The following is a 72,089-nucleotide window of genomic DNA, read 5'->3' on the forward strand; positions in this document are numbered from 1 at the left end:
AGTCTTAAACTGGGAAAAATGTCACTTTATGGTGACTGAAGGAATTGTCCTTGGGCACAAAATTTCAAGCAAGGGAATAAAGGTAGATCAAGCCAAGGTAGAGGTAATTAAAAAATTACCGCCACCTGCCAATGTAAAGGCAATCAGAAGCTTTCTGGGGCATGCAGGATTCTATAGGAGGTTCATAAAGGACTTTTCAAAAAATTGCAAAACCTCTGAGCAACCTGCTAGCTACTGACATGCCATTTGTGTTTGACACAGAGTGTCTGCAGCCGTTTGAAATCCTGAAAGCCAAGCTGGTCACAGCACCAGTCATCTTTGCACCTGACTGGACATTACCATTCGAATTAATGTGTGATGCCAGTGACCATGCCATTGGTGCAGTGTTAGGACAAAGGCATAACAAGCTTCTGCACGTTATTTACTATGCCAGTTGTGTTCTAAATGACGCACAGAAGAATTACACAACCACAGAAAAAGAGATGCTTGCAGTGGTTTATGCCATTGACAAGTTTAGATCCTATTTAGTAGGATCAAAAGTGATTGTGTACACTAACCATGCTGCTCTTAAATATCTACTCACAAAGCAGGATTCAAAACCCAGGCTCATAAGATGGGTGTTGCTTCTGCAAGAGTTTGATATAGAAATAAGAGACAGAAAAGGGACAGAGAACGAAGTAGCTGATCACCTGTCCCGGTTAGAACCAGTGGCTGGGGCGTCCCTCCCTTCCACTGAGATCTCTGAGACCTTTCCGGATGAGCAACTCTTTGCCATTCAGGAGGCACCATGGTTTGCAGACATTGCAAATTATAAAGCTGTGAGGTTCATACCCCGGGAGTACAGCAGGATACAAAAGAAAAAACTAATTTCTGATGCAAAGTACTACTTATGGGATGAACCATATCTCTTTAAGAGATGCGCTGACGGAATGATCCGCAGATGCGTCCCTAGAGAAGAGGCACAGAAGATCCTGTGGCATTGCCATGGATCACAGTATGGAGGACATTTCGGAAGTGAGCGAACAGCCACTAAAGTCCTCCAATGTGGCTTCTATTGGCCTACTCTCTATAGAGATGCCCGAGAGTTTGTGCGTAACTGTGACAGTTGCCAAAGAGCTGGTAACCTGCCTCATGGTTTTGCCATGCCTCAACAAGGGATCTTAGAGATTGAGTTGTTTGATGTATGGGGTATTGATTTCATGGGTCCTTTCCCACCATCATACTCAAACACTTACATTCTGGTGGCAGTAGACTACGTATCTAAATGGGTGGAAGCAATTGCCACACCCACTAATGATACAAAGACTGTGCTGAAGTTCCTCCAGAAACATATTTTTAGCAGATTTGGTGTTCCCAGAGTACTAATCAGTGATGGGGGGAACCCATTTCTGCAATAAACAGCTTTACTCTGCTATGGTTCGATATGGAATTAGCCATAAGGTAGCAACTCCATATCATCCACAGACAAATGGGCAGGCTGAAGTCTCTAATAGAGAACTAAAGAGAATCCTGAAACGGACTGTAATTGCCCATAGAAAGGATTGGGCAAAGAGCTTGGATGATGCTCTGTGGGCATACAGAACAGCATTCAAGACTCCTATAGGAACCTCTCCATACCAGCTTGTGTATGGCAAGGCTTGCCATCTTCCCGTGGAACTGGAACATAAAGCCTACTGGGCAACCAGATTCCTAAACATGGATGCTAAGTTAGCTGGTGAGAAAAGATTGCTCCAGCTAAATGAGCTGGAAGAGTTCAGACTCAATGCTTTTGAAAATGCAAAAATTTATAAGGAAAAAGCAAAAAAGTGGCATGACAAGAAATTGTCATCCAAAGTCTTTGAGCCAGGACAAAAAGTTTTACTATTCAACTCTAGGCTCAGATTATTCCCTGGGAAACTAAAATCCCGGTGGAGGGGACCATATGTGATTACAGGAGTATCACCATATGGATATGTTGAGCTTCAAGATATTGATTCTAACAAAAAGTTCATTGTCAATGGACAGAGAATCAAACATTATCTTGAAGGCAATTTTGAGCAAGAATGCTCAAAACTGAGGCTTGAATGAAGCTCAGTAAAGGTCCAGCTAAAGACAATAAAGAAGTGCTTGCTGGGAGGCAACCCAGCCATTAGCAAGTTATTTATTTTAATTAATACTTGTAGAGGTTTGATATACATTTCCATCAAAGGCTAAGCATCAAAATTGAAGGAATTCACAGAGTTACAGAAGGATTCAGTACAAAAAGCAAAGAAAAGGAGCTTGCTGGCAAGAAAACGCCAGTAAGGGGCATTTTGGGCGTTAAACGCCAGAATGGGTATCATTCTGGGCGTTTAATGCCAGTAAAGGTACCATTTTGGGCGTTAAACGCCAAAATGGGTACCATTCTGGGTGTTTAATGCCAGATTTGCAGTATCCTGGGCGTTCAGCAAAACGCCCAGTGATAAAAGAGTTTCTGGCGTTTAACGCCAGCCAGGGTACCTGGCTGGGCGTTAAATGCCCATAATGGCCAACAACTGGGCGTTAAACGCCAGAATGGATACCATTCTGGGCGTTTAACGCCAGAAAGGCAGGGGGAAGAGATTTTGTTTCCAACTTCAATTTTTTTCAAATTTTCATGTTTTGACTCATAATTTTCTGCATAAACATGTTTCAAACTTTCATCATTCACCCTCAATTCTCATCATTTAATAATTTTCTAAATTATTTCTCAAAATTCTTTCAAATCCTTTCCAAATCTTCTTTAAAAACTCAAATATCTTCTCAAATTCTTTCCATATCTTTTCATATCTCTCTCAAATTTTTCAAAAGCCATCCCCTCCTCCTATAAATATAGTTTTGGCCATCCCCTCCTCTACACCATTCGAATTTACCTCTTCTCCTCTCTCCTCCCTTTCCTTTCTTTTGCTTGAGGGCAAGCAAACCTCTAAGTTTGGTGTGCTTTTCCGTGATCATTGAGCTAAGACTCATCAAGATCATGGCACCTAAGGGAAAACAAACCAAATCAAGAGGCAAGAAAGAGAATACTCCAAAGAGTCTTTGGAATCAAGAGAGGTTTCTAACCAAGGAACATGCAGACCATTAGTACAAAATAATGGGTCTGAGGTCAGTGATCCCGGAAGTTAAATTCAATCTGAAAGAAGATGAATATCCAGAGATCCAAGAGCAAATTCGAAAACAGAGGATGGGAAATTCTAGCCAATCCTGAGACAAAGGTTGGAAGAAACATGGTTCAGGAATTCTACTCAAATCTGTGGCTGACAGATAAGCAGAGAATGACTAGAACCGCCTTTCATACCTACAGAACCATGGTCAAAGGAAGAATTATTTACTTCCATCTGGACAAAATAAGAGAGGTCTTCAAACTACCTCAACTACAAGATGATCCTGAATCCTTTAATAGGAGAATAGTGAGAGTAGATAAGGGGTTGGATCAAGTTCTAGAGGACATATGCCTCCCTGGAACTAAGTGGATAACCAATTCCAAAGGTGTCCCAAACCAACTCAAGAGAGGAGATCTCAAACCAGTTGAAAGAGGCTGGCTGGACTTCATTGGGCGTTCTATATTGCCTACTAGTAACCGCTCTGAGGTCACTGTCAAAAGAGTAGTGATGATTCATTGTATTATGCTTGGAAAAGAAGTGAAGATTCATCATCTGATTTCTTGTGAGATTTACACAATTGCAAACAAGAATTCCACTGAAGCCAAACTGGCCTACCCAAGCTTAATTTCTCTGCTATGTAAAGATGCTAGGGTGAGGATGGGAGTAGATGAGTTCATCCCAATTGAACACCCAATCACCAAGAAGTCAATGGAAGGACAAGTGCAAGACAACTCCATCAAAAAGAGGGCGCAGGAGTTCCTCCCAGAAATTCCTGAAATTGACTACTGGACCCGCTTAGAAGCATCTGTTACCAAGCTGCAGGAAGCTATGGAACAACTTAAGGAAGAACAGCAGAATCAAAACTGCATGCTCTGCAAGCTGCTGAAGGAACAGGAGAAGCAGGGGCATGAGCTACAGGAGCTGAAGCGCCAGAAGCTCTCCCTTGAAGGATCAAGCACCCCACAAAAAGAGGGAGCATCAACTTCTCAAAATCAAGGTTGTTGAGTCCTAACTCTGTGATAACCTTTATTATTAAGAGTCTATTTTAAGAGTCATTTATTTTTCTGCTTTTAATTTTCTGTCTTCTATTATTATGGGTCTGCTCTTATATTTATCTTTGAGTCTTATTTTTATTCCATAGTCAATAAAATTAGAGTTTATGTCTTAAAGCTATGAATGTCCTATGAATCCACCACCTTTCTTAAATAAAAAGTACTTTTAACCGAAAAAGAAAAAGAAGTACATGAATTTCGAATTTTAAAACAGTTTAATTATTTTGATGTGGTGGCAATACTCTTGTTCTCTGAATGAATGCTTGAACAGTGCATATTTTTGAATTTGATTGTTTATGAATGTTAAAATTGTTGGCTCTTGAAAGAATGAAAAAAAAAGGAGACATGTTATTTGATGATCTGAAAAATCATAAAATTGATTCTTGAAGCAAGAAAAAGCAGTGAATAGAAAGCTTGCACAAAAAAAAAAAGAGAGAAAAGCAAGCAGAAAAAGCCAATACCCCTTTAAACCAAAAGGCAAGGGTGATAAAAAGGATCCAAGGCTTTGAGCATTAGTGGATAGGAGGGCCTAAAGGAATAAAATCCTGGCCTAAGCGGCTAAACCAAGCTGTCCCTAACCATGTGCTTGTGGCGTGAAGGTGTCAAGTGAAAACTTGAGACTGAGCGGTTAAAGTCGTGGTCCAGAGCAAAAAAAAAAAAGGAGTGTGCTTAAGAGCTCTGGACACCTCTAATTGGGGACATTAGCAAAGCTGAGTCACAATCTGAAAAGGTTCACCCAGTTATGTGTCTGTGGCATTTATATATCCGGTGGTAATACTGGAAAACAAAGTGCTTAGGGTCACGGCCAAGACTCATAAAGTAACTGTGTTCAAGAATCAACATACTTAACTAGGAGAATCAATAACACTATTTGGATTCTGAGTTCCTATAGAAGCCAATCATTCTGAACTTCAAAGGATAAAGTGAGATGCCAAAACTGTTCAGAGGCAAAAAGCTAAAAGCCCCGCTCATCTAATTAATACTGATCTTCATAGATATTTTTGGAATTCATTGTATATTCTCTTCTTTTTATCCTATTTGATTTTTAGTTGCTTGGGGACAAGCAACAATTTAAGTTTGGTGTTGTGATGAGCGGATAATTCATACGCTTTTTGGCATTATTTTTAGTATGTTTTTAGTATATTTTAGTTAGTTTTTATTATGTTTTTATTAGTTTTTAAATAAAAATCACTTTTGCGGGCTTTACTATGAGTTTGTGTGTTTTTCTGTGATTTCAGGTATTTTCTGGCTGAAATTGAGGGACCTGAGCAAAAATCTGATTCAGAGGCTGAAAAAGGACTGTAGATACTGTTGGATTCTGACCTCCCTGCACTCAAAGTGAATTTTCTGGAGCTACAGTAGCCTAATTGGCGCGCTCTGAATTGCGTTGGAAAGTAGACATCCTGGGCTTTCCAGCAATATATAATAGTCCATACTTTGCCCGAGATTTGATGGCCTAAACAGGCGTTCCAAGTCAGCTCAAGAAGTATGGCGTTTAACTCCAGAACTGGCACAAAAGCTGGAGTTAAACGCCCAAACTGGCATAAAAACTGGCGTTTAACTCCAGGAAATGTCTCTACACATGAAAGCTTCAATGCTCAGCCCAAGCACACACCAAATGGGCCCCGAAAGTGGATTTTTACAATAAACACCCTAGCTTACTCATTTTCTGTAACCCTAGGTCACTAGTTTACTATAAATACTACTTTCAGTGATTCATCTTGTACCTCATGACACTTTACACATTTCTTGTTGTGTTCTCTACAGCATGAGTCTCTAAACCCCATTGTTGGGGGGTGAGGAGCTCTGCTGTTCTTCACGAATTAATGCAATTACTACTGTTTTCCATTCTATTACGCTTGCTTCCATTCTAAGATATTCATTCGCACTTCAACTTGATGAATGTGATGATCTGTGACACTCATCATCATTCTCACCTATGAACACGTTCCTGACAACCACCTCCGTTCTACCTTAGATTGAATGCATATCTCTTAGCCTCATGATTCAAATCAGAGTCTTCGTGTTATAAGCTAGAATCATTGGCGGTCATTCCTGAGATCCGGAATGTCTAAACCTTGTCTGTGGTATTCTGAGTAGGATCTGAGAAGGGATGACTGTGACGAGCTTCAAACTCGCGAGTGTTGGGCGTAGTGACAGACGCAAAAGGATCAATGGATCCTATTCCGACATGATCGAGAACCGACAGATGATTAGCCGTGCGGTGACAGCGCATTTGGAACATTTTCACTGAGAGGACGGGATGTAGCCATTGACAACGGTGATGCCCAACATAAAGCTTGCCATGGAAGGAGTTTTGCGTGCATGAAGAAGAAGACAGTAGGAAAGCAGAGGTTCAGAAGACAAAGCATCTCCAAAGCCTCAACCTATTCTTCATTACTGCATAACAAGTATTTATTTCATGTTCTTTTCCTTTTTACAATCAAACCTGAGAATTACTGATATCCTGACTAAGAGTTACAAGATAACCATAGCTTGCTTCAAGCTGACAATCTCCGTGGGATCGACCCTTACTCACGTAAGGTATTACTTGGACGACCCAGTGCACTTGCTGGTTAGTTGTGCGGAGTTACAAAAGTGTGATTGTAATTTCGTGCACCACCTTCCGTTACTTAGTAAAGGATAACTAAACGAAATAACTCTCAATTGTCAATTAATCTTAAGAGTGTTCCATCAAGAATAGGGCTTCCATGTAATCAACTCCCAGTCAAGGCTTTTATTTACATTATTCAATTTCATCAATTTAATTTCCTGTTTACTCAACTCAAACCTTTTCGAAAACATCTGATTAATAAAATAGCACCCTTTCCTGCAACTCGTTGGGAGACGACCTGGGATTCATACTCCCAGTATTTTAAATTTCAATTTTCTGTGACACCTTTCTAAATTGAGCGGTCGATTTCTGGCGAGTTAAGAACTATACTTGCAACGCATATATTCTAACAATTTTTAATTCACCAATTTCTGCCCACATCAATTATGAATATCGATTTCCATAACTGATGCATGATTTATGGTGAACATCGATCTCCAAGGTGCCAACCAGACCTATGTCCTATACATCCTGGATAGGCATGAGTTACAGTGTCACAAAATGGTTATATTTTTGCAAAATGTCAAAAAATTCAATGATGCACATACATATTTTCTTGGAAAATTGTAATGGAAACCTGCGTTTTATTTTGTCACATGATGACTTATTAGGATTGTGTGTTCTGCTGACACAGATTTATGGTGAAGATGATTAGTCATTTGGATTCTAGGAGCAAGGTACTGGAGTTTTTAGTTGCCCTTCTGAAAAAAATCCAATATACACTCTCTATTTAGATTTCAGTTATTTTGTCACTTTTATGCCAAACAATTTATCCTAGCTTCATGTTCTAGCATTTGTTATTAATTAATATAGTTTGATGCAAGTATATAGTTGAGCCTTAGTTGTATTTTACTTAATACACTCTCTGTGCTTTTCCTTCTTTTGTCATTGTCCTTTCTCTTTTTTAATCTATTACTTGGCCAGACAATGACTCAATGGGAACAATGAAAGATAGAAAGAAAGAATACTTTTAAGAAGAAAGGTAAATTGGATATTTTACACGAGGTAAGTGTCATCTGTCATGTTAAAATTAGAAGTGTTATGTTGACGGATATAGAGGAGGTAGATATAATTTCCTCTAACATTTATGAATGACTAATATTCCCATTCTATTTACTTCTATGGTAAGTCATCTATTTTTCTCCTTCTGCACTCTTTCTGTTTTCTATTTTCTATTTTTATTCCTTCTTTCTCCTTTCATTATGCTTTTGGTTCTTGGTGTTCTTTGGCTAGTGTTCTTTGATTCAAGTGTCTTGATGTGTGGTTTAGGAGAAGAAGCCATATTCTTATAAAGTTGCTAAGCTTAAAGCAGAATATGAGAAGGCTATGGAAAGTTATAATGCTGTTGAAGCAGGAGGAGAAAAGGGAGAAGGACCGCATGAAGAGGGCTGATGAAAAATATGATAAGGAAGAAGCTGCTGCCAGTGGAGACGAGGAGTTGACGATGAGTAAAGTCTACTGGTTGCAATGCACAAGAGCTTAATTATTTCTAGTGTAGTATTGAAAATGTTTGGATGCACTTTACTGGGGGGTTTTATCATTTAGATGTTAGTACTGTTCAAATGCCTTTGTGCTGCAAAATCTTTGTGTTGGCCTCTTGGAATATTCTTCAAAAGCATTTAGTTTATACTTATTTCATTGTTCTCCACTTCTCCCTAATATATGCGTTTGATTACTTTTATGATCTGTCTATGGCAACAAAGCAGAATTGTATTGTTGGCTTATTCTTTCTTTTTGTTTTAAAATAAATTTTTCGTTGACCGATCCAATTAGCCTATTATAAATTCTGGGTTCGGTTGGTTAAGCGTAGCCATATCTTCCTCTTCAACCACCACATTTATTAAGTGTAGTCATATTGTTTCCTATCGGCACGCTTCAAAAGCGTAGCCATATCTTCTCCTATTGGCACGCTTTTGAAGCGTAGCCATATCTTTCTCTATCGGCACGCTTTTGAAGTGTAGCTAAAACCAACCCAATGTGCACATTTTAAAAGCGTGACTATATGTCCACTTTTTGGCACATTTTAAAAGCGTGGCGATAGAGCAACCGGCACCCTCGCAGATATGTGATGAACCCCTATTTTATGATTCATCTTGTGCTGAAATTGAGTGTTTTTATCAATTCTTTACCCACTTATTCATATGAATTGCATGGTTTTACTTTCCCTTTATTATTTTATAATATATGTGAAAACATGTTTCCTATGCTTTAAAAATATTAAAATTAATTATCCTTAATTACCATTCAATGTCGTGATCTGTGTGTTAAGTATTTTCAGGCTTCATAGGGCAGGAATGGCTTAGAAGACAGAAAGGAAACATACAAAAATGGAAGGAAAGCACAAAAATGGAGTTTTGAAGAAAAGGCAGCGACGCAAACGCATGGACAACGCGGACGCGTGCCTAGCGCAAAATGGCAGCGACGCGAACGCATGGATGATGCGGACGCGTGCCTTGAGCAGAACGCAAATGACGCATACGCGTGACCGACGCGTACGCGTGACAAGGAAAAACTCCAAACCACGCGAACGCGTGACCCACACGTACGCGTGACGGACGCCACGTGCAGGAATCTGCAGAAAACGCCCTCAGTGATTTCTGGACCCCTTTTTGACCCAGATCCAAGCCTAGAAACACAGAATAGAAGCCAGAGAATGGGGAAATCAACAACAGACAATCAATCATACTTTCATATTCATAATTTTAGGTTTTAGATGTAGTTTTAGAGAGAGAGAGGCTCTCTCCTCGCCTCTCTCTTAGGTTTTAGAATTAGGATTTCTTTTATTTTATGGTTATTACTTCAATGCCATATTCAATATTTCTTTTACTTTATGTTTCTCTTCTACTTTTAATTACTCTAATGCTTTTATTTGTCAATTATTTATGTTCCTAAATTGGCTTATAAACCTTTTCATGTTAGATTTGAATATTCTATTTAATATAATTTGAGGTATTTCAGATTTATGATTGTTTTACTCTATTTATGATGCTTTCAATTTAATTTAGATTTATTTTTCTCCTTTTGGTTTTGGTTAAGTAATTGGTAACACTTGAGTTATCAAACTCAGCAGTTGATTGAGATTTGGGAATTGCTGATTGATTTGGATCGCTCTAAAGCTAGTCTTTCCGCAGGAGTTGACTAGGACTTGAGGATCAAATTAATTGGTCCACTTGACTTTCCTTTATTTAGTAAGGGTTAACTAAGTGGGAGCAAAATCCAATTCCCATCACACCTGATAAGGATAACTAGGATAGGATTTTCAGTTCTTACACCTTGCCAAGAGATTTTCTAATTATTAATTTATTTTTCTTGTCATTTAAATTACTTGTTCCCTATTTCAAAAACCCAAAAATATACAATTTTCCATAACCAATAATAAATCATACTTCCCTGCAATTCCTTGAAAGACGACCCGAGGTTTAAATACTTCGGTTATAAATTTTATTGGGTTTTGTTACTTATGACAACCAAACTTTTGTACGAAAGGATTCACTGTTGATTTAGAAACTATACTTACAACGCGATTACATTTGTGAATTTCTTTACTGGCAGAAATCCGATCGTCAATGTGACCCTTTAAAAAGCGTGCTGGTAGCTGAAAAAGCGTGGCAAAAAACTATTGGCACACTTTTTTGCACTTTTCGGCACGCTTTAAAAGCGTGGCAAAAAGCTTATTTTCTTGTAGTGATATTATCTTTTGGACTTTAGATAATTATCTTTTGGATTTTAGATATATTATCTTTTGGACTATAGATACTATTTTTATTTAGGCTTTAGGGATTAATGAGTGCCATGCTCAAATATATTGCCTTCAGAGTTTCGGTCCCCAATACACCAAGTCGCCTTTGTCGCTCTTTCTCTATCAGAAGAGTCACAATTTAGTCTTATTAGGGATACTGAAGGCTTTGGTTGAGGAAGATCGAAAGAATCACAAGACTGAGACAATCCTTCCGTCAATTTTTTATTTTTACGAGTAAAAGTATACTTCTGCATTATGATATATTTTTGTTGATTCAATATGAATGATCTGAGTTAATGAAATAATTTATTCCAACACATACAGCCTTTAATACTTTCTTCCAATGAAAAACGAAACGCTCACTTCTTATCTCGCTTTCTCTCATTTCCAGAACTCCATTGTTAAAGATTAAAATAAAAAAAAGAAATAAATTGCAAAAATGATAAAAGTAGGATTATATCAATGGATAAACATTACAGTGGATGAAGGTTTCATTATTATTATTATTATTATTATTATTATTATTATTATTATTATTATTATTATAAATAAGTAAAAAGTATTTAATAATTTTTTCTAGAATATTTTTTAGTTATTATTATTATGACAAATATGACGTGGATTGGAGATAATTAGGAAACTTTTTAGAATAGTGTATTATTATTATTATTATTATTATTATTATTATTAAAAAGTAATTAGTTAACTAATATTATTACTATTATTGTTAAGAAAATGTTTACGGCTAGTGTATTATTATTATTATTATTATTATTATTATTATTATTATTATTATTATTATTATTATTATTATTAAAATACTATTTTAACTAAGTATATTATAGTTGTTTTTTATAATCAAGTTTACGGTGGGCATTCTTCTTATTATTATTATTATTATTAAAATGTGAAATTGGTATTCACAATTTCTTAAAGTATGAATTTTTTTTTACATTGTGAAATCGGTAGACTACTTGAAATATAAGTTTATTTGAAATCCAAATATCATACCAATTAGTATAGGATTTTTTTTCTTTATTTCTATAAATAGGATTAGTTTCAATAAGTTAAGGGAGCTTTTATGCATTCACACACACATCCACTCTAAAATTTTTAGTTACCCTCACGCATAAAAACATGAGTCACGAGTCCATGTAAATTGGGAGACTCCAACTTTTTTCTTTTTAATAATTTCAATTTTGTCTTTCTTTTATGTTAATTAAGTTCTGTCATTTTCATTCAAACACTTGTCAATTTTTGCATATTTTAATACAAATTTTGTAATTTTCAATTTTTTATGTTTTTGCATTTGTTCTTACTTATTTCTTGCATTCTATAACTATTATTTTTTACATTTTTATTGAGCACGATCTCTAAATTAAATTCTAAGAGAAACCCACAAAAGAAAAGTCGTATCTATCCTCAAATTAAGATTATTGATACAAGTTTGATCAACATCTCCTATTGAGGTCCAAAAATCAAAATCAAGCGAAACCAATTGGCACACCTGGTGAGACCTTAGGTAAGATTGACTGCCTAAAGTGATTGTTGTATGCATTTGTAAAGTGGTAAATTCATACCCTATATCGGTATAAATGCTTCTATTTTTATGTCATCTCAGTTGTCTTCTTCAACCGAAGGGTCCGACCATGACTCTTAAGAGATAATACTATCTTCACAACCAAAAGTCACTGAACCGATAGAAGTACTTGGGACTTTTGCTGAAAGTCCGATTAGACATGTGAACAACATAAATGTGACCTTAGTGGCTTTTTCTAGTGTAGTTGCAGTAAATCCGACTGCTTGGTCTATGTATAAGTTATCTCAATATTTACCATCTTTGGCTAATTCACATATTTTTGGGGTATATGCAAATGTTCAATCAAACTCAATTATTGAAATAAATTTCAAGGTTTTGTACAATGATACAACCACACTTATATTAATATTTGATGGTCAATCCTTTTTATTTGGGATCGATGATATCGGGATTCGTGATATCAGAATTACGTCAACAAGGTATTTTGTCAATATCGATACAATCATATATAAAGAAAACGCCAGCACAAATTGATCTATTGACTCAACCATCGATACAAATGAAAGTACTTTGTTCGACCTTTGTTGTCCTTCGACATCTAAGAAAATGCATAAAGGTCTATTGTTCTCAAAAAGGTCAAAGAAAATACCAATATCGGGAGCAACGCTACCTAACATCATATATTCTTTAGTAGTTTTTAGACAGCAACTAGTAAAAAATCATACTGATTTAGTCAACAACTTGACTCAGGAAATGATAATTATCTTAAACTTTTTGATAGAAAATAATAATGCTAAGTTTAAACAAGTAGTAATGTAGATGAATGAATTGCCTGTGGCGGTCCAAAGTAACTATAAGGCACCAAATTTATAGGAGGCCACCAACCTTATTTGGAAGGTCAGGGGTAGAACCCAGATAATGTAGTGAATGATGCCCAACAAAATTATTTTGCCCAACATAATATTACCCAAGTTGCTGAGTAGAATATTATATAAGTGTCGAGCATATATTAAATAGGTAGGTTTCAACATAAAATTGACTCACCAACCATATTTTATATCTCTTTTTTCTGACCACATGTTGCAAGCAGAACTCCTTAGAGGAGTAAAAATTCCAAAATCTTTGACTAAATTTTCTACGAAAAGTGGAGAGTTGACTGTTGAGCATATGACACATTACACAATCGAAATCGGAGTTCTATCTAGCAATGAATAAATTAAAATGAGATATTTACCTTCTTCTCTTACCATAAATGCTTTCACTTGGTTTTTAAATTTGTAGCCCAAGTTGACACATTCATGATAATGGTAATTGTTGGAGAAGAATTTTCATGATTAATTTTTCATAGAAGAACTAAAATGTACACTCTCTAATTTGTCTTCAATAAAAAAATCTAAAAAAGAGATAATAGAAGACTATCTTATTTGATTCAAAAATATGAGAAATAAGTGCTATAATTTGATCCCAAAGCCTGAAATTGTCAAGATAGTGATTAATAGGCTTGACTTTAAAATTAGAAAGAAGATAGTTAACTAACAATTTATTGACCTTGCTCAATTGGCAACTAAAGTTTGACAAATCAAAAGGCTACAAAAAGAAAAATACCAAGAAAATGACAACTTTTTTGAAGAAGTAGTAACTTTTGTTGGTTGTGTGATATATTTTGATTTGAAGGTAAAAAAATGATGTACTTAGAGCCGAAATAAAAGACAAATCACAATTTATATGTTAATCTCTGATGAACGGATTTTTGACGGTTTAGAATTCACAATAAATTCTCGTTGCTAGTATAGTTTCTAAACCAACAAAGAATCCTCTCATACAAAAATTTGTTTGTCACTTAAGCAAATCCAATAAAAATAAACTGAAGTATTTAAACCTCGGGATGTCTCTCAAGGAATTGCAGGGAAGTGTAGTTTATTATTGGCTGTAGAAAATTATCTTTTTGGGTTTTTGAAATAAGGAACAAGGAAATAAAATGCCAAAAAATTAAATTAATAACTAAGAAAACTCTTGGCAAAGTATGAAAATTAGAAGTCCTATCCTAGTTATCCTTATCAATTGTGATGAGAATTGTCCATTGCTCCCACTTAGTTAACCTCTAACTATGAAGGAAAGTCAAGTGGATAAATCAATTTGATTCCTCAAGTCCTAGTCAACTCCTAAGGAAAGACTAGCTTTAGAGGGATCCAAATCAACTAGCAACTTTCAATTATCAATCAACAAAGGAGTTTGATAACTCAAGAGTCTCCAATTACTCAACCAAAGCCAAAAGCAGAGAAATCTACACTAAAATCCAATCAAGCATTTTATCAAACACTTGGAAGGCGCAACATAAAAGCATAGAAAAGCAATAAGAGACAATAAAATCCAAACAACCAATTACAAACATCAATGACTAACAAATAATAGAAGAAACAATAAATATGAAATATCTCAATTTGTATTAAATAGAAAATCAAATCTAACATGAGCATTCATAAACTAAAATAGCAACATAAAGTAATCAACAAGGGAAATAAATAAACTAGAATGCTAGAACAAATAAGAGTAGAAGAGAAACTAAATTAAACTAAAATAGGATGCTGAAATTAAGAAGAGCTAAAACTAGGAAACTTAAAACCTAGAGAGAGGAGAGAGCTTATCTCTCTAGAAAATTACATCTAAAACCTAAAATTATGTGAATGAATATTGCGTGAATGAATGAATGATTCCCCCACTCTACAGTCTCTAATCTGTATTTTCTGGGTCGAAAACTGGGTCCAAAACTAGCCCAAAATCGCCCCTAGCATTTTCTACAATTTCTGCACGTGGCGCATGTCACGCATACGCGTACGTCACGCGTACGCATCGATGGTCTTTTGCGCGTGTCACGCGTACGCGTACATCACGCGTGCGCATCGCCTAACAGCATGGCAACTATGGCAAATTTCATATCATTTCGAAACCTCGGATGTTAGCTTTCCAACGCAACTAAAACCGTCTCAATCGGACTTCTGTAGCTCAAATTATGATCAATTTAGTACGAAGAGGTCAAACTTGATAGCTTAACAATTCCTTCAATTTCTTGTATTCCTTCCACTTTTGCATGCTTCTTTTCCATCCTCTAAGCCATTCTTGCCCTATAAACCCTGAAATCACTTAACACACATATCACGGCATTGAATGGTAATAAGAGAGGATTAAACATAGTAATTTTAAGGCCAAAGAAGCATGTTTTCAATCATAGCACAAAATTAGGAAGGAAAATATAAAACATGTGAATTATATGAATAAGTGTGAGTTTAGTGGAAAAAATCCACTCAATTAAGTACAAAATATACCACGAAATAGTGGTGCATCAATCTCTTAACCCTGTTGCGAAAAAGATATTCCGAAAGAAGAAAATTACTAGAAGCAAGTCAAGATTTTCAAACAAGACACTAGATATGAAGGTCGACCAAAATCTTTGCAAGTTGACCTTGTGTTTTGCTAAATTTGAGGGTTTTATTGTCAATAGAATAGTAAAATGAGAAATTCAGTTTGACGCCCAGCATGCTCAAAGTAAGACCTATATACTTCAAGGTTGGTGAAGATTTGTTAGAATTTCTGACCTAACAAAGAAAATAAAAAATGAATATAATTATGTGCTTTAGGTACGTTGCAAAGATAAAAGAAAAAAGAAATAGTTGATAAACAGTCAAGATAAAGGACACACGCACTTATGAAAATTGATATAGAAGACGGAAATCAATTCAAATTTATTTTTGGGTTGAATTTAGAAGTGGTTTTGAAGTTTTTAATGGTTCTTCATCAAAATCGAAGTCATCTAAAATTTCGAGGGGCATTTTGTTGTGCCAAATTGGTTGATCTTGAAAAAAATTCAACAGTTAAAGTCGAATATCATATGTCTATGAAGAACACCATGGCTGGAGAAAGTAAGAATGAGTTAGGCTTGGTGATCAACTTACCTTATACTTCATGCCCAAGTTTGCTTGAGATCCAAAACTACTTGAAATACAAGTTTACTTGAAATCCAAGGTCCAAGATTACTTGAAGTGCAAGTTTACAGGAAGTCTAAGATTATACCAATTATCTTAAGATTTTTTCTCTATAACTAGGATTAGTTTCAATAAGCTAAAGGAGCTTCCATGCATTTACACACTCACTCACTCTAAAATTTCTAGTCACACTAATACACAGAAACATGAGTCACGAGTCCTTGTAAGTATTGAAAATCTCTATCCTTTTTCCTTTTAGTAATTTTAATTTTGTCTTTCCTTTCTATTATTTAAATTCTATCATTTTCATTAAAGTGCTTGTCAATTTTTACATATTTTAATACAAATTTTGTAATTTTCAATACTTTATGTCTTTCTATTTGTTCTTTCTTATTTTTTGCATTGTATAATTATTTTTTTTATACTTCATTGGGCATGATCTCTAAATCCTGTAACGACCCATCTTCTAGCACGTCATGATCGTACCAAAAGCAAGGCATTACTAACTTAATTAATTTATTATGTATTTAATATTGAGCCAAGATCCACCATGTGAGATAACAAGATTTTTGTAGTTATACAAGAGTATAATAATCATAAGATACTAGCCACAGCCTGCGGAGTTTAGGTTGACTAGTTAACTACTGACATACAAAGTTTTGAAAAATAAAACAGCTTATACAAAATATTTCTCATAAAGTAAGCCTCTAAAGCAAAATAAAATACAAAAGTGAGAGTACTAATAAAAATAAATCAAAAGACTCTAAATATATGATAAAGGTCCTCCGCTCTGTCACTATCAAGTAACTCACCGAGGTGGGTTGCGACCTTCATTTGAAAAATAACAACAAAGTATGGAATGAGAACCGGAGGTTCTCAGTATGGTAACAGTGCCCAGTAATGTAAGATATAAGACCCCGGGACGCCAGAGGCAATCCTAGAGCTTCATATCCGTCATAAGATTCAACTTAAAGCATACTAAAATTAAAACCATAACTTTAAAACCTTTATAAAAAGGGAAACTAACTTAAGGGATTTCTAACTATCAGATCACTGCTGTCCCACAGCCTTCACCAGCCTAACTGCCATACGATCCCATCGCCACCACCTACCGAGCCTCCTCAATCCCAGTAGAAAACACAAATAATTACATACAAGTAATACACAAGAAATAATCAAGTATAGGAAGTAAATCAAGAAGCAATTAGGCATGTTATACAAGTAGGCATAGTATGAAAGTAGACAGAGCAAGCAACCACATAGAAAATGCACATTGCCCTATTGGCTGTGATATCACATTGTCGGTTCAACTGACAACTCGACATATCTCCATGGAGATGTCGCCCTTCAGAATCATAATGGGAACCCCCGAGATATGGTGCTTGGAACACCATCTAGGATTTTGTGCCTGCACAGTCTAGTGATCCGAAGGGATGCGAGCGGGATACTATTACCACGGACCTCACATCTCAACGTAAGTGGGACGAACCACCACCCTTACGCCGCCGCCGCTACCTCGACAGGTGGGATCCAACCAAACTATCCCTACCAGGCACATAGCGTCTCAACAATCTCAGTATAAAACAGTGATTCAGTGGTTTTTGATGGGTGAAAAAATGCCGGTTAAGAATTTCTAATGAAAATAACGTTGTCAGTACAGTCTTAACCGACGAAATTCCCACTATCAATTTAGTTTGTGTCACAATTAAAATTAAATAACTGGGAGTAGAATTTCCAGGTCGTTTCCCAAAGAGTTGACACAGGGTGCAATTTATTGGTTAGGAATTTTATGAGTATTTTTGAAATTGAGAATGAGAAAAATAAATAATTGGAAAATTAAAGTAATGAGCAGTAACAAGAGATGTTATATAATTGAAACAAAAGGCCTTGGCTAGGAGAAGATTAATTGGAGTTTCTATCCTTGTTGACCTTCCCAGGTATAATAGTAAAAGGTTGTTGCTTCCACTTAGTGATCCTCTAACTAATAAAGGAAAGTCAAGTAGGTAACACTAACTCTGATTCACAAGTCCTAATAAGTTCACAGGGAAGGATTAGAGTTAGTGAAAATTGAGTTAAACTAGAAATTTCCAATTACAAATTAATACTTGAGTATTCTAACTCAAGGGTTTCCAATTAATCAACTCCAAAGCTAAGTTGGGAGCTCTACTCCATTAACATGAATGTCATTTTTACAAACATGTAAAGGGAGTAGATAGCAGACATGGTAATTAAAATTAAATTAATAAAAGCAAATTTGGAGTTGATAATTAATTGAAAGAAATCAAACAAGTAATGGAATTAAATATAAAAATAGTTCATTGCATTAATAAATTCAAAATTAACAATATCCAAATATGACCACAAAGCAACAAAATGGAAAAGAGTAAATGAGTTATTAGGAAAGCAAACTATAGAGATGACGACTTCAATCGATTGTAGCAACAGCCCTCTCAATATTCAATCAAAAGCCAAAAACTAAGAACACTAAGAACTCTAGGAGAAGTGGTGTTTTTCTCTCTAAAATTCAAAACTAAAAACTAAAACTAAGTGAAAGTGAATGTATCTTGAGTCTCAGCTTGCCCCCTGCCTCTAGTATGTGTTTTTGGGCTGAAAACAGGGTCCAAATCAGTCCAGAAATTGCCCCCAGCGAGTTCTGATAAGTGCAGCACGTGATGCTCTGTCACGCGTATGCGTCGCTGGTCTTCTGCGCTTGTCACGCGTACGTGTCAGTCACACGTACGCATCGATGTACGATGCGCCAATTCACGTGCACGCGTCAGCCATGCGTGCGCGTCGATCCTCACTGCTCAGCTCCTTAGTTTCTTGTGTTCCTTCCACTTTGACATGCCTCCTCTTTATCCTTTAAGCCATTCATGCCCTGTAAACCTGAAAACACCTCACAAACACATCACGGCATCAAATGGTAATAAAAGGATAATTAAAAATTGACAATTTAAAGGCCTAGAAAGCAAGTTTTCAATCATAACACAAAATTGGAAAGGAAATGAAAAACATGCAATTTCAATGAATAAGTGTGAGATTAGTTGATGCAAACCCACTCAATTTACTCCAAAATATATCATAAAATAGTGGTGCATCAGTTTTCAGAAATCATTTTTCAATATATCATGGATCCATCATTCCATTTCGAGTCCCAGACTCACCTCAACCACTGCCAATTCCTAAATTCCATTCCGAACTCATCAGTTCACCACTTTCACAATCCTTTATCATTAATCACCAATATACTATCCTTCCTTCTCACTCAACCAAACCATCCACAGCACACCAGAAACCTAAATCTCCGTTCTCTAACTTTTCAAGAAAATACCAAATAATTCCACCCAAGACCTTTTCTATGTTTTAATATCCAAAAATAAGCCAAAAAGTCTTAAATAGGTGTCATAGAAGTTTACAAGCTTGTTGGGAAGGTGAAACAGTTAAAAACAAGATTTTAGTTGAAAAACAGGGCATGTGCGCACGCACAGGGATGTGCGTGCGCACACCCTAGAGGATTTTTGAAATGTGTGCGTACGCATAGAGGTGGACGCACAAGTGTAAAAGTTTCCAATTCTGTTCGCTCGCACAAGGCGTGCGAACGCCCTCAGCAGAATGCACCTTCCAACGTGTGCGTGCGCACAGGTTGCAAAACTTCGTTGGTTGTGTGCGCGCACAGGTCATGCTAACGCTCTCAACAGCAAGCCTTCCCCTGTGTATGCATACGCTCAAGGCCGTGCGTGTGCACAGTTTCAAAAATTCACAGGGTGTGCGTGCGCACATAAACCAGAAATCACAAATTCTACAGCATTCACAGAATTCAGATTTCAGACACCAACTTTCAATGATCATATCTTTTTCTACAAAATTTGGATTTTCACAAAATTTAAACCATTTTAAATCTTTTTGAATTATCTTTAATTTGATATAAAAATCATTCAATTTCAAAAAATGTAGCTCAAGATATGATCCGTCGAATTTAGCCAAAAATCCATTTTTACCAAAAATTTCTAAACCTTAATTTTACCAAACTTTCAATCTAAAACTACTTATTCAACTCTCAAAAGAGTCCTAATGTACCTAAACCATATGCATATACTCTCAAATCATTCCTCAACCTATTAATATACAATTTCACCTATTTCCATCCAAAATTCCCACTTTCAAGCCTCCAATTCTCAATTATTACAACTCAAAGCATCATTTTATTATTCTCATTATTTATCAACATCAATACACTTCATAAATAATTATCAATATCCAAATTCATCATTTTCAATCACACATCATAAATTAACTTCAACATTCATCAAAATTTTACCTTCATCAAAATCATCACATATCAACATTCATTACCAACCAATTCAATCCTATCCTAAGGTCTACTAGCCTAAGTTTCCAGAAATTTATATATTACATAGAGAAAACCGAAACCATACCTTGACCGATTTCCAATATGTACAAAACACCAATGTGAGTCCAAGCAAGCTTTAAACCCAAAATCAAGTCACCAACAATTCACCAACTAACTCCAACAAGGATCAACAACCAATTTTTCCAAGCTATACACATTAATTACCACAAATCAATTCCTAGGGTTCATCAAAATCACAATTTCACAAGGTAAAGAGTTTTCTTACCTTTTCCAATGGTGTTTGTGGCACAAACCACCAATAGTCCAACTTTAAGTACTACCTAAACAATCAAAACAAAAAAATTCATTCAAAATCATTACCCACAATTTCGGACTTTTAGGGCAGAGGGAAAGAGATGAAAATTCGAAATCCTACCAACAAATGTTAGATAGAACTAACAGGCTCGGCGAGAGCTTCACGTAGCTAGTGACGGCACGCGAATCAGAGCACCGTAGCTCGAGTTATGGCCACCAAAAGTTGTATGTGAATAGTAGCACTCTCTCTTCTCTTGCAGCTGCTAGGTTTAGTGTGTGGGTAGGTTATGAGCCGAAATGGCTCATTTTAAGTGTATTTATATGTTGGGTTTGGGTCCAACTTGGGTCCGGTCCAACCCGTTAGCATTTTTGGCCCGTTTGGCCTAACTTTGGGCCAAACCTTAAAAATTAGTGCCCTGTTTTCAATTTTAATTATTTTTCAAAGTTTTTCTACTGTTTTTACTACAACTGGTTTGACCGGTTTATCTGCCGATTTGCGGTCTTACATGGTTTTTTGCAAAAAGTACATTTTGCAACTCAGAAAAATCTACTGAGTCCAAAAATCATAATTAAATTTTTAATTAATATTCTAAAATTTTGAAACTAATTTGGGCAATTAAATTATTATTATTTAACGTTAATTAATCAGTTAATTAATTCGCGGTTCTTACATCTGGCAACTTCTTAGTCAGGACCACTATTTTATCTTCCTTTAAGGCCTTCTTCTCATAGAGTAAGCCTTTCATGTATGCAGCACAGGGAGGCATTTTCTCCAGAATCTTAGCAAAAGGAATGTTGATTTGTAAATTTTTCAGAACCTCTAAGAATTGAGAAAACTGCTCGTCCTTGGTCTCCTCTTGGAGCTCCTGAAGGTGTGATACTTTAGGTTCTTGTATAGGTGCCTTAGGGGGCGTGTAATAGTGTAACTTCACCCTTTTCTGGAGCTTCTTTCTCCTTTGACCCCTTAGCAACTTGCACCACCTCCTTCAGCATGACTTTATTAGCCATTGTGAGGGCCTTGTACTCTTCTCTTGGATTAATCATTGTGTCACTAGGGAGATTGCTAGGAGGCCTCTCAGGTATCCTCTTACTCAATGATGAACTGCTATTTTATGACTTATTCTGGATCAAATCGAGTAGATTTTATCAACTTTACTCACACTTATTCATGTAAATTGCATGTTTTTAAGATTCTTTCCTAATTTTGTGCTATGATTAAAAACATGCTTCCTAGGCCTAAAAATTACTAACTTTTAATTCTCTCTTTTTACCATTCGATGCCGTGATGTGTTTGTTGAGTGATTACAGGATTTATAGAGCAAGAATGGCATAGAGGATGAAGAGGAAGCATGTTAGAGTGGAAGGAACATAAGAAATTGAAGATTTGAGAAACTGGAAGCGACGCGTACGCATGGCTGAAGTGTGCGCGTGACCAGGAGCATCGTCCACTGACGCGTATGCGTGACTGATGCATACACGTGGCTAGTGTATTGTCCAAGTGATGCATACGCGTGGCTGATGCGTACGCATGATGAGCGTCACGTGCTGCAATTAAGGGAATTCGCTAGGGGTGATTTCTAGGCTGATTTTAACCCAGTTTCAAGCCCGAAAATGAAGACAATACGCTGGGAATGGAGTTAGGACAGAGACACTTCACTTTAGCTTTAGTTTTTTAATTAGTTTTTTTTAATTCTAGTGAGAGAAACTCCTACTTCTCTCTAGGATTTTGATTTTCTTAGCTTATTTTCAGTTGGATCTTGAGAGAAATTATTGTTACGTTCATTTTCTAGTCATTTTCCTTATAGTTTTCTTCTTTAATTCCTTTAGCACTCTTTCCAATTTGGTTACTTGAATTCATGTTTAGATCTTATTACTCTTGAATTTTGTTAATGAATTGAGTTATTTCCATATTTATTGTTATTGCTTGTTTTGTTATGGTTGATTATTCGTAGTGGTAATTTGAATTGAATAATTTTCCTAGTTTTTATCATGTATTTTATCTATGCTCACCAAGTGTTTAAGGAAATGTCACCCATAATCATGGAGTAGATTTCCTTGCTTGATTTGGGGTTGAGTAATTGGATCCACTTGAATTGTTATATTCAAGTGTTGATTGGTAATTGAAGATTACTAATTAGCTTGAAATTCACCAACTCTAGTTCTTCTCTATAAAGTGACTAGGACTTGTGAGTGATGCGTGAACATCTTTTCTATCTTTTCCTAGTGAATTTGCATTTAATTTGATTGAGTTAAATCAAGAATTAATTATCTTTTAACCACTATGAATACTACTTTGAGTCGTGTGCAATTCTGTTTATTTTACGTAGCATTTAGTTGGATGTTATGGAGTTTCCACAGAAAAAGAGAAGAAGGTTATATAGGACAGGAATGGCTTAGAGGATGGAGAGGAAGCTTGCACGAATGGAAGGAGCACAAGAATTAAAGGAGATGACCAGCGAGGAGTGACGCGTGCGCATACCTGACACGTGCGCGTGATTTGGAGATTTGCATAGCGACGCGTGCGCGTACCTAACGCGTACGCGTGACACGCGAAGAAGACCATCGACGCGTACGCGTGACATGCGCCACGTGCATAAAACACAGAAAATGCTGATTGCTGTATTTAATTCTGATTTAAACTTTATTTTTTTAAAATAGGAAAAGATATTATTTTAGTTTTAGAAATAGATTTTAAATTAATTAGGATTAGATATAAAAGAGAAAAAAAAACTTCTCTTCTGGAATACCAACATTATTCCACCTCAGCCCAATTTACGGTTTACCAGAATCCTAGTTTTCACTCTTTTTCATGAGCAACTAAACCTCCACTGTTAAGGTTAGGAGCTCTATCTATTGTATGGATTGATTCTATTATTTTTCTATTTTAATTCATGTACTGATTTATATTTCAAGGATTGTTTTCTTTCTTTATCTTATGAATTTGGGTGGAACGGAAGTATGACCCTCTTTCTAATTGAGTTCTCGTATAACTTGGAAAAGCTCTTTACCTGAACAACAGCTTAAAAATAATTTCTCCTAATTTCTAATTATCTGGACTTAACGGGATACGTGACATATAATCTTCTTATATTTGGATAATTAGGATTTTTGTGGCATAATAACTAGAATTAAACTTCACCCCCTAATTGGAATAAATTGACCAAGGAATTGGCGGTTGATGAAAGTTAGAGGAGACGAGAAAGGTCTAAGGAATTAGGGTCTAGTCACATATAGTTTGCCATGAATTAAATCTTGCATGATTAAAATAAATTAATAAGAAAAGTCAATCCGGAAAATAGATAACTCTGAAGCCTTAACTGCCTTCTCCATATTATTTTTCCAACTTATTTATTTGCATGTCTTTTGATCTTCTGAATTTACTGTTTATTACTTTTGAACTCTCAACACTATTTTCTGCTTGTCTAACTAAGTAAATTAATCAACCATTGTTGCTTAGTCCCTTAATCCTCGTGGGATCGACCCTCACTCACCTGAGGTATTACTTGGTACGACCCAGTGCACTTGTCGGTTAGTTTGTGGTTATAAAATCAATGCCACAGCAGGGGATTCTTGAGGTTGAGCTGTTTGATGTGTGGGGCATTGATTTCATGGGACCCTTCCCACTTTCACATTCAAAAACTATATCCTAGTGGCAGTTGATTATGTGTCCAAGTGGGTGGAAGCTGTGGCTCTACCCACCAATGATACCAAGGTGGTAATGAGCTTTCTTCAGAGATATATCTTTAGTCGGTTTGGTGTCCCGAGGACACTCATTAGTGATCGAGGAAGTCACTTCTGTAACAGACAGCTGGACTCTCTTCTGCAGAGATATGGAGTCCGTCATATAGTTGATGCCAGGGAATTTTGGCCAGTTTCACTGACCTTTTCTTTACTGTTTTAGGATAGTTTCATGCATTTTCTTAGGAAATAAGCAAGTTTTGGGTAGAATTTTACTTACATATTGATTTAAGCAAACATTGTGCACTTTACATGATTTTATGAGAATTATGCAAGAATTGAATGACAAATTGGATGACGCATGTCTCATGATTTGGATTAGAACTTTGATGCACTCTATTGCTTGATTTCAGGACAAAGAAAGCAAGGAAGAACCACGTTAGCAGCCACGATAGTCTAACTAACGTAACCACTAACGTGGAATGCGAGCTAGCTTGCAACGTTAATGAGAAAAGTAATCGCCAATAACGTCCTCGAAGCCATCATAGCCCACGTTAAGAGTCACGTTAACTAAGTTAACGTGAACTCTAACGTGGAAGAAAAAAATGAAGCCAACGTTAGTGACACTCACCTTTGTCACTCACGTTGGACCAAGCTCATATTGGCCACGTTAAGAGCCACGTTAACTCAGTTAACGTGGACTCTAACGTGGGGAAGCAAAAGAATAGCCAACGTTAGTGACACTCACCTTTGTCACTAATGTTGGACTAAGCCACTTTGAGCCACGTTAGTTGCCACGTTAACTTAGTTAACGTGGAAGCTAACGTGGAGGGAGCAAGAATCGCCAACGTTAGTGACACTCACCTTTGTCACTAACGTTGGAATGAGCCACTATGAGCAACGTTAACTCCCACGTTAACTTAGTTAACGTGTAAGCTAACGTGGATTGAAGAATGATGAGCCAACGTTAGTGACACTCACCTTTGTCATTAACGTTGGAGATGGCTATCACCACCACGTTAGAAGCCACGTTAACCTAGTTAACGTGAACTCTAACGTGGGAAGTAGGGGCATTTTGAAACGTTAGTGACAAAGGTAAGTGTCACTAACGTTTTCGAAGATTTGGCAAGCCTACGTTAAAGGTCACGTTAGCCACACTAACGTGAACTCTAACGTAAGGGGAAGCGAGGATTCTCAACGTTATTGGAAAAGGTAAGTCCCAATAATGTGTGCGAAGGACCAAGAGGCAACGCTAGTGGTCACGTTGGTGCCACTAACATTGAAGTTAACGTGGATCATCCTTGGGTTAGGAACGTTAGTGAAAAAGACGACTGCCACTAACGTTCTCGAACCCATACTTTCACTTAACGTTAACACCACTAACGTCCTAAGCTAAAAGTCCCTGCCCACTTCATACTTTCTCTCTGCAAGTAAAGCTAAGCCCACTGAAGAAGATAACTACTTCAAACTCAAGATCCAAAGGCCCATATCCGAGATTTGAAGAACCAACTAGAAGATCAGAAGAGTAGTATATATAAGGGTAGTTTTGAATTAGAAAGGGGGTTGGAAATTTGAGAACTACTCTCTGTATTTTACTTTTTTTGCAGCTTTTAGTTTAATTCTCATAATGTATTTTCCATCTATGCTTTTCATTCCCAGAGCTATGAACAACTAAACCCCTTTCATTGGGTTAGGGAGCTCTGTTGTAATTTGATGGATCAATAGTAGTTTTCATTATTCTTCTTCTATCTTTTCTCTAGATTTTACTAGAAAGCTTTCAATCTTCATTCAATTGGGTAGTTATCTTGGAAAAGAAGCTATTCATACTTGGATCTCTTCGAAACTTTGGAAGAGGAAAAGAAGCTATTCATACTTTCAATGCTAGAAATGCTTTCTCATGTTGGACTAAATTGGGGTTTGGATGGATATAGTGACATATAATCCTACCAACACTTTGATTTGGAAATACATGTGGTATAATCAGTGAACATACTTCATCTCTTCTCATGAGCAATTGACCAAGGAATTGGCTATTGATCAAGATTTGAGAGGTTGAATTACCAAGAAATTGGAATTCGATCACTTAAGATTGCTAAGGAGATCAATGAATGCATTGATTGAGGAAGAGATGAAAATGAACTTGATCCGGAGAATGCAACATCTCCTAAGCCCAATAAATTCTCCATTTCTGATCTTACCCATTCTCTTTACTTTCTGCTATTTACTTTCATGCTAAATTCCCCTTCCCCATTTAAGATTCTGCAATTTACTTTTCGCAATTTACATTCATCTCTTTATTTCCAGCATTTACGTTTCTGCTATTTACTTTCCCGCCATTTAATTTTCTGCAAATCACAAATCCAATTCTGCTTAGTTCAACTAGAACATTCCTCTAATTAAAGTTGCTTGACCAATCAATCCCTGTGGGATTCGACCTCACTCTATTGTGAGTTTTTACTTGACGACAATTTGGTATACTTGCCGAAGGAAAATTGTTGAGAGACAAGTTTTCGTGCATCAAGTTTATAGCGCCGTTGCCGGGGATTGATTTTGTATCAACAATGATTAAATTGGAGGATAACTAGATTGAGCATTTTTCTTTTGTTTGATTTAAAGTTCTGTGTGAGTAATTTACTTTCAGTTTTAGTTATTTTCTCCCCTTTCCCCTACTTTTTTTTTTAGTTGTTTACAATTTAGTCCAATAACCCACTAACTGTTTGATATATTGCATCACTCACACTAACAGCATTTCTAACAGAAATACTTTCTGCATCTATTTCCTTGCTTGTGCCTTGTTGGTTGTATGACAGGGAAAAGAAGCGGGGCTTCAACTTCCTTTGATTTTGAACCTGAGAGGACCTTTCTTAGATTAAGGAGGGAAGCAAGAGGAAAGAGAGTAGTTGGTGCCGAGAAAGAGGAGGAGTATTTTGAACTAAACATGGATAAAAATATGGAGAACCATCATAAAGAAGAGGCTCACAACCATGGTAGAGAAGGTCTAGCAAATCATGCTGGGCAGGAGAGAAGAGTTTTAGGCTCTTATATCAACCCAAACTCAGGAAACTGTGGGAGTAGCATTCAAAAGCCAACCATACATGCCAACAACTTTGAACTAAAGCCACAGCTCATCACCCTTGTTCAGAACAACTGTTCGTTCGGAGGAGGTGTCCAAGAAGACCCCAACCAACTTTTAACCACCTTCCTGAGGATATGTGATACTGTGAAGTCTAACGGTGTTCATCCTGACACCTATAGACTACTTTTATTTCCCTTCTCACTCAAGGACAAGGCATACAAATGGTTAAAGTCCTTCCCGAACGAGAGTTTAGCAACCTGGGAAGATGTGGTGAACAAATTCTTGGCAAGATTCTATCCTCCTCAAAGAATCAACAGGTTGAGAACTGAGGTTCAAACTTTCAGGCAACAAGATGTTGAGACTCTATATGAAGCATAGGAGAGGTTTAAGGACCTGACAAGAAGGTGCCCACCAGATATGTTTAATGAATGGGTGCAGCTGCACATTTTCTATGAAGGTCTTTCTTATGAATCGAAGAAGGCAGTAGACCACTCATCCGGGGGATCTCTGAACAAGAAGAAGACCATTGAAGAAGCCATAGATGTCATTGAGACTGTAGCCGAGAATGACTACTTCTATGCTTCTGAAAGAGCAACACTAGAGGAGTGATGGAGCTAAACAATGTGGATGCACTGCTGGCCCAAAACAAGCTTATCACCAAGCAGCTGGCTGATCTTACCAAGAAGATAGAGAGGAACCAAGTAGTAGCAATCACCACCTCATCAGCAACCCAAGAGGGAGTGAATGCAGAGACAGAGGATGAACAAGAACAAGCCAACTACATTGGAAACTCACCTAGGAAAGCACATGATCCATACTCCAATACCTACAATCTTGGTTGGAGGAACCACCCAAACTTTGGGTGGGGAAATCAACAAGACCAAGACCAAGATCAGAGACGCTACAACCCCAACAACAATGCAGTCCACCAACAATCCACGCAAAGATCATATCAACACCCACCTAACAACACACCTCAACATCCATACCAAAGCCAAAATGGCCCTTCTCATCCGTCCAACCTCAACTCACCATCATCTGAAGATAGAATCTCAAGGATTGAGACTATACTTGAAGGCATATGCAAAGAGATTCAAGATAACAAGGTGTTCAAAGAGGAGGAGCGAGCCAGTATCAAGAACCAGGGAGACACCATCAAGAGGCTGGAATTTCAAGTGGGATACTTATCTGAGAAGATTTTCAAACCTACTGATAGCTTCCCAAGTGATACAGAGAAAAATCCAAGAGGTGAAGCAAAGAAAGTCAGATGGAAAGATTGCAAGATGGTTACTATAAGTGATAAGGAGACTGAGGAAGAGCTGAACAACCCATTAGAACAGCCTGAAGATACTTCAGCAGGAAAGCAGGGGGAGAATCATCAAGAAACCACAATTACACAGAAGGAGCTGATACAGAAGGAGCTGCTGAGACTTTATGCACCCTTTCCCCAATTATAAAATGGCTTTGTAGAGAAGAGAATATACTCAAGGTTTCTTGACATGTTTCCATCCCTCCATGTAAACATACCATCCATCAAGGATCTTCAGCGAATGCCCTCATACATTAAGTATATGAAGGAGCTGCTGACCAGGAAAAGCTCACTCAAGAGAGGACAAATAATAGTGATGAATAAGGAGTGCAGTTCCCTTATTCAACCCGAGTTGCCTACAAAAAGGAAGGACCCAGGGAGTTTTCACATCCCCTGTGCCATAGGAGAAACCATGTTTGATAAAGGACTTTGCGATTTGGGAGCAAGCATCAACTTGATGCCTTTATCCCTTATGAAGAGGCTGCAGATCAATGAGATAATGCCCACATATGTAGTCATCAGGCTGGCTGACAAGACTCAAAAACAAGCAGTAGGAGTTGTTGAAAATGTGCTGGTTAAGGTTGGAAAATACTTCCTGCCCACAGACTTTGTCATATTGGACATGAAAGAGAGTCACCTCCACCCAATCATATTGGAAAGACCATTCCTAGCTACAGCCAGAGCACTTATAGATGTGGAGCGAGGAGAGCTAATTTTGAGGATCCATGATGAACAACTCACATTCAATGTTTTCAAACCCTCACAAGAAACAAATCAAGAGAACCAAGAACCAAGGAAAGATCACAGTGAGATACTGATAGAAGAAACAAGCACTGAAGCACAACCAGCACATTTGGGAGTCCCCTTGTTTGAAAAACAAGATAATCAACAGCTATCACAGCTAGAGAAAACTCAAGTGGAGCCAAAACCACCAGAATCACATGAGACCAGCAACAAAATCTCCACAGGAAAAGAGACCACAAAGAGCAGGATAACAGCAAAGAAGAAGGTACCAAGGAGATTGAGGAACAAGAAGATTTCTACAGAAGATTTCTCTCCAGGGGATAAAGTAATCTCAGCTTACTTCCCAGCTATTCCTCCCGATCTCCCCACCATCCCATCTCAGCTACCTAAAGTTTTTACCATCAACAGAGTTCTCTCCTTAGAACATGTGGAGATCCTTGATGAAGCCAATGGAGATAGATTTACTGCAAGGGAGGAGGACTTGAAGCACTACCAACCACCCTGATAAAGGCAGAACGTCAAGCTAGTGACGCTAAAGAATCGCTTCATGAGAGGCAACCCATGTTTTACATGCTTTTAAAAATAGTTAATAATACAAGGTTCATGAATTTCAAATCAACTTGATATGCACTTGAATGAATCCTTGTGTGCAACATATAGTGAGGAACAAGTTTGGTGTTCAAGACACACTAAGAGAACATAAATGTAACCCATATCATGTCACTCTTAGGGGCCTTGAACAAATCTTTTACACCACATGGCACCAAACTAAGTTTGGTGTTGCCAATGTTGCATACATGGATGTTGAGTTAGTCAGTTGGTCTGCAATCATGAATAGCACTTAGTTAGTTAAAAGCAAAAACTTTAAAAAGTAGTTAGCCTTTTAATTTTGCCGCCACTTTCTACAAGTGTGTTTTTAATCACATTTCTTTTATTTTGTAGGAGCATTGATGGGGCAATTTAAGGGTTCGGATAACACAAAAGGAAGATACTACACACGTGTCTTCAAGGGGATTACATTGGGAATGGTTGCCATGCAACATTGGAAGAAGTTGATTGGAAAAAGCAAGGGAAGTGGGAGTGCGAACACTCAAGAAAAACACAAAGAGGACAAACAGGAAGGAGAGCATGAGCACCCCCAAGAGTAAAAGGTGGTGGAGTTCCCTCATTGTCCCATCTTTTTCAAGTTTTAAATAAGAAAAATCATGTATGAAATAGAATATGCTTTCATGGTAGTTTAGGATTTTCAATTCTGTTTTTAGTATTCTCCTTGCTTAGGTCTATGATTGCTAGTCAAATTACCTGTTTTCAATTCCATCTTGCTTATTGTGTTGCTTGTCTCCTTTTGAATCAAATAAAAAGAGATGTTATGAAAGACCAGAGTGGAGTTCAAGTTGTGGAGTAAGTTCTTAGATTTGTGGTGTAGTAATCACTTAGCTAAGTTGGTTCACCAACAAGGTGGGAAGGCAACTATCTGTCTTGAATCATATGCTTGAAACACACCCCATGAGGCTAGCTAAATAATAAGATCCTAATAAGAAAAAGGGAAAAGAACAATAAGAGTTGAAAAAAAAAGAAAAGTTAATAAAGGATAAGGCTAGGCACCAAGGGTTTGAATCTTGAGGCAAGTGTCTGTGGCATTCCTGTGTAAGGGATTTACTTGGATGAATAAGCTCTTAGGGGTGCCTTATCACTTGGTAACTTGGGTTAACTAACCCGGGATTATCAGCTGAAAGTCCACTATCAAAAGTAACCTTTGCTACAGAACACTTAGTAACCCAAAGAGGTGCTGGACACCAAGGTCTCAAGAAAGAAAATAAACAAATCATGTGCATGTGGTGTGTATGCATGGGGGAAAGAGAGTTGAGGGAGTAAGTCCTTAGGGGTATCTCAACACCTAGCACCTTGAACCAACTGGTTCGGGAGTGCTGGCTGAAAGCTTATCTTAAAGAGTCGCCCCCTCACAGAGCACTTAGCCTAAGAGTACAATCAAACCCTGAAAACAACAAAAGGATCAATGAATAAAAGTCTCATAGGGTGCAATCAAGTGAGTATTCCAAGACATGATAAAGGTCTGAAAGCCAGTGAAGGAATGAACCTAAGTTGCTATGCATGAAACCACCATAAAACCAAGGACATGACTTCCACAATAATGACTCATTTCTCTTGGCATTTCATTCATCATTCTCTTGTTCCAGTACTTGCTTAGGGACAAGCAAGCTTTAAGTTTGGTGTTGTGATGCCAGGGCATTTTGGCCAGTTCCACTTACCTTTTCTTTACTGTTTTAGGGTAGTTTCATGCATTTTCTTAGGAAATAAGCAAGTTTTGGATAGAATTTCACTTACATCTTGATTCAAGCAAACATTGTGCACTTTACATGATTTCATGAGAATTATGCAAGAATTGAATGACAAATTGGATGACGCATGTCTCATGATTTGGATTAGAACTTTGATGCACTCTATTGCTTGATTTCAGGACAAAGAAAGCAAGGAAGAACCACGTTAGCAGCCACGATAGTCTAACTAACGTAACCACTAATGTGGAATGGGAGCTAGCTTGTAACGTTAATGAGAAAAGTAATCGCCAATAACGTTCTCGAAGCCATCATAGCCCACGTTAAGAGTCACGTTAACTAAGTTAACGTGAACTCTAACGTGAAAGAAAAAAATGAAGCCAACGTTAGTGACACTCACCTTTGTCACTCACGTTGGACCAAGCTCATATTGGCCACGTTAAAAGCCACGTTAACTCAGTTAACATGGACTCTAACGTGGGGAAGAAAAAGAATGGCCAACGTTAGTGACACTCACCTTTGTCACTAACGTTGGACTAAGCCACTTTGAGCCACGTTAGTTGTCACGTTAACTTAGTTAACGTGGAAGCTGACGTGGAGGGAGCAAGAATGGCCAACGTTAGTGACACTCACCTTTGTCACTAACGTTGGAATGAGCCACTATGAGCAACGTTAACTCCCACGTTAACTTAGTTAACGTGGAAGCTAACGTGGATTGAAGAATGATGAGCCAACGTTAGTGACACTCACCTTTGTCACTAACGTCGGAGATGGCTATCACCACCACGTTAGAAGCCACGTTAACCTAGTTAACGTGAACTCTAACGTGGGAAGTAGGGGTGTTTTGAAACGTTAGTGACAAAGGTAAGTGTCACTAACGTTTTCAAAGATTTGGCAAGCCTACGTTAAAGGTCACGTTAGCCACACTAACGTGAACTCTAACGTAAGGGGAAGCGAGGATTCTCAACGTTATTGGAAAAGGTAAGTCCCAATAACGTGTGCGAAGGACCAAGAGGCAACGTTAGTGGTCACGTTGGTGCCACTAACGTTGAAGTTAAAATGGATCATCCTTGGGTTAGGAACGTTAGTGAAAAAGACGACTGCCACTAACGTTCTCGAACCCACACTTTCACTTAACGTTAACACTACTAACGTCCTAAGCTAAAACTCCCTGCCCACTTCATACTTTCTCTCTGCAAGTAAAGCTAAGCCCACTGAAGAAGATAACTGCTTCAAACTCAAGATCCAAAGGCCCATATCCAAGATTTGAAGAACCAACTAGAAGATCAAAAGAGTAGTATATATAGGGATAGTTTTGAATTAAAAAGGGGGTTGGAAATTTGAGAACTACTCTCTGTATTTTACTTTCTCTGCAGCTTTTAGTTTAATTCTCATAATGTATTTTACATCTATGCTTTCCATTCCCAGAGCTATGAACAACTAAACCCCTTTCATTGGGTTAGGGAGCTCTGTTGTAATTTGATGGATCAATAGTAGTTTTCATTATTCTTCTTCTATCTTTTCTCTTGATTTTACTAGAAAGCTTTCAATCTTCATTCAATTGGGTAGTTATCTTGGAAAAGAAGCTATTCATACTTGGATCTCTTAGGAACTTTGGAAGAGGAATGAAGAGATCATGCTAGAAATGCTTTCTCATGTTGGACTAAATTGGGGTTTGGATGGATATAGTGACATATAATCCTACCAACACTTTGATTTGGAAATACATGTGGTATAATCAGTGACCATACTTCATTTCTTCTCATGAGCAATTGACCAAGGAATTGGCTATTGATCAAGATTTGAGAGATTGAATTACCAAGAAATTGGAATTCGATCACTTAAGATTGCCAAGGAGATCAATGAATGCATTGATTGAGGAAGAGGTGAAAATGAACTTGATCCGGAGAATGCAACATCTCCTAAGCCCAATGAATTCCCCATTTCTGATCTTACCCGTTCTCTTTACTTTCTGCTATTTACTTTCTTGCTAAACTCCCCTTCCCCATTTAAGATTCTGCAATTTACTTTCCGCTATTTACATTCAGCTCTTTATTTCCAGCATTTACGTTTCTGCTATTTACTTTTCCGCCATTTAATTTTCTGCAAATCACAAATCCAATTCTGCTTAGTTCAACTAGAACATTCCTCTAATTAAAGTTGCTTGACCAATCAATCCCTGTGGGATTCGACCTCACTCTATTGTGAGTTTTTACTTGACGACAATTCGGTATACTTGCCGAAGGAAAATTGTTGAGAGACAAGTTTCCGTGCATCAAGTTTATGGCGCCATTGCCGGGGATTGATTTTGTATCAACAATGAATAAATTGGAGGATAACTATATTGAGCATTTTTCTTTTGTTTGATTTAAAGTTCTGTGTGAGTAATTTACTTTCAGTTTTAGTTATTTTCTCCCTTTTTCCCTACTTTTTTTTAGTTTACAATTTAGTCCACTAACCCACTAACTGTTTGATATATTGCATCACTCACACTAACAGCAATTCTAACAGAAATACTTTCTGCATCTATTTCCTTGCTTGTGCCTTGTTGGTTGTATGACAGGGAGAAGAAGTGGGGCTTCAACTTCCTTTGATTCTGAACATGAGAGGACCTTCCTTAGATTAAGGAGGGAAGCAAGAGGAAAGAAAGTAGTTGGTGCTGAGTAAGAGGAGGAGTATTTTGAACCAAACATGGATGAAAATATGGAGAACCATCATGAAGAAGAGGCTCACAACCATGGCAGAGAAGGTCTAGCAAATCATGCTGGGCAGGAGAGAAGAATTTTAGGATCTTATATCAACCCAAACCCAGGAAACAGTGGGAGTAGCATTCAAAAGCCAACCATACATGCCAACAACTTTGAACTAAAGCCACAGCTCATCACCCTTGTTCAGAACAACTGATCGTTCGGAGGAGGTGTCCAAGAAGACCCCAACTAACATTTAACCACCTTCCTGAGGATATGTGATACTGTGAAGTCTAACGGTGTTCATCCTGACACCAATAGACTACTTTTATTTCCCTTCTCACTCAAGGACAAGGCATACAAATGGTTAGAGTCCTTTCTGAAGGAGAGTTTAGCAACCTGGGAAGATGTGATGAACAAATTCTTGGCAAGATTCTATCCTCCTCAAAGAATCAACAGGTTGAGAGCTGAGATTCAAACTTTCAGGCAACAAGATGGTGAGACTCTATATGAAGCATGGGAGAGGTTTAAGGACCTGACAAGAAGGTGCCCACCAGATATGTTCAATGAATGGGTGCAGCTGCACATTTTCTATGAAGGTCTTTCTTATGAATCGAAAAAGGCAGTAGACCACTCATCTGGGGGATCTCTGAACAAGAAGAAGACCATTGAAGAAGCCATAGATGTCATTGAGACTGTAGCCGAGAATGACTACTTCTATGCTACTGAAAGAGGAAACACTAGAGGAGTGATGGAGCTAAACAATGTGGATGCACTGCTAGCCCAAAACAAGCTTATCACCAAGCAGCTGGCTGGTCTTACCAAGAAGATGGAGAGGAACCAAGTAGCAGCAATCACCACCTCATCAGTAACCCAAGAGGAAGTGAATGCAGAGGCAGAGGATGAGCAAGAACAAGCCAACTACATTGGAAACTCACCTAGGAAAGCACATGATCCATACTCCAAGACCTACAATCCTGGTTGGAGGAACCACCCAAACTTTGGGTGGGAAAATCAACAAGACCAAGACCAAGATCAGAGACGCCACAACCCCAACAATAATGTAGCCCACCAACATTCCACGTAAAGATCATATCAACACCCACCTAACAACACACCTCAACATCCATACCAAAGCCAAAATGGCCCTTCTCATCCCTCCAACCTCAACTCACCATCATCTGAAGATAGACTCTCAAGGATTGAGACTATACTTGAAGGTATATGCAAAGAGATTCAAGATAACAAGGTGTTCAAAGAGGAGGTGCGAGCCAGTATCAAGAACCAGGGAGACACCATTAAGAGGCTGGAATTTCAAGTGGGATACTTATCTGAGAAGATTCCCAAACCTACTGATAGCTTCCCAAGTGATACAGAGAAAAATCCGAGAGGTGAAGTAAAGAAAGTCAGATGGGAAGATTGCAAGATGGTTACTATAAGTGATAAGGAGACTGAGGAAGAGCTGAACAACCCATTAGAACAACCTGAAGATACTTCAGCAGGAAAGCAGGGGGAGAATCATCAAGAAACCACAATTACACAGAAGGAGCTGACACAGAAGGAGCTGCTGAGACTTTATGCACCCTTTTCCCAACTACTAAATGGCTGTGTAGAGAAGAAAATACACTCAAGGTTTCTTGACATGTTTGCATCCCTCCATGTAAACATACCATTCATCAAGGCTCTTCAGCGAATGCCCTCATACATTAAGTATATGAAGGAGCTGCTGACCAGGAAAAGCTCACTCAAGAGAAGACAAACAATAGTGATGAATAAGGAGTGCAGTGCCCTCATTCAACCCGAGTTGCCTACAAAAAGGAAGGACCCAAGGAGTTTTCACATCCCCTGTGCCATAGGAGAAACCATGTTTGATAAAGAACTTTGTGATTTGGGAGCAAGCATCAACTTGATGCCTTTATCCCTTATGAAGAAGCTGCAGATCAATGAGATAATGCCCACAGATGTAGTCATCAAGCTGGCTGACAAGACTCAAAAACAAGCAGTAGAAGTGGTTGAAAATGTGCTGGTTAAGGTTGGAAAATTCTTCCTGCCCATAGACTTTGTCATATTGGACATGGAAGAGAGTCATCTCTACCCAATCATATTGGGAAGACCATTCCTAGCTACAGCCAGAGCACTTATAGATGTGGAGCGAGGAGAGCTAATTTTGAGGATCCATGATGAACAACTCACATTCAATGTTTTCAAACCCTCACAAGAAATAGATCAAGAGAACCAACAACCAAGGAAAGATACTACACACGTGTCTTCAAGGGGATTACATTGGGAATGGTAGCCATGCAACATTGGAAGAAGTTGATTGGAAAAAGCAAGGGAAGTGGGAGTGCGAACACTCAAGAAAAACACAAAGAGGACAAACAGGAAGGAGAGCATGAGCACCCCCAAGAGTAAAAGGTGGTGGAGTTCCCTCATTGTCCCATCTTGTTCAAGTTTTAAATAAGGAAAATCATGTATGAAATAGAACATGCTTTCATGGTAGTTTAGGATTTTCAATTCTGTTTTTAGTATTCTCCTTGCTTAGGTCTATGATTGCTAGCCAAATTGCCTGTTTTAAATTCCATCTTGCTTATTGTGTTGCTTGTCTCCTTTTGAATCAAATAAAAAGAGATGTTATGAAAGACCAGAGTGGAGTTCAAGTTGTGGAGTAAGTTCTTAGATTTGTGGTGTAGTAATCACTTAGCTAAGTTGGTTCACCAACAAGGTGGGAAGGCAACTATCTGTCTTGAATCATATGCTTGAAACACACCCCATGAGGCTAGCTAAATAATAAGATCCTAATAAGAAAAAGGAAAAAGAACAATAAGAGTTGAAAAAGAAAGAAAAGTTAATAAAGGATAAGGCTAGGCACCAAGGGTTTGAATCTTGAGGCAAGTGTCTGTGGCATTCCTGTGTAAGGGATTTACTTGGATGAATAAGCTCTTAGGGGTGCCTTATCACTTGGTAACTGGGTTAACTAACCCGGGATTATCAGCTGAAAGTCCACTATCAAGAGTAACCTTTGCTACAGAACACTTAGTAACTCAAAGAGGTGCTAGACACCAAGGTCTCAAGAAAGAAAATAAACACATCATGTGCCTGTGGTGTGTATGTATGGGGGAAAAAGACTTGAGGGAGTAAGTCCTTAGGGGTGTCTCAACACCTAGCACCTTGAACCAACTGGTTCGGGAGTGCTGGCTGAAAGCTTATCTTAAAGAGTCGCCCCCTCACAGAGCACTTAGCCTAAGAGCACAATCAAACCCTGAAAACAACAAAAGGATCAATGAATAAAAGTCTCATAGGGTGCAATCAAGTGAGTTTTTATTTTCAGTTCTTCTTTGCTTGAGGACAAGCAAACCCTTAAGTTTGGTGTTGTCGCTTCGCTGATGGTTTTTCTGTTTAATTTTATGGTACCAAAGGGAGGTGAATCATCTTCACGGAGGAGCACAGCCTGAAGAATAGAACGGCTACTAGGATAACTGAGGTGGTTGAATTCCTTTCATTCTGTATTCCTTCCCGTTCTTACTATGTTATGTTCCAGTTTTCTGCTAATTTGTCTCGTTTATTGCATGATCCTTTATTAGATAAATTCCTAGGTTCTAGTTTAGTTCTGTTATTTTCAAAATTTCTGTTAGTTGCTTTAATTCTGAAAGGTGTCTCATGTATTGCCCACTGAGCTTGAAATCAAAAAGAAAGAAGAAAATAGGATGTAATGCATGAGAAATTGAGTTTATTTTTTTAAGAGTAGTCTCATTTAATCAAATGTGGTGGTGTTCTCTGTGATCCTGAATGCATGACATAAACCGTGCATGTTTAAATTTGAATCAAGGAATGTTGACGTATAAGGAAAAGGAATTTAGAGAAGTATTATGAATTTTCTAAAAATTAGTGACAGTTAATCCTTGAAGCAAAAGAAACAGCAAAAAAAAGAGGATATAAAAAAAAGAAAAAGAGGATATAAAAGCAAGGTCTAAGGCTCTGTGTTTGGGAGAAGCTTTCTCACAGTGAATTGGGAAAGGAATAGAGGATTCATGCTAGAGAAGCTTTCTCACAGTGAATTGGATTGGGGTTTGGATGGATATTGTGACATGTAATCCTACCAAATTGTGGTTCATGAAACTGTGTGGTATAATCAGTGATCGAGCATCATCTCTTCTTATGAACATTTAAACCAAGGGATTGGGAATTTGTTCGTTTTTAGAGAGAATTGGTGAGCCAAGGGATTGGGATCCAATCATATAAGATTGCCAAGAAAAATTCAATGAATGCATTGGTTGAGGAAGGAATAAAAATGTTTTGATTCGGAGATCTCAATATCTCCTAACACCCAATGAATTCCCCATTTCTGATCTACCACTTTCTCTTTACATTCTGCAATTAAATTCATGCAATCACCCCCATTCCCTTTTAATTTCAGCAATTTAGCTTCTGCTCTTTAATTCATGCAATTTAAGATTCCGCCATTTCAATTTCTTGTCATTTACGTTTCCCGCCAATTTTACATTCCGCAATTCTCATCTAAATCTTGATTCCGCTCAACTAGAACATACTTCTAATCCGAATTGCTCACTCAACCAATCCTTGTGGGATTCGACCTCACTCTATTGTGAGTTTTTACTTGACGATAACCGGTGCACTTGCCGGAAGGAATTTTGCCGATCGTGCAATTTCCTAAATCGTAGCATAACAAGTTTATGCGCATCACTGAGCATCAATGACTAGGGGGTCAGACATGATTAAAAGCTCAAAGAGTTGTTTCCCTAGTCATATGCTTGTGGTGTTCTTGTGTCAAGTAATCCTTGAGACAGAACATTTAGAGTTGAGATCAACTACAATTAGTAGAGTATGCCAAAGGCTTTGAGCACCACTATCTGGGAATAGCTGGAAGAAAAAAAATCAGAACTTCAAATGAGTTTCCCAATTAAGTGCTTGTGGTGTTCTTGTGTCAATTAACCCTTGAGACAGAACATTTAAAGTCACGGCTAGGCTCAAGGTGCAAAGCACAAGTTAATTGCGAATTAAGGGATATCTGTTGTGTTCAAGGATTTAACTGAGGTATAAAGATTAGAGAACTCATAATATGATCCGAATTCTAATTCCGCAAGACATTGACATTCCTCTGATTCAAAGGAGAGTGAGATGCCAAAACTGTTCAGAATTGCAATAGATAAATCCCACTTTAAGAAGAGACACAAGCATAAATGAACTCTCATTTCTCATGCAATTTCACATCTTAATCTTGCACTTATTTTGGTTGCTTGAGGACAAGAAACAATTCAAGTTTGGTGTTGTGATGTGTGAGCATCTTTCCTATCTTTTCCTAGTGAATTTGCATTTAATTTGATTGATTTTAATCAAGAATTAATTATCTTTTAACCACTATGAATGCTACTTTGAGTCGTGTGCAATTCTGTTTATTTTAGGTAGCATTTAGTTGGATTTGATGGAGTTTCCACAGAAAAAGAAAAGAAGGCTATATAGGGCAGGAATGGCTTAGAGGATGGAGAGGAAGCTTGCACAAATGGAAGGAGCACAAGAATTAAAGGAGATGACCAGCGATGAGGGACGCGTGCGCATACCTGACGTGTGCGCGTGATTTTGAGATTTGCACAACGACGCGTGCGCGTACCTGATGTGTACGCGTGACACGCGAAGAAGATCATCGACGCGTACGCGTGACATGCGCCACGTGCAGAAAACGCAGAAAATGCTGATTGCTGCATTTAATTATGATTTAAACTTTATTTTTTTAAAAATAGGAAAAGATATTATTTTAGTTTTAGAAATAGATTTTAAATTAATTAGGATTAGATATAAAAGAGAAAAAGAAACTTCTCTTCTGGAATACCAACATTATTCCACCTCAGCCCAATTTACAGTTTACCAGAATCCTAGTTTTCACTTTTTTCCATGAGCAACTAAACCTCCACTGTTAAGGTTAGGAGCTCTGTCTATTGTATGGATTGATTCTATTGTTTTTCTATTTTAATTCATGTACTGATTTATATTTCAAGGATTGTTTTCTTTCTTTATCTTATGAATTTGGGTGGAACGGAAGTATGATCCTCTTTCTAATTGAGTTCTCGTATAACTTGGAAAAGCTCTTTACCTGAACAACAGCTTGAAAATAATTTCTCCTAATTTCTAATTATCTAGACTTAATGGGATACGTGACATATAATCCTCTTATATTTGGATAATTAGGATTTTTGTGGCATAATAACTAGAATTAAACTTCACCCCCTAATTGGAATAAATTGACCAAGGAATTGGCAGTTGATGAAACTTAGAGGAGACTAGAAAGGTCTAAGGAATTAGGGTCTAGTCACATATAGTTTTCCATGAATTAAATCTTGCATGATTAAAATAAATTAATAAGAAAAGTCAATCCGAAAAATAGATAACTCTGAAGCCTTAACTGCCTTCTCCATATTGTTTTTCCAACTTATTTACTTGCCTGTCTTCTGATATTCTGAATTTACTATTTAATGCATTTGAACTCTCAACACTATTTTCTGCTTGTCTAACTAAGTAAATTAATGAACCATTGTTGCTTAGTCCCTCCATCCTCATGGGATCGACCCTCACTCACCTGAGGTATTACTTGGTACGACCCGGTGCACTTGCCGGTTAGTTTGTGGTTATAAAACCGCACCAATGAGCTAAAGTTAAGTGTTTCACTTGACTTTCCTTCAATCGTTAGAGGATAACTAAGTGAGAGCAATGAGCCTTTGCCATCATACTTAGGAAAGACAATGAGGATAGAAATTCCAATTTTCACCCCTAACCAAGACCTTTTATATTGATTAATTATCAACTCTTACTAGTTATCTATTGATCTAATTTCTAGTTATTTATTTTTCTTGTTCTCAACTTCGAGAATCTCCAGGAAATCCTAACCAATAAATTATATCTTGTCTCAACTCCTAAGAAAAATGACCCGGGATTCTACTCCGGGTTTTTGAGTTTAATTGTGACACACATTTTAACTTTGATTGAAGATAGATTGTTGGTTTAAACTATGCTTACAACGTAATTTTCTTAATCAATTCTATACCGACATTTATCATCACATCAAGTTTTGGAGTCATTGTCGGGGAGTTGCATATCTATGCTATGTTCTTGGTTGGTGTAAATATGTTCATATTTGAATAATTACATCTTTTATTTGTGTGCTAGTTGGTTATTAGTAGTATTTATTAGTTATTTTGCTTAATATATTTTGTTGCCATGAGCTCTATGTTTCTTTTATTGAATGACGCTTTCATTACCAGATCCAAGCTTAGCCCCATTTGATCCCTAAATTGAGAGAACCATGTCACAAATTAGGTGAGCTCGGCGTCGGTTAGCCTCCGAGGGTGGTGAAGGGGTTTTTCCCAATTCACCAAACTTACCCGAGGTTGAATCTGAGGCATCATTTGAGGAAGAAACTAACTCCTCTCCCACTAAATCTATTGATGTCTCTTCTACTGATTTAGGTACCGACACTATGGCCGCTCCTAGAAGAATTGCTCTCAAGGAGGCGGGGGCCCCGGATTTCACTCTCCAACCATTTCAAGTGCGTCATCCGAATTTGAATTCCGATTTTGAGCTAAAGATCTCATTGATTAATCTACTTCCTAAGTTCCATGGTGTACCCGCTCAAGATCCCATCAAGCACCTTAGAGACTTTCAAACAGCTTGTTCAACTGCTAGGTGGTATGGTGCGGATGAGGTTGCCATTTGGGTATATGCTTTCCCATTTCTCTTGAGGGAAGGCAAAGGAGTGGTTCTACACTCAACCTGAAAATGTTGTCACTAATTGGGATTTGCTTAGAAGAAAATTTTTGGATAAGTTCTTTCCACCGGAGGTCACGGATAGACTGAGGAAGAAAATCTCTTGCGTCATTCAAGGTGAATCAGAAACTCTCTATGAGTATTGGAAATATTTTAGCAAGCTCCTTGATTTGTGCCCTCACCATATGCTTGACGAGTTGGTGCTAATTAGTTACTTTTTCCAAGGCATGAAGCCTCAAGATAAGGTCCGTTTGGATGCTTCGAGTAATGGCTCTATGACAAAGTACAAAATGGTGGCGGAAGCGTGGCAACTTATCACCGATTTAGCCGAATCTACCCAACATGCAAGGCAAAGGAATAATCATCCCAAGGCTATTGCGAAATTTTATTCTAGTACTGAGTCCGCCCTCACCAAGACCTTGGGAGAGATGACTAATATCCTCAAGCAACTCCAACTCAATCAACAACAACCTCCTTCTCCTCCACAACAACAATGTCAACAGCTAGCCCCTCAAAGAGTATGTGGAATTTATGCTTGTTATTCTCACTATATCGATGAATGTCCACAACTCCAAGAGGACAATACCTTGGCGGCTACCAATGCTTATTACAACCGTCCAAATCAAAGGTATTATCAACAAGGCGGTAACTATAATCAAGGAGATAACTACAACCAAGGTTGGCAAGATAATCCCAACCAAGGCTGGAGAGACAACTATAACCAAGAGGGAAGAAACAATGGTGGAAACCAAAGGTGGAACAATAGTTACCAACAAAACCGGTATCAACAAAAGGCAAGCTCAAATCACCCAACCACAAGTCCCCCAAATTACCTATCCTTCTTCTTCCTTCAACCAAGATGAAACACTTCGCTTTATTCTTCAAGGACAAAAGGAGCTTCAAACAACACTTACATCTAGCATCACCAGTCTCACCTCTACTTTCCAAGCTCTTATAACCCGTATGGACCCACCCTCTACCGCCAATACTCAACCTTCAAGCTCTAGTGCACTTCTCTCTCAACCCTTACCTAATTCCAAGGGTGGAAACAATGCCATCACCTTGAGGTCCGGCACTACATTGCAAGAGAGGAGTCCCGAGGAGCTAAGCTCGAGAGAAGCCATTCAAGATGAAGATGTTGTTGAGGTAGAAGATGTCGAAGACGAGGATGAGGTACAAGAGGTGGTTGAAGAAGAAGTTGCTCAACCAAGGGATGGAGTTTCTAAGGAAGAAAATGTTTCGAAAGAGGCTATTCCAATACCTTTTCCACACCTATCCAGGAGGACTAGCAAGCAAGTGGAGCTAGATCCCAAGATGGTGGATATCTTCAAAAAGGTCGAGGTAACTATCCCCCCTTTTTGATGTTATTTGCCAAGTTCCTAGGTATGCCAAGTTTCTAAAGGATTTGTGCATGAATAAGGAGAAGATTCATGATCTAGAAACTATTCCTTTGAATAGCTCAATTTCAGCTTTGATGGGTGCTATATCGGAGAAATGTTGTGATCTCGGTCCTTGTCTAGTTACTTGCACTATAGTTGGTATACAATTTGTTGACTGCATGTGTGACCTAGGTGCTTGTGTCAGCATTATATTTTTATCTGTTTATGATGCATTGAAGCTTCCACCATTGAAAAGGTAAGCAAACCATTTTGTTTTGGCAGATAAAAGCATATTCTCGGTGGTTGGCATTGCGGAAGATGTCTTAGTGAGCATTAAGGGGTTGACTTTTCCAATTGATTTCTACATTCTTGAGATGCCCCCTAATGACTCCGGAAGACCATCATCTATCTTGCACGGGAGGCCATTTTTGAAAACCTCTCGGTTTAAATTGGATGCTTTTTCGAGTACCTATTCCTTTGAAAATGATGGGAAAGCAGTGAGTTTCAATCTTGATGAGGCTATGAAGCATCCACTGGAAGACCATTCTATCTTCCGGTGTGATATAATTGACAATATTGTGGCCAAAGTCCACCAAGATACAATTGATGAGAAGAACATGGTTCAAGGTGCATGTGTGGGGAAACCCTTTGAATATGATGAAGACACCTTACCACCTCCGGTGCTACTGGATAATCAAGTGCCAAGCCATGAGCTAAATATGGAGTTGAAGCCACTTCCGCCCCATCTTAAATATGCTTATCTTAAACAAAATCAAAAGCTCCCGGTGATCATTGCAAAGGAGCTTACCTCCCAACAAGAGGAGCGACTGCTTAATGTATTGCGAAGGAACAAGAAAGCTATTGGGTAGAGTTTAGCGGACATAGTTGGTATAAGCCCTCAAGTTTGTGAACACCACATTTTTCTAGAGGAGGAAACCAAGCCTATCCGTCAACTACAAAGGCGGTTGAACCCCACAATTCTAGAAGTTATGAAGAAAGAGGTGACCCGACTACTAGAAGCCGATATTATCTATCCAATCTCAGATAGTGAGTGGGTTAGCCCGGTACAAGTGGTTCCGAAGAAGTCTAGTGTCACCATAGTCAAGAATGAAAATGGAGAACTCATGGCCACAAGGGTGCAGGATTCATGGAGAGTTTGCATCGACTACAGGCGCTTGAACTTGGCCACTCGCAAGGATCACTATCCACTACCATTCATCGATCAAATGCTTGATCGCCTGTCAGGTAAATCACATTATTGCTTTTTAGATGGCTATACCGGTTATTTTCAAATCCATATTGCTCCAGAAGACCAAGAGAAAACCACTTTCACATGCCCTTTTGGAATGTATGCATACAAACGAATGCCTTTTGGTTTATGCAATGCAACGGCTACGTTTCAAAGGTGCATGATGAGCATCTTTTCGGATCTTCTTGAGCACTGTATGGAAGTATTTATGGATGACTTTAGTGTTTATGGTGATTCTTTTTACCTTTGTTTGGATAATCTTGCTAGAGTATAAGAAAGATATGCTAGTTCAAACCTTGTGCTTAACTTTGAAAAATGTCACTTTATGGTAAAGCAAGGTATTGTTCTAGGTCATGTTGTTTCTAATACTGGTATATCTGTTGATCCTGCCAAGGTTGATGTCATTTTTGGTTTACCTTACCCCTCTTCTGTAAGGGAAGTCCGTTCTTTTCTTGGTCATGTAGGTTTCTATTGGCGTTTCATCAAGGACTTCAGTAACGTTGCACTACCCCTTTCCCATCTATTGCAAAAAGATGTAGAGTTTGACTTGAGTGAAGAGTGTATGGAAGCATTTGATAAGCTGAAGATTGTCTTAACCCAAGCTCCTATTGTGAGAGGGCCTAATTAGAGTAGGCCGTTTGAGATTATGTGCAAGGCATCTAACTATGTGGTAGGAGCAGCGCTTACTCAGCACGAAGGTAAGGATCCCTATATCATAGCTTATGCTTCTAAGACATTAGATGGTGCCCAGTCTAACTATACTACCACTAAAAAGGAACTTTTAGTAATTATTTTTGCCTTGGATAAATTCCAGGCCTATTTACGTGGAACCAAAATGGTAGTATATTCAGACCATGCGACTTTGAAATACTTGCTAGTTAAGAAAGAATCAAAGCCAAGGTTAATCCATTGGATATTGCTATTGCAAGAGTTTGATTTACAGATCAAGGATAGGAGTGGTTCCCAAAATTTAGTGGCGGGTCACTTGAGTCGCCTAGAGCATATCAAAAGTGACTCTACTCCTATCAATGATGCATTTCCTCTTTATAGCTTGCAAGCAATATCTGAGGTGGTTCCTTGGTATGCACCCATTGCTAATTATTTGGTTAGTCACACCTTTCCTCCACATTTTTCTAAACATCAAAAGGACAAGCTCAAAAGCGAGTCCAAGCATTACATATGGGATAACCCATATTTGTGGAGATGTGGTGCCAACCAAATAATTAGGAGGTGTGTACCACAATCCAAAATTCAGTCTATCTTGGAGGCGTGCCACTCTTCTGAAAGTGGTGGCTACTTTGGCCCTCAAAGAACTGCAAGAAAAATCTTAGACTGCGGATTTTGGTGGCCCACACTCTTTAAGGATCCAAATCTTTTCTGTAACTATTGCCACCAATGCCAAAGGTTTGGAAACATATCCAGGAGGGATGAGATGCCCCAGCAACTCATGTTGTTTTGTGAAATTTTTTATGTTTGGGGTATTGACTTCATGGGTCCCTTTCCAAACTCGAATGGTTTCTTATATATTCTGTTAGCAGTTGATTATGTTTCTAAGTGGGTGGAAGCAATTCCTACCCATACTGATGATGCTAACGTGGTTTTCTCTTTTGTGCGAAATAACATCATTTGCCGCTTTGGATCACCACGAGCGATCGTGAGTGATCAAGGCTCTCACTTTTGTAACAAAAGAATGACAGGTTTAATGAAGAAACATGGCATTATTCACAAGGTGGCAATGACTTCTCATCCCCAAAAAAATGGCCATGCCGAAGTGTCTAATAGAGAGATTAAGCGCATACTTGAGAAGATGGTTAAACCCCATAGAAGGGATTGGAGCTCTAGGCTTAGAGATGCGCTATGGGCTTATCGAATAGCTTACAAGACACCGATTGGCATGAGTCCGTTCTGGCTAGTCTACGGAAAGGCTTGTCACCTTTCGGGAGAGGTGGAACACAAGGCTTATTGGGCTATGAAGGAATGTAACTCAGGATTGGGAGGAGCCAGAGTTGAAAGAAAATTGCAACTGGAAGAATTGGAGTGCATTCGGTTAGAAGCCTATGAAAACTCAAGGCTCTACAAAGAAAAGCTGAAGGCGGTACATGATCAAAATATTAAGAGAAGAGAGTTTAGAGCTGGGGATCAAGTCCTTCTCTATAATTCAAGGTTGAGATTAATGCCGGGCAAACTGAGGTCAAAGCGGGATAGACCATATGTGGTGGAAAAGGTTGAACCATATGGAGTTGTCCACTTGAGTCACCCCTCAAGCCCTACCTTATTCAAGGTCAATGGCCACTGTTTGAAACTCTATCATGGGGCAAAAGTGAAGAACAACAAGGAGTTAGAGATCTTTCTCTGGAAGGACCCAACCAAGGAAGAGGACTGAGCTCATAGACCGTCCAACTTAAGGACGTTAAAGAAAAGTGCTAGGTGGGAGATAACCCACCATGATATGATCTTCCTTTTCTATATTTTTTTATTTATTTGCTTATTTTGTTCTGATTTAAAAAAAATGGGGGCTGTCATGTGTAGGCGTGACCGACGCGTACGTGTCAACGCCCAAATTTTGATGCTGCTACTCCCTGGTACAAATACCAGAGAGTTGTACTGGAACCATGCGGGTGGGGTGCTAGGCGCACAACCCAACCCACACGTGCGCATCGCTGACGCATACGCGTCATTTGATTTTTTGGCCATCCACGCGTGGGTGTGACCGATGAGCACGCGTCGTATCTTAATGCTGTCATGCATGGTACAAAAACCAGAGAGTTATGATGGAATGCTGCCAGTTTCATGCGTCTAGCACAAAAACATATCACGTGTACGCATGACTGACGCTCACGCCTCACTGTCTATTTTGAGCCACCCATGCGTACGCGTGGATGACGCGCACGCGTCATGCTGCCGATTCAATTTAATCAGCGCGCTGCTCTGCTGTCTTCTTTCTTCTCCCTTCTAATTCTTTCTTATTCCTTCTTTATTCTTTCTTCTCTTTTCTTACTTCTTTATTCCCCTCTACCAGCATTGGCAACCATCACCTCCGGCGGTCCCCACCTTCTTTCCTCTTCTTTTTCTTTTCTCTTCTCACCCCTCTTATCTCATCCTTACTTGCATTTACCCTCCTCTCTTCACCTTCTTTTCAAGGTTTCTTTTCTTACTCTCTTTTAATTTTTAACCTTTCTTTAGTTTATTGCATTCGAAAATTTTATTTGTTCCTAATTGCATCTTAGTTTTGTTATTTGTAGTTTTCTTTAGTTCTTTTTCTCTCCTTGCATTTTTGTATTAGTGTTGGAGTTTCAAGTTGAATATTCTGTGAATTGGTGGATTATTTTGATATTTCTTGGCTTATTTGTGTTATGTGGTGTTGCTTTGATAATTGGCATTCTATTTTGGGTCTATTACACACTTGGATGTCTCAATTTGCTTCTTGCTTATAATATGCACACCAAGTATTTGTGAAAAAGCACCAATGACATCTTGATTTATTTTTTATCTTATTCTTGCAACTTAGTGTGTCTTTTTCACAACACTTACGCTTCGTGTCTATTGAGCTTATTATCCATGGTTTTTCATCATCAAAATGATCATTATTTGAGGCTTGCTAATTCGGGTGTTTATCTCTCTGAATTTCATATTCCTTCTTTTTCTTCCTTTTTCAGGATGACCACCAAGAAAGGAAAAGAAAAGGCTTCTAAAAAGACACCGGTGATGAGCGGATAATTTATACGCTTTTTGGCATTGTTTTTAGTATGTTTTTAGTAGGATCTAGTTACTTTTAGGGATGTTTTCATTAGTTTTTATGTTAAATTCACATTTCTGGACTTTACTATGAGTTTGTGTGTTTTTCTGTGATTTCAGGTATTTTCTGACTGAAATTGAGGGACTTGAGCAGAAATCAGATTCAGAGGTTGAAAAAGGACTACTGATGCTATTGGATTCTGACCTCCCTGCACTCAAAGTGGATTTTCTGGAGCTACAGAACTCGAAATGGCGCGCTTCCAATTGCGTTGGAAAGTAGACATCCAGGGCTTTCCAGCAATATATAATAGTTCATACTTTGGCCAAGAATAGATGACGTAAACTGGCGTTCAACACCAGCCTTCTGCCCAAATCTGGCGTCCAGCGCCAGAAAAGGATCCAAAACCAGAGTTGAACGCCCAAACTGGCACAGAAACTGGCGTTCAACTCCACAAATGGCCTCTGCACGTGCTACACTTAAGCTCAGCCCAAACACACACCAAGTGGGCCCCGGAAGTGGATTTATGCATCAATTACTTACTCATGTAAACCCTAGTGACTAGTTTATTATAAATAGGACCTCTTACTAGTCTTTTTGACCATCTTTGGATCATCTTAGGATCTTAGGATCATCTTTGAATGCATTGTTCTTAGATCAAGGGGGCTGGCCATCTCGGCCATGCCTGGACCTTCACTTATGTATTTTCATACGGTAGAGTTTCTACACTCCATAGATTAAGGTGTGGAGCTCTGCTGTTCCTCAAAGATTAATGCAAAGTACTACTGTTTTCTATTCAATTCTTCTTATTTCTCTTCTAAGATATCCATTCGCACCCAAGAACGTGATGAAGGTGATGATTATGTGTGACGCTCATCATCCTTCTCCTTTATGAACGCGTGCCTGACAAACACTTCTGTTCTACATGAAATAAGCTAGAATGAGTATCTCTTAGATCTCCTAACCAGGATCTTCGTGGTGTAAGCTAGAATGATGGCGGCATTCAAGAGAATCCGGAAGGTCTAAACCTTGTCTGTGGTATTCTGAGTAGGATTCAATGATTGAATGACTGTGACGAGCTTCAAACTCGCGATTGTTGGGCGTTAGTGACAGACGCAAAAGGAGGGTGAATCCTATTCCAGCATGATCGGGAACCGACAGATGAATAGCCGTGCCGTGACAGGGTGCGTGAGCATATTATTCACTGAGAGGAGGGGATGTAGCCACTGACAACGGTGATGCCCTTGCATACAGCCAGCCATGGAAAGGAGAGAGACTGATTGGATGAAGATAGCAGGAAAGCAGAGGTTCAGAGGAACAAAAAAGCATCTCCATTCGCTTATCTGAAATTCCTACCAATGATTTACATAAGTATCTCTATCCCTGTTTTATTATATAATATTCGAAAACACCATTATCACTTTATATCTGCCTGACTGAGATTTACAAGGTGACCATAGCTTGCTTCATACCAACAATCTCCGTGGGATTCGACCCTTACTCACGTAAGGTATTACTTGGACGACCCAGTGCACTTGCTGGTTAGTTGTATCGAAGTTGTGACAATTATGTATTGAGATCAGAGCACCAAGCTTTGGAGCCACTACCCGGATTTGTTCGAGCCTGGAGATCACAATTTCGTGCACCAAGTTTTTGGCGCCGTTGCCGGGGATTGTTCGAGTTTGGACAACTGACGGTTCATCTTGTTGCTCAGATTAGGTAATTTTCTTTTCGTTTTGTTTTTCAAAAAAAAAAATCTTTCAAAAATATTTTCAAAAATCTCTCATATGTTTTCGAAAAAAAAATAAATAAAAATGTTTTCAAAAATCTTATTCAAGATTTTTAAGAATGAATTCTAGTGTTTCATGAAGCATGTAAAGCCTGGCTGGCTGTAAAGCCATGTCTAAATTTATTTGGACTGAGGCTTGCAATTTGCTATAAAGAGGAATATACTCTCGTGTTAAAGACTAAAGCTTGGCTGGCTATTGGCCATGTCTAGTGTTTTGGACTGGAGCTTTCATTGAAAGCTTGGCTGGCTAGTGAGCCATGTCTAATTCCTGGACTGAAGCTTTAGACTAGCATGACAAGATTTCTGGAATTCATATTAAAAATTTTGGAATACTTATTTTTCTTTTTCATATAATTTTCGAAAAATATAAAATAAAAATTCAAAAAAAAATTAGAAAATCATAAAAATAAAAAATATTGTGTTTCTTGTTTGAGTCTTGAGTCACATTATAAGTTTGGTGTCAACTGCATGTGCATCTTGCATTTTTCGAAAATTTCATGCATTCATAGTGTTCTTCATGATCTTCAAGTTGTTCTTGGTAAGTCTTCTTGTTTGATCTTGATGATTTTTTTTTGTTTTGTGTCTTTTCATGTTTATCATATGCATTCTTGAATTCTTAATGCATAAGCATTAAAGAATTCTAAGTTTGGTGTCTTGCATGTTTTCTTTGCATTAAAAAATTTTTCAAAAATGTGTTCTTGATGTTCATCATGATCTTCATAGTGTTCTTGGTGTTCATCTTGACATTCATAGCATTCTTGCATGCATCACATGTTTTGATCTAAAAATTTCATGCATTGCATAAGTTTTATGTTTTTCATAAAAATTTCAAAAAATCAAAAAAATATCTTTCCCTTTTTCTCTCATCAAATTCGAAAATTTGAGCTAACTTTTTCAAAAATTTTTAAAAATCAAGTTGTTTCTTATGAGTCAAATCAAATTTTCAATTTGAAAATCTTATCTTTTTCAAAATCTTTTTCAAAAATCAAATCTTTTTCAAAATCCTTGGTTATTTTCGAAAATTCCAAAAATAATTTTCAAAAATTTTTTTTTATTTTTATACTAAATTTTCGAAAATAACATAATCAATTAATGTTTTGATTCAAAAATTTGAAGTTTGTTACTTATTTGTTAAGAAAGATTCAAACTTTAAGTTCTAGAATCATATCTTGTGATTTCTTATGAATCAAGTCATTAATTGAGATTTTAAAAACCAAATCTTTTTCAAAACTAATTTCTATCGTATCTTTTCAAAAATATCTTCTTATCTTATCTTTTTCAAAAATATCTTTTAAAAATATCTTTCCTAACCTCCTAACTACTTATCTTTTCAAAATTGGTTTTCAAAATTTGTTTCAACTAACTAACTAACTTTTTGTTTGTTTCTTAACTTTTTCAAAACCACCTAACTAATTCTCCCTTTCTAATTTTCAAAAATACCTCCCCCTTTTTCAAAAATTTCTTTTTAATTAACTAATTATTTTTATTTTCTATTTTTGATTTCAAAAATTTTCGAAAAAAAAATACTAACAATTTTCAAAAACCATTTTCAAAAATCACTAACCCTTTTTCAAAATAATTTTCGAAAATTATTCCTCCCCCATCTCATTCGAATTATTCATTCATATCCTAACATCTCATCTCACATCTCTTCCATTCGTACAGTTGCATTTCTTCCTTTACATCACATTCTTTGTCTCCCCCTTCTCTTCCACTCACAAAGGGATCCCTATACTGTGGTATAAAGGATCTCTATTATTATTATCATTTTTCTGTCCATTCTTCCTTGTCATATGAGCAGGAGCAAGGATAAGAACATTCTTGTGGAAGCAGATCCAGAACCTGAAAGGACTCTGAAGAGAAAATTAAGAGAAGCTAAAATACAACAATCCAGAGATAACCTTTCAGAAATTTTCGAACATGCAGAGGAGATGGCAGCCGAAAATAATAATAATGCAAGGAGGATGCTTGGTGACTTTACTGCACCTAATTCCAATTTACATGGAAGAAGCATCTCCATTCCTGCCATTGGAGCAAACAACTTTGAGCTGAAACCTCAATTAGTTTCTCTGATGCAGCAGAACTGCAAGTTTCATGGACTTCCATCTGAAGATCCTTTTCAGTTCTTAACTGAATTCTTGCAGATATGTGATACTGTTAAGACTAATGGAGTAGATCCTGAAGTCTACAGGCTCATGCTTTTCCCTTTTGCTGTAAGAGACAGAGCTAGATTTTGGTTGGATTCTCAACCTAAAGACAGCCTGAACTCTTGGGATAAGCTGGTCACGGCTTTCTTAGCCAAGTACTTTCCTCCTCAAAAGCTGAGCAAGCTTAGAGCTGATGTTCAAACCTTCAAACAGAAAGAAGGTGAATCTCTCTATGAAGCTTGGGAAAGATACAAACAGTTGACCAAAAAGTGTCCTTCTGACATGCTTTCAGAATGGACCATCCTGGATATATTCTATGATGGTTTATCTGAGCTATCAAAGATGTCACTGGACACTTCTGCAGGTGGATCCATTCACCTAAAGAAAACGCCTGCAGAAGCTCAAGAACTCATTGACATGGTTGCTAATAACCAGTTCATGTACACTTCTGAAAGGAATCCTGTAATCAATGGGACGCCTATGAAGAAGGGAGTTCTTGAGGTTGATACTCTGAATGCCATATTGGCTCAGAACAAAATATTGACTCAGCAAGTCAATATGATTTCTCAGAGTCTGCATGGAATGCAAGCTGCATCCAACAGTACTCAAGAGGCATCTTCTGAAGAGGAAGCCTATGATCCTGAGAACCCTGCAATAGCAGAGGTAAATTATTTAGGTGAACCTTATGGAAACACCTATAACTCAACATGGAGAAATCATCCAAATTTCTCATGGAAGGATCAAAAGCCCCAACAAGGCTTTAATAATGGTGGAAGAAACAGGTTTAGCAATAGCAAGCCTTTTCCATCATCAACTCAGCAACAGACAGAGAACTCTGAACAAAATGCTTCTAATTTAGCAAATCTAGTCTCTGATCTATCTAAGGCCACTGTAAGTTTCATGAATGAAACAAGGTCTTCCATTAGAAATCTGGAAGCACAAGTGGTCCAGCTGAGTAAAAGGATCACTGAAATCCCTCCTAGTACTCTCCCAAGCAATACAGAAGAGAACCCAAAAGGAGAGTGCAAGGCCATTGACATAAGCGCCATGGCCGAACCTGTGAGGAGAGGAGAGGACGTGAATCCCAAGGAGGAAGACCTCCTGGGACGTCCAGTGATCAATAAGGAGCTTCCCTCTGGGGAACCAAAGGACTCTGAGGCTCATCTAGAGACCATAGAGCTTCCATTGAACCTCCTTATGCCCTTCATGAGCTCTGATGAGTATTCCTCTTCTGAAGAGAATGAGGATGTTACTGAAGAGCAAACTGCCAAGTTTCTTGGTGCAATCATGAAGCTAAATGCCAAATTATTTGGCATTGATGCTTGGGAAGTTGAACCTCCCTTGTTCATCAATGAACTAAGTGATCTGGATCAACTGACATTGCCTCAGAAGAGACAGGATCCTGGAAAGTTCATAATACCCTGCACCATAGGCACCATGATCTTTAAAGCTCTGTGTGACCTTGGTTCAGGGATAAACCTCATGCCCCTCTCTGTAATAGAGAATCTGGGAATCTATGGGGTGCAAGCTGCTAAAATCTCACTAGAGATGGCAGACAGCTCAAGAAGACAGGCTTATGGACAAGTAGAAAATGTATTAGTAAAGGTTGAAGGCCTTTACATACCTACTGATTTCATAGTCCTGGATACTGGAAAGGAAGAGGATGAATCCATCATCCTAGGAAGACCTTTTCTGGCCACAGCAAGAGCTGTGATTGATGTTGACAGAGGTGAAATAGTCCTTCAATGGAATGAGAACTCCCTTGTATTCAAAACTCAAGGATCTCCCTCTGCAACCATGGAGAGGAAGCTTGAAAAGCTTCTCTCAAAGCAGAGTCAACCAGAGCCCCCACAGTCAAACTCTAAGTTTGGTGTTGGGAGGCCACAACCAAACTCTAAGTTTGGTGTTGAACTCCTATATCCAAACTCTAAGTTTGGTGTTGGAGAGTTTCAACAAAGCTCTGCACATCTGTGAGGCCCCATGAGAGCCCACTGTCAAGCTATTGACATTAAAGAAGCGCTCGTTGGGAGGCAACCCAATGTTTATCTAATTCTTATTTTTATTGTTTTTCATGTTTTCTTAGGTTCATGATCATGTGGAGTCACAAAATAAATATAAAAATTGAAAACGGAATCAAAAACAGCAGAAGAAAAATCACACCCTGGAGGAAGCATCTGCCTGGCGTTCAACGCCAGAACAGAGCATGGTTCTGGCGCTGAACGCCCAAATGGGCAGCATCCTGGCGCAGAACGCCCAGAACAAGCATGGTTCTGGCGTTCAACGCCAGAAATGGCACACAAATGGGCGTTGAACGCCCAAAATGGCCACCAACCTGGCGCTGAACGCCCAGAGTTGGGTACAAAGGCATTTTTACATGCCTAATGGGTGCAGGGATGTAAATCCTTGAACACCTCAGGATCTGTGGACCCCACAGGATCCACTCAGGATCTGTGGACCCCACAGGATCCACTCAGGATCTGTAGACCCCACAGGATCCCCACCTACCTCCACTCACTTCTTCTCACCACTCTCTTTCACACAACCCCATAAACACTCTTCCCTAAAAACCCCTCACCAATCACCTCAATCTCTCTTCCCCATTAAACCTTCACCACTCACATCCATCCACTCTTCCCCATAAACCTACCTCATAAACCCCACCTACCTTCAAAATTCAAAACCAATTTCCCACCCAAACCCACCCATATGGCCGAACCTTTACCCCCCCTCCCTTCCCTATATAAAGACCTCCATTCTTCATCAAATTCACACAACACACCCCTCTATACCCTTCTTGGCCGAAACCACATCTCCCTCTCCCTCTCCATATTTCTTCTTCTTTTTCTTCTATTCTTTTGTTTATTGCTCGAGGGCGAGCAATATTCTAAGTTTGGTGTGGTAAAAGCATAGCTTTTTTGTTTTTCCATTACCATTGATGGCATCTAAGACCGGAGAATCCTCTAGAAGAGGGAAAGGGAAGACAAAAGCTTCCACATCCGAGTCATGGGAGATGGAAAGGTTCATCTCCAAAGCCCATCAAGACCACTTCTATGATGTTGTGGCCAAGAAGAAGGTGATCCCTGAGGTCCCTTTTAAACTCAAAAGAAATGAGTATCCGGAGATCCGACATGAAATTCAAAAAAGAGGTTGGGAAGTTCTAACAAATCCCATCCAACAAGTCGGCATCCTAATGGTTCAAGAGTTCTATGCCAATGCATGGATCACCAAGAACCATGATCAAAGTAAGAACCCGGATCCAAAGAACTATGTTACAATGGTTCGGGGGAAATACTTAGATTTTAGTCCGGAGAATGTGAGGTTGGCGTTCAACTTGCCATACATGGAAGAGAACGCACGCCCCTACACAAGGAGAGTCAACTTTGATCAAAGGTTGGACCAAGTCCTTATGGACATATGTGTAGAAGGAGCTCAATGGAAGATTGACTCCAAAGGCAAGCTGGTTCAACTAAGAAGATTGGACCTCAAGCCTATAGCTAGAGGATGGTTGGAGTTTATTCAATGCTCAATCATTCCCACTAGCAACCGGTCTGAAGTTACTATAGACCGGGCCATCATGATCCATAGCATCATGATTGGAGAAGAGGTGGAAGTTCATGAGATTATACCTCAAGAACTCTACAAGGTGGCTGACAAGTCCTCCACCATGGCAAGGTTAGCCTTTCCTCACCTCATCTGCCACCTATGCAATTCAGCTGGGATTGACATAGAGGGAGATATCCTCATCAAAGAGGACAAGCCCATCACTAAGAAAAAGATGGAGCAAGCAAGAGAGCCCAGTCATGGAGCTCAAGAGGCGTATGAAGCTCATCACCATGAGATTCTGGAAATGCCTCAAATGCACTTTCCTCCACAAAACTATTGGGAGCAAATCAACACCTCCCTAGGAGAATTGAGTTCCAATATGGGACAACTAAGGGTGGAACATCAAGAGCACTCCATCATGCTTCATGAAATAAGAGAAGATCAAAAATCAATGAGGGAGGAGCAACAAAGACAAGGAAGAGACATAGAAGAGCTCAAGGACATCATTGGTTCCTCAAGAAGGAAACGCCACCATCACTAAGGTGGATTCATTCCTTGTTCTTGCTTTCTCTGTTTTTCGTTTTCTGTATTATGTGCTTATCTATGTTTGTGTCTTCATTACATGATCATTAGTAGTAGTAACTATGTCTTAAGGTTATAAATGTCCTATGAATCCATCACCTCTCTTAAATAAAAACTGTTTTAATTCAAAAGAACAAGAAGTACATGAGTTTCGAATTTATCCTTGAACTTAGCCTAATTATATTGATGTGGTGACAATGCTTCTTGTTTTCTGAATGTATGCTTGAACAGTGCATATGTCTTTTGAAGTTGTTGTTTAAGAATGTTAAATATGTTGGCTCTTGAAAGAATGATGACTAGGAGACATGTTATTCGATAATCTGAAAAATCATAAAAATGATTCTTGAAGCAAGAAAAAGCAGCAAAGAACAAAGCTTGCAGAAAAAAAAAAGGGGCGAAAAAAAAGAATAGAAAAAAAATATAGAAAGAAAAAGAAAAAGCAAGCAGAAAAAGCCAATAACCCTTAAAACCAAAAGGCAAGGGGCAAATAAAAAGGATCCCAAGGCTTTGAGTATCAGTGGATAGGAGGGCCTAAAGGAATAAAATCCTGGTCTAAGCGGCTAAACCAAGCTGTCCCTAACCATGTGCTTGTGGCGTGTAGGTGTCAAGTGAAAACTTGAGACTGAGCGGTTAAAGTCAAGGTCCAAAGCAAACAAAGAGTGTGCTTAAGAACCCTGGACACCTCTAATTGGGGACTTTAGCAAAGCTGAGTCACAATCTGAAAAGGTTCACCCAATTATGTGTCTGTGGCATTTATGTATCCGGTGGTAATACTGGAAAACAAAGTGCTTAGGGCCACGGCCAAGACTCATAAAGAAGCTGTGTTCAAGAATCATCATACTGAACTAGGAGAATCAATAACACTATCTGAACTCTGAGTTCCTATAGATGCCAATCATTCTGAACCCCAATGGATAAAATGAGATGCCAAAACTATTCAAGAGGCAAAAAGCTATAAGTCCCGCTCATTTAATTGTAGCTATGTTTCATTGATAGTTTGGAATTTATAGTATATTCTCTTCTTTTTATCCTATTTGATTTTCAGTTGCTTGGGGACAAGCAACAATTTAAGTTTGGTGTTGTGATGAGCGGATAATTTATACGCTTTTTGGCATTGTTTTTAGTATGTTTTTAGTAGGATCTAGTTACTTTTAGGGATGTTTTCATTAGTTTTTATGTTAAATTCACATTTCTGGACTTTACTATGAGTTTGTGTGTTTTTCTGTGATTTCCGGTATTTTCTGACTGAAATTGAGGGACTTGAGCAGAAATCAGATTCAGAGGTTGAAAAAGGACTACTGATGCTGTTGGATTCTGACCTCCCTGCACTCAAAGTGGATTTTCTGGAGCTACAGAACTCGAAATGGCGCACTTCTAATTGCGTTGGAAAGTAGACATCCAGGGCTTTTCAGAAATATATAATAGTCCATACTTTGGCCAAGAATAGATGACGTAAACTGGCATTCAACGCCAGCCTTCTGCCCAAATCTGGCGTCCAGCGCCAGAAAAGGATCCAAAACCAGAGTTGAACGCCCAAACTGGCACAGAAACTGGCGTTCAACTCCACAAATGGCCTCTACACGTGCTACACTTAAGCTCAGCCCAAACACACACCAAGTGGGCCCCGGAAGTGGATTTATGCATCAATTACTTACTCATGTAAACCCTAGTGACTAGTTTATTATAAATAGGACCTCTTACTAGTCTTTTTTACCATCTTTGGATCATCTTAGGATCTTAGGATCATCTTTGAATGCATTGTTCTTAGATCAAGGGGGCTGGCCATCTCGGCCATGCCTGGACCTTCACTTATGTATTTTCATACGGTAGAGTTTCTACACTCCATAGATTAAGATGTGGAGCTCTGCTGTTCCTCAAAGATTAATGCAAAGTACTACTGTTTTCTATTCAATTCTTCTTATTTCTCTTCTAAGATATCCATTCGCACCCAAGAACGTGATGAAGGTGATGATTATGTGTGACGCTCATCATCCTTCTCCTTTATGAACGCGTGCCTGACAAACACTTCTGTTCTACATGAAATAAGCTAGAATGAGTATCTCTTAGATCTCCTAACCAGAATCTTCGTGGCGTAAGCTAGAATGATGGCGGCATTCAAGAGAATCCGGAAGGTCTAAACCTTGTCTGTGGTATTCTGAGTAGGATTCAATGATTGAATGACTGTGACGAGCTTCAAACTCGCGATTGTTGGGCGTTAGTGACAGACGCAAAAGGAGGGTGAATCCTATTCCAGCATGATCGGGAACCGACAGATGAATAGCCGTGCCGTGACAGGGTGTGTGAGCATATTATTCACTGAGAGGAGGGGATGTAGCCACTGACAACGGTGATGCCCTTGCATACAGCCAGCCATGGAAAGGAGTGAGACTGATTGGATGAAGATAGCAGGAAAGCAGAGGTTCAGAGGAACAAAAAAGCATCTCCATTCGCTTATCTGAAATTCCTACCAATGATTTACATAAGTATCTCTATCCCTGTTTTATTATATAATATTCGAAAACACCATTATCACTTTATATCTGCCTGACTGAGATTTACAAGGTGACCATAGCTTGCTTCATACCAACAATCTCCGTGGGATTCGACCCTTACTCACGTAAGGTATTACTTGGATGACCCAGTGCACTTGCTGGTTAGTTGTATCGAAGTTGTGACAATTATGTATTGAGATCAGAGCACCAAGCTTTGGAGCCACTACCAGGATTTGTTCGAGCCTGGAGATCACAATTTCGTGCACCAACCGGCTAAAAGGCTGACTCAAAGAGCATCCGCTAAGGTGCAAACTTCCTCAAAAGTCAAGCCACCTTCTAAGCGGTTGAAGAGGGCCATCCGAGTTGATGAAGCGGAGAAGAAAGTTCCTACAAAGGACTCCACAAGATTCACTAACCGCTATTATGAGCGGATGTTCCCCATCTTGGTCAATAGAAACTACCACAAAGAGAACCTCCTACTTCTTCCAGAACACTTTGTTCATTTTGTGATGCCCCGCATTGAGAAGAGGAATTGGGGATTCCTAAATCGCAGGCCGAGGGAAGTTAATCTATCTTGGGTAGTTGAATTCTACTCCAATTATCACATGCCTACCCTTCAAACAGTTTTTGTGCGCCAAAAGCAAGTTCCTACCTCGAAAGATGGTATTCAGCGGGTACTTGAGATTTTACCAAGTCCAGATGGGTTGGATGCCTACCAAGAAGCACAACTTGAGCGCAAGAGGTACGATTTTGACTGGGATCCCATCCTCCGGGTCATTGCTCAACCCGGAAGTGAGTGGATCCAAGGGAGGGGCAGGGCTCAACCCAAGTGCATCTCCGCACAAGCGCTCACTATGGAGGCTCGAGTGTGGGCACAGATCATGTCTCACTATGTATTGCCGAGCATTCAGGAGTCCACTATTACTGCAGACATGGCCATTCTTGTTTGGTGCATCCTCATAGAGAAACCTCTCAACTTTCCACGGCTCATCTGACAAGCTATGAGCCGAGTTCAAATAGTGGGCAACCTACCTTTTCTCGCTTTGGTTACGGACTTGGTGTCTGTGGCTGGAGTTTTCTAAGAGGCTAGGGATGTGAAGACCATGATTCTAAGGGATGACGAAATTGTCCCGAATGAAAAATATATTAGGCCTGAAGTGCCGCCCGTGAGCCGGAATGAGGACCCATCTTTGGATGCTTCATCATCCTCCGCTCCACCATCATCGACACCACATGAACCACAATAATCCACCCACCAGTAGTTACTTGAGCTCCTTGAGAAGGTAGACCAGCAAGGCCGGAGGATTGAGCAGATTGAGTGACGCAACAAGCGCCGCTATGACTACTTGAAGAAGCTCATTGGGTGTTCTAACCCACCTATGGAGGAACCCAACACCTCGGACTCTACCTCCACTGATGGCAATGCTAGCGATCAAGAGGTGGACATGGAGGCACCCCTGTCCCCCCATCTTTTGGCCATTGGAAGTGGCAATCCCGGATCCACTTTGCGGATCACTGATGGCACAGAGGATCGTGCCAAGCTTTAAGTGTGGGGAGGTCAGTAACTGACTCCCGAAGGTAACAACCCTCTTTTCCCAATACCTATATCTTAAATTTATTTTTGTAGTTAGTTGTTGCATTGCATTATAGTTAGAGTTTGTACATATTCTTCCGTTTCTTTTCTACTAGGACTACTTGGTTGAAGTAATAATTTCTTTTTCAAGAAACTGTTTTAGGGCATTTCACTAATTTGAATTAAAATTTTTGTTGAACTTACTTGAAGAAATTTAATTTGAAACATGGTTTTAGAGATCGAATACACAAGCCTAGTGAGATTTTTTAACCTATTTGATTTGTTGCATCTTATTAACCAATATTTTGTTTCGGTGTGTGTTGTTCTCTCTAAGACTGTGATCTTTGTCTTGCTTGATTCTATATTTCCAATTTCTATTATTTGATATATGAATGCATTTATGTGATTGAGACCTTTGTTTCACTAAGCTTACATACCCATATAGCCTTACCCATTCATCATCCTTTTCAAACCAATGTTGAGCCTACTTTACCCTATTTGTTCTTTATTTTAGCACATCACTAACTCTAAGCGAAAAATAATAAATGTCCCTAATTTGAATTCTTGGTTAGCTTAGACTAGTCAGAGTGTACATGAATTAAGTGTGAGGAAATTAGGTTTAGGGAATACTTAGTTTGGGAATTGGGTATTTTATATTCTTATATGAAAATGTAAAAATAGTTTGGGCACCTGTTCATGCATCCAACACTTTAATCATATGAATTAACTCCTTGTGTGTGTGTGTGTGTGTGTGTGTGTGTGTGTGTGTGTGTGTGTCTATATATATATATATATATTCTCTACCATATTTCCATATCAAAATAAAAAAAAGAAGAAAAAGAAAAAGAGAGAAAAAAAGAAAAGAAAAAGAGAAAGCAATAAAAAAGGGGACAAAATGCCCCAAGGTAAGTACTGATATCATTGCATAGAATTTGTATTCAAAAATATCAAGGTGCATGAATTTGTGGAAAGATAGTCAATGGATAGTTAGATTTTGTATTTTGATTACATGGAATGTCTTAGGTTAGGTGGAAAGTTTTGGTTAATCAAGGATTCGGATTTTAGTTCATTTAACCAAATACATTCCTACATTGACTCTAACCCCATTACAACCCTTGAAAAGACTTCTTGATATGTGTACTCATGCATTAAATTTTTGTTGATTGGTAGAAGAAGAACAAGCCTTAGAAAGTAGGATTAGTAGAGAACTGAGGGAATCGACCCTCAAACACTAGAGTGATTAGAGTGTATACACTTCCGGTGAGGGTTTGATGCTCAAGTCTTTGTTCCCAGCTTTCACGAGCTTTCTTCTTGCAAGTCTATTTGTACTTCATTTTATGATTTGAGTTAGTGGAACCCAGTTCATATTTGTTCTTGGAAGGTTTATTTACTTTTAACCAAGTAGGTAGAAGCATTTAGCATGTAGTTCCATTCATATAGATAGGTTGTATTGCATAAGTCCTACCATTTTTCCTTCACTCTTTTGGTTCCCTTGAGCTTAGCATGAAGATATGCTAATGTTTAAATGTGGGAAGATTTGATGAACTACTATTTTATGACTTATTCTGGATCAAATCGAGTAGATTTTATCAACTTTACTCACACTTATTTATGTAAATTGCATGTTTTTAAGATTCCTTCCTAATTTTGTGCTATGATTGAAAACATGCTTCCTATGCCTAAAAATTACTAATTTTTAATTCTCTCTTTTTACCATTCGATACCGTGATGTGTTTGTTGAGTGATTACAGGATTTATAGAGCAGGAATGGCATAGAGGATGAAGAGGAAGCATGTTAGAGTGAAAGGAACACAAAAAATTGAAGATTTGAGAAACTGGAAGCAACGCGTACGCATGGCGGAAGCGTGCGCGTGACCAGGAGCATCGTCCACTGACGCGTACGCATGACTGATGTGTATGCGTGGCCAGTGCATTGTCCAAGCAACGCGTACGCGTGACGAGCGTCACGTGCTGCAATTAAGGGAATTCGCTAGGGGCGATTTCTAAGCTGATTTTGGCCCAGTTTCAAGCCTGAAAATGTAGACAATGCACTGGGAATGGAGCTGGGACAGAGACACTTCACTTTAGCTTTAGTTTTTCAATTAGTTTTTTGAATTCTAGTGAGAGAAACTCCAACTTCTCTCTAGAGTTTTGGTTTTCTTAGTTTATTTTCAGTTGGATCTTAAGAGAAATTGTTGTTACCTTTATTTACTAGTCATTTTTCTTATAGTTTTCTTCTTTAATTCCTTTAGCACTCTTTCCAATTTGGCTACTTGAATTCATGTTTGGATCTTGTTACTCTTGAATTTTGTTAAAGCATTGAGTTATTTCCATATTTATTGTTATTGCTTGTTTTGTTATGGTTGATTATTCGTAGTGGTAATTTGAATTGAATATTTTCATAGTTTTTATCATGTCTTTTATCTATGCTCACCAAGTGTTTGAGGAGATATCACCCATAATCATGGAGTAGATTTCCTTGCTTGGTTTGGGGTTGAGTAATTGGAACCACTTGAATTGTTATATTCAAGTTTTGATTGGTAATTGAAGATTGCTAATTAGCTTGAAACTCACCAACTCTAGTTCTTCTCTATGAAGTGACTAGGACTTGTGAGCTAAAGTTAATTGTTTTACTTAAATTTGATTGAGTTAATTAGCTAAATTTAATTATTGAGTTTAATTGTGACACACATTTTAACTTTGATTGAAGATAGATTGTTGGTTTAGACTATGCTTAAAATGTAATTTTCTTAATCAATTCTATACCGACATTTATCTTCACATCACTCAACTGTCCTACTTGCATCTCCAAGTTTTTGAGTGAAGCTCTAGTCTCCTGCATAAAACTATGAGTACTCTTGGAGAGCTCAGCAACTACTGAAGCTAAGTAAGAATTGCTTTGGGATTGAGTGGACGCCTATTGTGGTTGAGAAGCTTGAAATTGATGGTTGTTGAAATTATTGAACTTATTCTGATTGAAACCGCCCTGAGAGTTGTTGTTGAAATTCGGCTGGGGCTTCTGGGGTTGCTCTCTCCACCCAAAATTAGGATGATTCCTCCATCCCTGATTGAATGTATTCGAATAAAGATCATTATTGGAATTTCTGGAGGAATTTTCCATATAATTAACTTGCTCAGGAGTGGGTTGAGCATAACCATAATTCTCCTCTTGGTTGAAGCCTCCACTCATGTCATACTGATTTGTTGTGACATGATCTTGTTCTGAACTAGAATGACATCCAGGGTGTCCATCTCCATAACTCCTTTCTTCATAGGTTCATAGGATTCTTCTCAGAAGAGTACAGATATTGGTTGTTTGCAACCATCTCAATATGCTCATTAGCCTCTTCAGGCGTCTTCTTCATGTGTATGGAACCTCCTGCGGAATTGTCCAGAGATATTTTTTCCATCTCAGAGAGGTCATCATAAAAAATCTACAGCTTGGTCCAGTGTGCAAACATATCTGAGGGACACTTCCTGACCATCTGCTTGTATCTTTCCCAGACTTCATAGAGGATCTCACCATCTCTCTGCCTGAAAGTCTGAACATCCACCGTCAGCTTAGTCAGCTTTTAAGATGAGAAGAACTTGGTCAAAAATCCATTGACCACCTTGTCCCAAGAGTCCAAACTCTCCTTAGGCTAAGTGTCCAGCCACTGCTTTGCTCTGTCACTCACAGCAAATAGGAAGAGTATGAGCTTATAAACTTTAGGATTCACTCCATTAGTCTTCACAGTGTCACAGATCTGCAGGAAGTTGGAGATAAACAGATTTGGATATTCCTGCGGGAGTTTATAAAACTGGCAGTTTTGCTGTACTAAAGTGATTAATTGTAGCTTCAGTTCAAAATTGTTTGCACCAACAGGAGGTACAACAATACTGCGCCCATAAAAATCAGGAGTGGGAGCAGTGTAGGAGCTCAGCGTCCTCCTAGCTTGCTCATTACCATTTGGATTCCCACCATTAACATTAACAATATTATTGGGATTGTTGGGATCCATGGCATCCTTCTCAAAAGTATCCCTGAGATTCTCACCGGCTCTGTAAGCTCTAGCTTGTTGCAAATGCTGCCTCAAGGTCCTCTTAGGTTCAGGATCAAAATCAAGAAGGAAATCTTTATCCCTGTTCTTACTCATAAACAAATAGAAAATAAAGAAAAGTAGAAATCTCTCGTCAAAGTGTAAAGAATTTCCAGTGAGGTATCCTATGTAAAAAGAAATAAAATATAACAAGGCAAGCAGTCAAACTAAAAATTTCAAAAACCAACAAGAAAAAGTAGCTAACAATTTTCAAAAATTAAACTAGGGACAATAATAATGTTTTCGAAAATTGCAAAAAGAAAAATCATTAAGGGGACACCAAATTTAAAATTAGAAATGAATGGAAAATAAATAAAACCTAATTAAAAAATTTAAAGAAAATAAATAAACAAAACTAAGAAAAATACGTAATCTAAGCAATCAGATAAGTGGTAGTTTTCAGTCACAGTTAAGCCCCAACAACGGTGCCAAAAATGTGGTGCAAAATTTTAGAATGTCCACATTGAACCAACAAGTGCACCGAGTCATTCAAGTAATATCTCATGTGAGTAACGGTCGATCCCACGAGGATTGATGGACTGAGCAACAATGGTCGAATGATTGGTTTAGTTAGGCAGGCAGAAAAGTTAGTTTGGTGATTTAAAATTGCATTAAATAGTAATTCAAGAGTAAAGAAAGCAAATAAGAGAATTTATGAGAAATCAATAAGAGAAAACAGTTAAGGTATCGGAGACGTTTACTTTTACGGATTAAGTTTTCTTACCAACTATTTTAATCATGCAAGATTCATTTCATGGCAAACTGTAATTGACCAAACCCTAACGTCTTAGTGATTTAGTCTCCTCTAACCTTCATCAACCGCCAATGTCTTGGTAACTTGATTCCGATTAGAGGGTTAAGTTCAAATCTAGTTTATGACCACAAAAACCCTAATTATCCAAAGCTAAGGGGATTATATGTCACGTATCCTGATGATTAGTTCAAGTAATTAGCAGTTTAGGAAGAATTTACTTTCAAGCTGTTGTTCAGGTGAGAGACCTCTTCCAAGGATCACAAGAATGCATATAAAATAAGGGTCATACTTTCGTTCCACCCAGATTCATAAAATAAAAAACAAAAGTAATCCTTGAACTGAATTAATAATACATTAATTAAAATAGAAAAGTAATAATCTTAATTCATAGAAATAAACAGAGCTCCTAACCTTAACCAAAGAGGATTAGTGGCTCATGACTTACAGAGAAGACAAGAGTTCTGAAAGATCCCCTGAAGGATGAATCTTTTCCCTTATATATCTAACCTAATTTGATTTGAAACTAAAAAAAAATAAAAAATCCTAAAACTAAAAGATATTGTTTGTAATTGAAAATTATAAAAATAAAATAAAAAATAAATAATAAAAACTAAATCCACTTGAAGATGCTTCATTGATGTGGGCTTAGCTCGGATTGCCTAGCGCTAAATGCCAGTCGGGCGTTTAGCGCCCAGAGAGGCAGCTTCAAATCTTCTCCTTTTAGCACAAAACTCTACTAAATTGCTCCGAATTTCACCGAAAATCATAAAAATACTAAAATAACTCAAAGTAGCATCTAAAGAGGATTTTTGCACTAAAATATAATAAAACTTAATAAATTTTAAGTGAAAATGACTAGAAAATCAGGAGAAAATGGGTACAAGATGCTCACGCATCACCAAAATATTTTCTTGTGACCTTTCAAAATATACTTAATTTTTAATCCATTTTTGAGCTCTACAATTATTATTTTTCACAGAATTTACCTTAACCTTCCAACCACCAAATCTTATCAAATTATAACTTGAAATCAGCCCCAAACACATTCAAACAGTTCGGTTCACAGTTATCCTCTCAAGGCCGAACCATAAAGTTCACAAAATCAAGCATAAATCCATTTAATTTCAAGCAATAATCATCAAACCAACAATCACACATCAAGAACACATTTAATTATTACAAAATTACCAAACTCTACCTGTATATCACAACCACCGAACTGAAGCACCAAGGAAGCTTTCTGAACGAGAAATCAAAAAAGAAAACGTTAAATCTGGCTACTCCACCTTCGAGTCTCCCACTTGACCGAACCATGCATGAAAGATCAATGGCTTCACCGTTGATTTTTTAATTTCTGAACAAAAGTGATGTCAACGTGAAGAGGGAAAAGATATGAACACTTTAGTCGGATTAGATTTTTCATCAGACTTACGAAGCTCAAGAAATCAATTTCAGGAACTTTTGGGTGCCATGGAAGTTTTCACATTTTCTCTTTCTCTCTTTTTCTCAAGTTTTGGTTAAAATGGAATAAGAATGATGATGACTAAGGGTGATAATAATGATTAAGTTGGTTTGGTGACACACAGGGGGCTGGGTGTCATGCATATGGGCTGCTGAGTCAGCGATTTAAGTTATAAATATCTTAAATGAATAACTATGAAAGTTGGATATATTAAAATACGAGTAATAATATATATAGGGATAAATATATATAAATTACTAATATAAATGAAATTAGTAACATAATGATAAAAGATATACGATGAAGCAGCATAGCTAAGTTTACCGAACAGTACCAAGATTTATTCATATTGGCAAATTTTAAACTCGATAAAAATATTATTAAACAAATCTTTATTTTAATTAAAGCAAGTAAAAGTATAATAATAATAATAATAATAATAATAATAATAATAATAATAATAATAATAATAATAATAATAATAATAATAATAATAATAATTTTATCTTTTTTTAAAAATATCTTATTATAATAAAAATTATACAAAAATCCTATAATTGATTTAAATTCTAGTTATCATAAAATTAATTATGTAAAATATCTTATTATAATAAAATTATAAAATAATCTTAATTAATTCAAACTTAAATTATAATAATAATCATAAAAATCAATTTAATTTTACCTATTAAAATAGTTTTTAATAAATAATTTAAACTAATAAAATAAATTATAATTAATTTAAACTTTAATAATTATAAAATTAATCTAATTATTTTTAATAAATTAGTTTTTAAAAATAAAAATTTTAATTAATAAAATAAATTATAATTTATTTATATTTGAATTTTTAAAAATATAGATCATTACAAATTTTAAGAGCAACCTACAAAAAAAAATCATATCTACTTTTTAAATTAAAATCATTAATATAAATTTGGTTGAAACCTTCTATCAAAATCCAAAAATCAAATCAAGCAAAACAGGATAAAAAAATGTGAAATTTTTTTTTGTGCATCAATGTTACTGCAAATCTTTCACCAAAATTCTTACCTTATGTACTTTTAAATAAATAAGACTAACTAAAACGTGAAATGATGTGTCAGTACTTAAAAAATTAAGCTAAGGTTAGCATAGAATCAGTCAAACTACTGATTTATTAGTTTATTAGTTTAACTAATATATTATTAGTTGAATCGTTTAAATTATAATTAATAAATATAAAATTTAAAATATAATTTAATTTGTATATATTATATACTTAAGAAAAGAATAAATATAATGAAAAACAACTTAATCTAATGACAGCTAAGTTGTTGTACATGCAAGAGAATCTAACTATGATGAATTGATTCTCACTGGTTTATACTGATTTTTATTAGTTCTATTCAATTTTTTTTTTAAATGGTCAAAATACTGAACTGGATCAGACTAAAGTCTGGCTCATCAATTTTTGATAGAATTGATCGGTCCAATCTTATTTTAACAACTATGAACTATAGTGACTAAAATATATATTTTTTAATTTTATTTGATAAAAAACCTATATTTTATAAATACTTAAACTTATTATTTGCTTTTTTTTTTTAAAAGGAGCCATGAATCATGATTGAAGGTTATGAATTATCATAACTCTTGAGCGTAATTCACTACCAAAAAAAAAAAAAAAAAAAGCGCTATTTTAACATAATTTTTTTTAATGGCCATAATTAAATATAAAAATTAGTACATATATTTTTGACAAATATCATAAATGTTAAATTTTTTATTTTTTTTTTATGAATAATTTAATTGTAAAAATTACGTCTCAATTTTGACACTTATTTGTTTTCAACTTATTTTATTATTCTTTTTTTTCGTTAAATTCCATCAATTTTAACATCACACTGCTCTCAGTTTGGGATCATACTACTCATTCTTCATCTTCAAAATCTCAGTTTATTTTTAGTTTCAAGATCTCATCTCATTCCTTGTTACAAATTTTGTTAAGAATTTTTATGGTCAATAAGTGTCAAAAAATAGTATTTTTTACGGTTAATATTTATCATAAAAAATATATTCTCAAATTTTTCTAACAAATTAATTTTGACGGTCAATATTTATCAAAATAAGATTTAATTTTTTTTTACAATTACTTATATGTTAAAAATACTATTTTTGACAAAACTTTATTAACATATTTTCATAGTTAAAATAGTGTCAAAATTTGTTTTTTTTTACGAATTTTAATTTTTTTGACACATAATAATCCTAAAAAATAGTCTATATTGTTATAGTGGTTGTCAGAATCGAACCAGTGATCGAATCGGTCAAATGACTAGTTTATTAATTTATTAGTTTAATCAATGAGTCATTAGTTGAACCGATAAAATCAGTCTTGTAAATAAAAAATATAAAATAGTCAAAAACTTAAAATTAAAATTTAAATTAAAATACATATCTTCACAAATATTTAAAAATAATCAAGTTTCAATAAATTATAATCAACCAATTATAATTTAGTTATTATTAAATAATTATATAAAATTTAATATTTTTTCATAATAAATATTTTTTATTTTATTTTTATATTAAAAAAACTAATTTTTATTTTAATAACTAATTAATTAGTTTATATTTATTATATTTTTATATACTATATGTATTTATTAAAAAATAATATTAATAAATATCATATAATCATAAAAAAATTATATTGTAATTAATAAAAATATTTGATATTTTTATTTATATATGTTTAATAACATTTATATTAATAATTATGAATAATTGCCAATGAGTTATAGTTCTCCATACTTATCTAGAGGTCGCGAGTTCGAGTCTCACTCCTAACTTTGGAAAAAAATAAAAAATATAATTAATTTAAATATAATGAGTATAAAATTAAAATAATATCTAAAAAAATTATTGTATATTTTTACTATATAATTAATAATTAACAAATAAAATAATAAGAAATAACATAGCGTAATGACAAAAGAAGCATGTAAGCACAAGAGAGACCCAAATTCAAACCACATCATCATCAATTTTTGGAATTTTCTCTTTAACACTTTGTTAGGATCGATTTTTCACTGATTTTAATTGATTTTAACCGATTTTTTATTTTAAACGGTCCAAAGATTAGATCAGACCGATTGAAAATCTAATTTACCGACTTTTCAGTTAAATCGGTTAATCCGATCTGATTTTTATAACTATATTCTTGAGTGTTAGCAAACTTTAAAATGAATCTGAAGTCAACTTTACTAATTAACCAATTAGAGGTGAGGTGAAAAAGGAAGTCCATGTTAAGGAAAAAAAAAAAGAATTAGACTTTTTTTTTTAAATTTTTTTTGGAGGGAACATGAATTTAAATTATTAAAATATCCAAAACCAAATAAAAAAAAATATTCAAAATTTTTAAAAAATATCTAAATCTAAATAAAAAACAAACATTCAAAATCATTGTAAAACAAATATCCAAAACTTAATAAAAAAAATATTCAAAATGTAACAAAAAAACATTTAAAACCTAACAAAAAAGAGATATCCAAAATTATTTTAAACAATTTAAAATCTAACAAAACGATCCATCAAAAATATTAAAAAAAGAATATCTGAAAATTAAAAAAAAAAATATCTAAAACTATTTAAAAAATCATTCAAAAAAAAAACTATCCAAAACATAAAAAAAAAATATCTAAAATACATAAAAAAAAAAAACATCTAAACTTAAGGAAAAAAAACACTTAAAACTAATTAAAAGAAGAGGGGTGCTGGGGCCCAAGATGTGGCAACTGATGTGTGAGTGATGAGCGGCGTGGCATTAAGGCGCTATTTTGGCGAAGAAGAAGAATCGCAGTGGTAAATACATGAGATGGGAGGCGCCTTTAGTCAAGATGTGAGAGGGAAAGAACAGGCTCGTCATCATTAAGGCATTAACTCCTACGTTCAGGGCTATTCTTTTGCAAAATCCCTTTATAAAAGAATAAAATAAAATAAAATAAATTGTTGTGAACAATATGATTAGCAAGGAGATAAGTATGTTTCTTCAATTCTTTGAACAAAAGCCATGCTAGATTTGGTTCCCCTTTTCTCTAACTTCATCATCATTCTGCACCAAAATCCAAACTGTTACTGTCCACTCCATATCTAAAAATTTTGGTAACTAAAAAGAACTCTCGGAATAAAACTTTTGGGACGTAAACTAGTTTGGAAAATTTAGTGTGTTTAGTGACTAGGTGATCAAATTTAGTGTGTGTTTAATTTGTATGTTCAAATGGGAAAATTATACATTTCATTTTGTTTTGAAAAGGAATTATATATTGGTTATTCTCGAATTATCGTTTGACCCCAGTTCCTTTAATTTTGGTTTAAATTGTCAAATATATTGGTTCAATTTAATCCAGTTATATCTTAATTTTAGTAAAATGACATGTTAATTTAGTTAAAGAGCTCAACTAAGTTTGATCCAGTTTTTTTACTTTTTAATCTACAACAGTGTACTTTTATCATGGTACTTATTGCTTATAAATTGAATATTTAAAAACAAAGTTTGATTGTCAGCCTACCGGATGACTACGGGCCAAAAAAAAGATGTATAATAATACTTTCCTTTAATTATTATTAACTAATAAACGTTATTATTAATTAAAAATATGTATTACCAACTTTGAAAACAAATGAAATCAATCAGTTGTCCCGTATTCATCCGCATTATATATACCCATACCAACTCATTGTCTTTTCTCTATCAATAGTAATTAAGTTTTGTTTGATTTTATATTCTCACAAGCTTTGAATATATTAGAGCATTATCATTAATTGCAGCCGAGAAAAACTTCCTAAATATAACAACCTAATCAGCCCAAAGGCTTAATAATGGAAGTTGAAAAAACACATACATATGTTGTTGAGGTTGTTGAATGCTGAATTGGAAAGAACACCAACACAAACAGTGCACTTTAACATTGGCCTAGCTACAAAAGACCTCTCTCTCCTCTCTCCCTCTCTCCTCTCTCTCAACAAGTGCTGGCGAGCCGAAAAATTCCACAATTGCCCAAGTTACT

At 37.1% G+C, this 72,089-nt stretch overlaps 3 non-coding genes across 3 annotated transcripts; all 3 read right to left on the minus strand.

The window, feature by feature from the left end:
- Positions 1 to 27,761: 27,761 nt before the first annotated feature.
- Positions 27,762 to 27,868, minus strand: LOC112725062 (small nucleolar RNA R71). The gene has a single exon (XR_003164192.1). It is a non-coding gene; the product is annotated as a small nucleolar RNA R71 (small nucleolar RNA).
- Positions 27,869 to 34,940: 7,072 nt separating this feature from the next.
- Positions 34,941 to 35,047, minus strand: LOC112725969 (small nucleolar RNA R71). The gene has a single exon (XR_003165045.1). It is a non-coding gene; the product is annotated as a small nucleolar RNA R71 (small nucleolar RNA).
- A 17,686-nt stretch (positions 35,048 to 52,733) lies between these two features.
- On the minus strand, positions 52,734 to 52,841 carry LOC112725177 (small nucleolar RNA R71). The gene has a single exon (XR_003164301.1). It is a non-coding gene; the product is annotated as a small nucleolar RNA R71 (small nucleolar RNA).
- Positions 52,842 to 72,089: the final 19,248 nt, after the last annotated feature.

Source organism: Arachis hypogaea, chromosome 11 (genome assembly GCF_003086295.3).
Source record: "Arachis hypogaea cultivar Tifrunner chromosome 11, arahy.Tifrunner.gnm2.J5K5, whole genome shotgun sequence".
Taxonomy (NCBI): Eukaryota; Viridiplantae; Streptophyta; class Magnoliopsida; order Fabales; family Fabaceae; genus Arachis; species Arachis hypogaea.